Below are 72,089 nucleotides of genomic sequence, written 5' to 3'. Positions count from 1 at the left end.
GCTATTTTTGCAGAGCGAATATGAATGTAGTAAGAACTGTCACAAATTTTAATATATTATTTTTCCTCAAGATCTTTTATTAAATAAAAATTAAACAAAATCTATAACTTGACACTGGAAAGTGATTTTTTCCCCCTCTTCTCCTTATATTAGTTTAGGAAGGTATACCTTTTCTTCTTCCTTATGTTTTTGCCCTAAACTTTAAGAAGAGTCTCTGAAAGAAAGGAAAGTAGAAAAGAGTGAAAGTCAAAGTGTGAAAAATACAGATTCCAATGCGTATGATAAAGATGGCACAAACTTTTTAAAATAAATGAAATCTCTCCCCTCATTCAAAATCTGTGAAAGTAACTATAAAATTCTTTATTTTGTTCGTGTTTCTACAGAATTCACTTACAGAATTTAAACATTTGAACTTAAAATTTTAAATGTTTATTCTTTTACTAGTTTTACATAAATAAAAAGTAATTAAAATCTTATAAAATCAAACACAATTTTATATACTTTATCTATTAAAATGTGTGTGATTTTTATTTACTTGCTTGATCTATTTAATTATATTTTTTCTGTAAGCTTTTTTCTCCTTTATAGCAGAATTATGATTATTTCATAGCAGTTTTCCTCTACTCCTTGCTGATGTGTATTGTACTGTTCATACATTGTTCATGAAAGTCTTTACTGTCATCTGTGATTCTTGTGCAAATACAAGAAAAATCAAAAACTAATGTGAAATGAAGATACAAGTGTGAAATTCTGTAGAACTCTACTTATTTAGAATCATAAAGTCATAGAATTGTCTAGGTTGGAAGGGACCTTTCAGATCATCTAGTCCAACCATCAACCTAACACTGACAAAACCACCACTAAACCATGTCCCTAAACACTACATCTACCCATCTTTTAAATAACTCCAGGGATGGCGACCCAACCACTTCCCTGGACAGCTTGTTCCAATGTCTGATAACCCTTTCAGTGAAGAAATTTTTCCTAATATCCAATCTAAACCTTCCCATCTGCAACTGGAGTTCATTTCCTTTTGTCCTGTCGCTTGTTACTTGGGAGAAGAGACTGACCCCGACTTCTCTACAACCTCCTTTCAGGGAGTTGTGGAGAGCGATAAGGTCTCCCCTCAGCCACCTTTTCTCCGGGCTCAGTTCCCTCAGCCACTCCTCAGAAGACTTGTTCTCCAGACCCCTCACCAGCTTCATTGTGCTTCTCTGGACATGCTCCAGCACCTCAATGTCTTTCTTGTAGTGAGGGACCCAAAACTGAACACAATATTCAAGGTGGGGCCTTGAATATTAGCATTATTGCCTATGAAGTTAGAGCTAATTTTTATTATATAGCTATGTCATTGTTTCTTTTGATTTTACCCATCACACAGTGGCTGAAACTAGATTCCTCTTACCAGTGATATACTACCACTTTGAATTCTGTGCCCTGCAGATGACTTGTGCTTTGAGTAGAGATTTTATTTTGAATATTGGCCTGTCCTGCCTTAGTGTGAGCCTATCTGTGGGTGGTGCAGGTGGTGGTGGTGGTTTAGATAGGGTTGACTGGCCCATCAATCTTTCTGTGAAATAGCATAGCTTGTATTTATTTATAAATATGTCTGATGATGATATTTATACCTTCCTGGCCTAGTTTTAGCACACAGGAAAAACCCTGAGAAATCAAGATCTGACTATACTTTTTAATACTCTGTTATTTATAATTAGTTGTAATTTAAGAAAAAGGTCTAGGAGAGAAAACTTAACAGCAATACTATCATATACTATTAGCATACCTTAAATAATGCCAAGATAAACTAATGATGCATATATTGTTAGTTCCAGTTATGCATATAAGTGGTGGTTTACACAGAATTATTTGCTTCTTTTAAAGAAATACATTATTGGTCAGGCAAATCTGTCGTTCAGTAGGGGAAACTAGCAGGAGGATTTTTTTTTACCCCAAGGATTTTTTTCCACTTTCAACCTGCTCTTCCTCCTCCTCCTACTACTACAAAAAAAAAGAACGTCCTACTGCTCAGAAGTCAGAAAGCACAGTATTAATCTCTGTGAAGAAATCTCATCTGAAGATCTTCTAAGGAGGTTTAACTTTAACTCCAGCATCTGAGAAACATATAATGAATGACTGGTGACCTATTTTTTGCTCTTTAAATCTTTATGAATTGTGCCCTGAATCTCAAAGTCATCTACAACATGCTTTCTAAGAGAGTTTAAAAATACAGAATTGGAATGAGGGCAAGACTGTAGTGTCACATCATTCAAAAGGAAAATATCGTATTGTACAAATTTCTGAGATAATAGCAATACCTTTTCTTGGCTTTGAAATAAAGGCCCCAGTGAACATTTACTGTTCAAATGTCAAATGAAGAGTTTCTGAAATCCCACAAGTTTCATCTCCACATCTTTATTTCATAGTCTGACAAAAAGTCATATAGAAATGGAAAAGGTTTCACAGCTGATACAGAGATTTTTTAACCCCAGACATAGTTACAGCCTATGAAGAGTAATGCAGTGTCCCTGGTGTATCCTGCACAGGGAAAGCAGAGTAAGACAACAGAATATGTGGAAAGTCTGAGGCTTTTTTAATAATTTCCTGATGGAATTGCAACAAACCAATGAGATTAACAGATTGAGACAGGGTTTCCCAATGCCTATCATGACTTTTGGCATCACATCAATTAGCTAAACCCAACTGTGACAAACAACCAAGTGTCATTGTATCTAAGTAAAGTAAGAAAATGAAAAACTCTGTTCAGCTGTTCAACCCTGTCCATCAAAGTGTATAAACCCACCCTATACTTCAAACCACAAATGCAGTGGGAGTCAAGCAACTACTTGCAAGTAAGCACATAGTTTGTTTTGCAGCATACAGACACACTTCAAATACTTTGCTGAAAGAGAACTGTTACGCAGCAGTGTCACATCACCCAGATAGCTGTTGTAAAATTTTAAGGGAATAAGAAAAATTACACCTAAACTAGATTTTAAAAAAAAGTGATTAAATATATTATAAAACAACAGTAGGGTTGCTTTTACCCATTTTAAGGAAATTGGTTAATTTAGTACTTGAATGAAAATAAGCCTTCTCCATATGTGAAGAAATGTCAAATGTGTGTGGTATAATTATTCGACACTATTCAAGTATTATTCTATTCATTTTAAACACAACCTTGTGTTTTTCATGATATAATGTGGCAGATGGATTAAAAAAATCTTTGTAGCATTGATATAATCCAACATTAATATGTACTGGATTATTATAACAAGTTATATATGTCTTATGTGTACTTAAAAGTAAAACAAAACCCAGCATTAGTAAAGAATGTAAGACTGGCAGTTCAAAACGATGAATTGTCTCCTGTCTATCTAGATCAGGTAGGAATTGAAGTATAAGAGTGATAGCATTCTGTGTTCCTTTGTACCATTCCTCAGTTGTCCCAACATTATAGACCTACTTTAACTTTAAGACCACTATAAGGAACGAAGAGCATGAAAAGAAATTAGTTTTCTAAAGGTTATTGAGTCTGCTCTAGTGAGATTGTTAGCAATGTAGCCAGTATGTGTTGTAGTGATAAAGACTGCAATGCAGGTAATTGGCACCTTCATCAACACATTATATATCAAGTAGAATTCATAGGACTAAGTAGTTCATATATTCTCCAGATTTTCCTACCTTATAGCTTTCTTAAACAGAACTGTTGTGAGATGGGGTGCTGGCTGAATCTTTACATTAGTTATGCCTTTCTCCCTAAAAAAATGACTGAGTACTGTGGAGACAAAGCCTATTTGTACCTCCTGATAGAGTGTCAATATCAGAAGGAAAAGATAGGAGCTTTTCATGTTAATTTTTTCTTGTCTGAATACTATCAAGGAAGTTTGCAATTAGGAGACCCCTTAATGACTCTGCCTATGTTGTGTTTAGACACCTCCATACATTTAGGGGGAAAAAAATGAAACAAAACCAAACAAACTAAAAAAAAAAATAAAAAATAAAAAAAACGGACTTAGGTTGTCTTACCAGATGGAGTCTGAAAATTAAGTGTATCACTGTGCACATACTCCTTATACTTCCACCAGTTCATGTAGATCATGAATAGAGGGCCAGATATCGATCATGTTAGAATCCCAGGAATGTAAGGTATTAGATAAATATAAAACTTGATGATGATAACATCTTTGTTCATATCAAAACAGTGATAGACAGGTTGCTAATGCATTAAGATTTCTAATTTGATGGATATGCCATTCTGCAAGTTGGTGGTTCAACGTTAACTTTAATAGAAAGAGACATCTTACTGCTGTGCCTCAATTTTTAAAAGGATTACCATAGCTGCCTATACTCGGCACTTAAATTGGACTGAAAGAAGTGCCATATCCATCCATCATAACCAAATGATAGATTTTCATCAGTTCTTAACAAAATTGAATTGCTTGGACAGTCTGCTGAGATAAATTTAATGCTCTTTGGGAAAAAGAGTATTCTTGGCCTTGGCAGCTGAATATCAACCATGGAAGAAGTGTTCATAGAGCCGCAATTTACTGCATAGTGAAACCCCTAAATCTAATGGCATTGTTCTTTTCCTACAGTTTTTTAGTTGCTTTTCTTTTCACTTTCATACTTGCTAAGAAGATATTATTTTCCCACGGTTTTTTACTTTTTGTAAAATCTACCTTAAAAGAGGGTAGGAAGAGGAAATTCTGTCTGTCTTCCTCTGACATTTATTTAATATATTCAAACACACTCCCATCCACATAAAACCAAGCTTGAACCAATTCCAAGACCTCAGATCAAACATTGGATTTCAATTTAATTGTTAAAATAAACTATTAGTCCACCTGCTTCTGGATTTCAAATAATTACTGTACCTAGTTGGAAATAAATACCCCACTTGCATTTAAAGAGGTTATTTTGAAGTGCTCCCATCCTAACATGGCAGAGACTTAATGTGTGGCATACCTTGCAAGGAACATGATCTGTTCTTTGGGACTTGCGTAACAATTCTGCAAGCTAAAATAATTCCATTATTCCACTCTCTTACATCAGGATTGACCTCAATGCTCAGATTTCAGATAATACAAAAGAAGGTATCCAGCATACAATGGCATAAAGGAAAAACACTTCCAATGAATTTCATTAATTAGCTAAAAATGCGAAGGAGGTCAAAAATAGGACAAGCTCTTATGCTAAACATTCAAACATTAGATGCTCCATCTAATGGAGCAGAACAAGGAGGACAATTTTCAAGAAAGTAGGCAAGGAGGTAAATTTCAGTGGGTTTGTTGGTCAAAAAAACAGAGTTATTTTTCTACTGTGCTTTGAAAAATATAACTTTAAAAGTAAAATGAAGTATTTAAAAATATTAATGTAATATTCTACTATTGCCAGCTGTAAACCACAGTATCTTTTTATATGTGCAAATAATATCAGAAATATTCAAAAAATGTTAAAAGATCAAATTATTGTGCAAGCAAGAGGAGTTACATATCCTTAAATTACCAGAATTTATGCTAACAAACTGTATTTTATTAGGTGCTATCACCGAGATTATCTGGTAGATGTGTAGAACTTCAGCACTTACACAATGATACTGTGATTTTGTTAAATTTAAACTGGACAAGTTTTTTTCTTTAAATATATTTTTTAATTCCCTGTTCTTTTCTGGAATACACATTCCTCATGTTGTCCATGTTAAGATCCTGGAAGGTTTAGAGGTTTACAATAGAAGAGTAATTTAGTAACATATGTTATATATAGAAAAGACAATTCAATGAAGAATAGATTCTGAAAATGAATTTGAGTTATCAGAAAATGTCCTACTTTATTATTTCTCATATATTTTCTGATAACTCAAACTCATTTTCAGAATCTATTCTTCATTGAGCTAGCTGTCTGTTCTATGGGCTTTAGCCAAGAAAATCTTCCAAGCATGCTTCTTTCTTGGTAATTTTTTTTTACCAGTCTAAATTTCTGCATTAAAGACAGTTGCATTCTGGCTGAAGAGTGTTTGGATCAAGACCCATTTCCAGTAAAGTTTGAGTGTAACTTATTGAATATCAATGGAAAAATAATGCTTCTACAAACCTACCAAAAATACCAGGATTATCCAGAAAAGGAGCTGTCCTTATTCATTTCATACAGGTGAATGAAATTATTTTATTGTTAAGTGTAATCATAAAATGTGCAAAATCCATGTAGTTTAACCAACTGGGAAAACAATCTTTTCTTCTCTGAACAGTAACTTCCACTACTACCATTATTTGAACTTAAATAAAAAAATATTAGTTGTACCAGCACTTGAATAAAGAAGCTTGTACCAAGTCTGCAGTCTACCTGTTCCATGTACTGTTCAATGTACATAGTCAAATCAATCTCCTAATATCGTCATCTTTTGACACAAACCTTCAACCACAGAATGATAGGGGTTGGAAGGGACCTCTGGAAGGAACCTCTAGAAGGGACCTAAGCTTAACTGTGAGAAAGTTATGGAAGATAGTGTAAAAAGCCTTGCTAAAGTCAAGGTAGACAACATTCACTGCTCTCCTCTCATCTACCCAGCTAGTCATGCCACAATAGAAGGCTTTCAGATTTGTTGAGCATGATATCCCCTTGGTGAATCCATGCTGACCACTCCTGATAACTTCCATTTCTTCCACATGCTTAGAGATGGCATCCAGAATGAGCTATTCCATCACCTTTCCAGGAAAGGAGGTGAGGCTAACTGGCCTGTAGTTTCCTGTGTCCTCCTTCTTGCCCTTTGTGAAGACTGGAGTGACACTGGCTTTCCTCCAGTCCTTAGGCACCTCTCCTGTTCTCCATGACCTTTCAAAGATGATGGAGAGTGGCTTAGCAATAATGTTTGCCAGCTCCCTCAGCACTCATGCATGCATCCCATCAGGGCCCATGGATTTGTGGGTGTCAAGTTTGCTTAAATTATCTCTAACCCAATGCTCCTCAACCAAGGGAAAGACTTCATAGACTCATAGATTCATAGATTGGTCCAGGCTGGAAGGGACCTCCAAAGGTCATCTAGTCCGACCTCCCCGCAGTCAGCAGGGACACCCCCAACTAGACCCACTAGACTTCCTTTCTCCAGACTCTCTCTCTTACCTCCAGGGCCTGGGATTCTTGAGGACAAGCCTTCACAAAAAGGACTGCAGCAAAGAAGGCATCCAGTAACTCTGCCTTCTCTGTATCCTCCGTCTCCGTCACCAGGGCACCCACCTCATTCAGCAATGGGCCCACATTTTCCCTAGCCTTCCTTTTGCTACTGATGTACTTGAAGAAACCCTTCTTTTTGTCCTTGACATCCCTTGCCAGATTTAATTCCAAGTGGGCTTTAGCCCTACTCATTACATCTCTGCATCTACTGAGAATTACTAATGTGCAACTGAATGTTGGCAAATGTTATCGTATTGTTATAAGAACAAAGAACTTAAGCGACAGGAGGCAGTTAGATTAATACCAGGCTTTTCTGAAGTAAGAAATGCCTGTGAAGGTCATTTGTTAGGGATCTTATTTATCATGGCAACACATTTGGTGCAGTGATGCAACACCAGGTGTGCTCAGGTACATGATAATGATAAAATTAGAAATGTGACAAAGCTTGTCAATTGATATCTGTAGTAAATGTTTCCAGAATGGTTTTAATTTTACATCTGACCGTGTAGAAATTGGATAAGAATCACTAATTATTACAAAAGTACACATCTCAGTAAACACATTTCAGAGCGTTTGTTTCTCAATTTTCTCTCCTCATCTTTTTGCAAAATCGATTTACAACTTCAAATTATAAATGTAAGTTGTAATATATAGATTTCAATACTTCTATTTTAATCAAGCAGCTGCGAAGAGTCAGCAGTTTACTCTTTGTTTATGTTTATGCAAGCTTTTATAACCCACTGATTATGAGATACATCACCTAAGGAGCAAACCAAACTTCTAAGTAGCACATTTGTAAGTATCCCCAAAAGCAAGCCAGCATGCATACAAACTATAACTCACGAGTGATGAGGGACTAGAAAATAAGACACTGCTGTAAACAGCTGACTCTTTATGAACACAGTGGCACAGTAACCAGTTATATATAGACTATATTACAGTAGCCATGAGCATCTTTCAGAATGAGAAGCTGAGTATGCAGAGTTGAGGAGTTCATCAGTGACCTATAACAACAAACCAGAATGCCCTCAAAAATGCTCTGTGCAAGAAAAGGAAACATTAGGAATCATTTCAGCATAATATTTCACAGAGCTACTTAAAGTCTGGTATCTCTGTCCCAGGAGATGTTTCTGGTATTTTCATTCAAAATTATCATGAAAAGAGTAATATTTTTTAATATTTGCCAGTGGTCCTGTGTAATAATGTACTGCAAAAATTTGAACAAAAATCCTTTCTGAAATAGTTAAACATTAGATTTCTTATTTTAAATATTACATATTTTTTGTAAGTTTTTAAGATCCTCTCAGTTGTCTGCTTTCTTTAAGTCAGAGTTTTCCTTTGGACCCACTGATGTGATATGTTTTGAGAATGACAAGATGGCAGGATCTTTTTTTTTTTTTTTCATTTCTGCAAATAAATACTTTCAATTACAATTTAAATTTTTGTGTACAAATTTACAATTTCCTCATTTTTTTTCTGGTAAAAACAGAAAACAAAATAGCTGATAAGTTACAGTACAGTTATAGCTATTAAAAAAACAAGTGAGAACAATGATTAATTCTTTGATATTGATTGCAATAAGTGAAATTTTAAGGAGTTATAAGAGAAGCCACTGATGTTTTAAAAAATAATACACATCTGCTGTCTTTATTCCTAAAGACAAAGTTTCAAAGACTGTGATATAAAATGAACAGTTTGTTGTAATCAGCTTTTAGTGCTATTAGAAATAGCTTTTTACAACCATTTTTTTCCAATCTTGCACTTCCTATTGCTTACCTTGGTAATTATATTAAAAAATTAAAAACAATATTTAAAAAAGACATGATTCCAAGTGCAGCTTAGAATTTTTTTTTCCCCTCCATATCATTACTCATTGAGCTTTTATACTGTATCACAGTTTTTGGTAGACCAATTAGCACCATCAAGAAATGTCTGCCCCATCAGCTTCTCCATGGCACAATGGAACAACTAATAAGGTGCTGAGAGTTGTTAAATACTCTTTTTTCATCACAGTCTAGAAATGCTGCATTACATTTTACAGATATTCTGGTTCTTGCTGAAGAAGTTCTGGCTTAGTTATTTAGTGCCACATCAGACAGTCCCTTATAAAACTTTCGGGTATTTCACATCTTTTACATAGGTTATTTGGACAGAGAAGACAAAAATTAATGATCCAAGAAATCACTGGATACATGCCACGAACTTGCATGTGCAGCCATAGGAATGGAGCATAATTCAGAAAAAGCAACATTTTTATTTAAACGAATCATCTATTCTTCATTTAAAGGGGGGAAATATAACATTCCTTCTCCCATTTCTTTATCAAGTGCATAAACAAAGAATTCTTCGGTCCTGCAAAAAAGATCAAATTGAATGATGTTGTAGATAAAAACAGTGTGAGAGAGAGCACACACACAAATGCTTAACACCTCTTACACATCTGATATGCTTAAAACCTCAACGCTAAAAGGGAACATTAGTCAGAAAGCAATTAGAGATATAAAGGTATGAAATATACCATCATAATTTAAATAGAGATAATAACTTACGGTTTGCTGTTTTTTATTTCTCCTTCTGGTTCAAGCCTGCTGAACTTAGTGTAAAAACAAATGTACATCCGAAACAGAAATGCACATTTGTGTATATATTTATACACAACAATTTTTAACTTTTTTGTTTTAGAGGCAGCATTTGTAAGCTTAATTAAATAAAAAGACAAAACATCCACCTGTGACATAAAATGATAACTGACATTCAAAATTTGGTGACATCAGCAGACATTTTTCCATTAATTCCATTGGGTATTGTATTACAAACCTAATTGTTGTTTTTTTTAAATAGAAATCATACAGATTTCTTTCTAACTGTGACTTATCTAAGTATCTTTAATGATATGATATGTTAAATATCTGAGGAAGTGGCAGAACTTGGAAAAGGCATGTAATATAGCAGAGGATTTCAATATGACCCTTTAAGGGTTGTTTTGAGGATGACAGTATTACATTAAAACACCTTAGTTCAGCCAGCATATCTTTTGTGTGACTCGGTGTGTTTCAAACAGTGAGAACAGCAGTGAGTAGCAGAATTATTTTAAATAAATGTGTGTTTTTACAATCCAAACAAAATAATTATGAATTCTTATAAATAATTTGCACAACTCTTTTTATTGAGAGAACAGACAATTTCATGCAGAGTTACACTGGAAGTTCAGTAGGGCTCTACTGGTATTAATCCACCTTTTCTCAATTGCTCAGTATGTCAGATTAAGCAGAGAGGCACTAAGAAGCTACTAGTGGAATACATAGGGTTAAATATAAATTACAAGTTTAATAAATTATTTAATAATAAACAAAATAATATAAAATAAATAAAAATAAATTATTTATTAATAAATTACAATTTACATAATCATACTCTCCAGATAAGAACAAAGACTGTATAATTGGTGCCAAACTAAAAATTTGTATGAGAAACAATCATCAGTTCCAGCAAGGGACAAAAATTTGTTTAAATTCTTTGTACAAGGACAAATACATGTCTGTCGTCACATTTTCCCCTGTTTTTCTAATTGGTTTTAATTTTAACCAATGGCCTCTTTTGGCATTTTGCTTACACTGTACAAATAACATAATACTTACAATTACTCCTCCATGCCATATGCATAGACTTACATTTCCTTTGAGACTGACAGCCTTAGTAGACTTTGCATGTATCTTCTACATTCTGAAATATAATCCAGTTTACAAAGCTTGCATATCCTCTTGGAAGAGAAATCATAAAAGTTCATGACATGGTTCAGCTTTTCTATGTACTCCCCCCTTGAAGTGGTTTGCAGGACCAAGTGAAGCTGCCTGAAATCAGGCCACTCACAAACAGCAGTTCATTGCCTCAAAAGGGAATCCTACCTTTTCTATAGCACTTCTGTTTTTTGATACTGTGATATTAAAGAGAACTCTCAACAAGATGTGAGGTACAGTTTAAAACAAATAAATGAGCAAATCCTCAAAACTCAACTTTGTCATTTATATGTGTTGCTTTAGACATTTATCATACAAGGATCTAAAAAAGACAGGATGACCATATTCTTAACAGGAAATATAAAACATTCTAAAAATGAAAAGGGAAAGCGCAAAACCTGAAATCTGAGTAATTTCAGCATACCATAAATGGAAAAAGAACGGGAATCTGAAGGAACATCAAGAGGTACATCCCTTACAGTGCCACAGTGCTCTAAAAAATGCCAGAAGCATTTGAATGTTGCCCATGTACTGACATACCCATGAAAGGCCCAGTGATTACAAGTCTCTCATCCACTACAAGTGCATGAGACATGCACTCAGTCAAAATTTCCTCTTCCCAATGCTGTGATCAGCTCCTGTTGGAGACATAGCTGAGACAGATAGGTGTTTTATCATATTACAGGGTGTTGATAAGACTGAATCAAATAATGACACTTCCAACAAAGGGAGAAGTTTTATGGTTTTCCCTCTATCAAATGTGACTGGAGGACAGATTTGTAAAAGTATTTAGATGTTAAAGCACTCAGAAAAATAGGTATTTCAAGAATAGCTAAGCAGAAAACATTCCATCTATATTTCTGTATCTAAATGCCTTTCATTTTCTATTTACACACACTTCAGAATTGCTCAGAAAATAGGAAACAACAACCTTAAAAACATAATGTAAATCTCTGTGATTTTGCCTCTGTCTGAAGTATTTCAAAGAGTGTGAGTTAAAGAGCAGATCAGAGTGTAATAAACCCATGAACAATGCTTCATGCATAAACACTGCAATGAGGTCATATTCTTCAGATTGGTTGCCTATGGCTCCTGGTGAAACTTGTGGCAAATTACATTGCGCTTTTCCTGGAGGGACCCTTATTGCCTTCTTTAAGCCACGTGGTACTTAGTGCAAGTAGAAGTGAGATAGCGGGAGGCCTTTTTGGCCAGAAAAGTGATGATTATGTCTGTCTTGTTTGTGCTGTAGGTAGGGAATCTACTGAACCACAACAGGTCGTTATTTGTCTCTATCTAGTTTTCTCTAAGGCAAATCCACCCAAGAGACAACTAGTCACAAGAAGTCTGGATGAAAACCAGGGCCAGTTTATCTCAGGGATAAAAACTGTTCCTGGTCTTCTTTAATTTAGCAACATAGACATAGCCTGTTAGTTTTGTCTTCCCTTGCTATTCCCACACTCTTAAATTGGAAACAAAGATGGAAAAGCAGTCAGTGTATAAAATAAATTGCATCTTATTTGCCTATTGTTAAATGATAAAGCAAAGCAGTGTGTACAAAGTCCTCTGGAAGAAGGAAAAAAGAGACTGAAATGGAAGAGTAGAGCCAATGAAACAACTAATTCTTAGCGTGACAATTTCCATATGGCCCCCAAGAAATATCACAGTTGTGAAATGATATGAGTACTTGACCTCCTTGTTGTTGACAGCTGAAGGGAGGAGAAAGAGAAGAAGAAAAGAAAATAGGAACAGCAACTTCTCTGAGCCTTTCAGCATTTGTCTGGCTCTCCCATTTTCAAAGACTAAGACTCCCCTTTTGGAAGGCAGACATGTCACAGTGGTGTATTTGTTGGGAGGGTGCAAGAAAAAAGTCAGACTGAAGAACAGATTCTTTGGGTCACGTAGTGTTCTCTGAAATTATGAAGATATGGGAACAAGTATAAAGAAGGAAAAAAAAAAGCTGCCAAACATTACAGGGAAGTTAGACCATATGAAATAAAAACATCAAGAATCCTCTAGGTGCCTCTACTACCATTCAGTTCAAGTAGGCAATGAAAAAACACTCTTTATCTGGAATGTGGTCCAGTTTTCTATGTCTTCTGCCCTATGATGCCTGCTGCTTTATCACCCAAAAGAGTTAAAGATTTGCAAACTGTGGAGAAGTTCATGCAGATCTTTGTCAGGACCAGACATAGATTTACAATGCGCCTTAAGTGCCAATGTATTAGCCAGTGAAAGACTGATCATAATGTCTGCTCTGCTTCCTCTTCCATACATGGTCTAGTCTAACAATTCTTTTGTTTCCTTTGCTAGCACATATGATCATATAATTGTGATATGCCTTTGAGCATAACCTGAAGTTTAATTAGTTCAGTTATAGAAGAGGAAAAGTTAAAAGCAAAAATAGGTGGTAAAGAACAAGAGATTCTTTATTTAGACTTGATGTCTAAACTAGCCCTTAAAAGATGCTCTTAGGGATATCCTCTTTGGATTTATAACCAGGACACTAAAGAAATCCAAGAACAATATTTCTCTAAAACAAAAGTTGAATATGAACTAAAAAAGCTAATGTGATCATTGATGCACAAATGATCGACAACAGACAATTTATATCATGGTAATCTTTGGTACTCCGTGTAACAACTCGTAAACTGTTGTGTGACTCCAAATATCACATCTCAGGAAGAATGCTGAAAATTTGGAAAAAGGCCATAAAAGACCCCTCAAAATGGGAAAATATTGATTGGGACAAATATCCATTTTAGTTTAGCAAGGAGGGGTTGGACTAGATGACTTTAAAGGTCCCCTCCAACCGAAAATATTCCATGATTCTATGATAAAATGTTAATTGATGGGTTGATCTGTCATTCAGAATAAACTTATATGTCTGTATAAGTACAGACACCAGGAACTCAAATTTGATAACTGTTCGACAGCTGAGATGACGAGCATTGCAGACCAGAAAAGCTGGGAATTGAATCTCTGTATTTTTAAATAATATTATAAATAAAATATATACTAAATGAAGATATAGAACATTGTATTGAAGCTATTAACCTTCAAATATTTTTTAGAGAATTGTGATAGACCCTTACTAAATATTTAAATCATTGGAATATTTCTACACAAGATACAGTATTTGTAGAAAGTAGGAAAGGAACACAGAATAATCCCAGAGCATGCTTTCTGTAGGAGGACAGACTAAACATTGGCCTTAAATGCTGCTGCCTTCTGGCTTTCAAATCTGTGAATCATCAATCTGAGATTCTTTTTAATTGACTCAGTTCATTGCAAGGGAGAATTTGGGGGTTTAGTCTGTACCATCTGAATACTGACACAGTGTAGAAGCTATCAATAATGTTCATAGTTTACAGACTTTGCTACTGCATTTCCCAGCCTTGATTTAATAATCTCTGAGTTGCCATGGATTCAGAAGATAAACATCCAGGTTTTTCAATATACAAACTGAGGCTATGAAATCCACGCCACTGCTTGTAATACACAAAGTTTATATTCTTTCATTTGGACAAGGAGTATCAGAGTCAGATGATCCCAGAAATCTAAGGGGTGGGGAGGTGGAGTAGGAATCAAGAAGGGAATTTCTGTGGTTTACCTGTCTTCACTCATTATTAGAAACAATCTATTTTTCTAACTAAAATTCCATACAGAGTGTATAAATGGCTGGAATGTCAAACTTTAAATCACTGTCTAAAGCAGCTAAAGAATCCAGTGCTTAGACTATAATTTCTAAAATGGTTGTTTAACGTCTTTGGAGCAGAAACTAAGGAGGGTATGTTTAGACTGCTGTGTATAATTTTTCTTATCCACACATGGATAAGTCTGCTAAGCATTTTCTTTTTTTTTTTTTTTGAAATATCCCAGTGAAAGGACAATCACTAGTATTTCTCAGGTACGTACATTACTTTGTGAAATCTGTTATTTAGCATATGGAGGTCAGGTTACATATTTTCTTAGTAGCTTATCAGGAGGGAGCTTCATTGCTTTTCAGGGAATATTTCTTGAAATGCCAAAGCAGGTGTCTTAAAATGCCTCATATTTTGTGCAGTAACCCTCACTCATAAAAACCCTGCTATGCATGTTAAAACTTTATAGCTGGAATATATCATATTAACACACCAAGAGCTATATTGAAGTAACATTATGAAACTGAGACTTATACCCAGAAAAAGTCAGGAATTTAGTATAAGTGATTTCACTTGAGCTTTACATCTTTTTGCACTGTGCCTGAGTGACAGGAAAGTGTGAAATCAATTTGTGATGTTGAATATTTGAAGTCTGAGACTACAGTGTAAACAAACGCAGGCAAAGAAAGTATATGTACCGAAAACTGATTGCTAACTAGAAGGAATGCAGTGGAATTAAAAATATATCCTTCTCTCAAAGCTATACTTACCTTTATGGATGAACATAAACCAAATGAGTTAAAGGGTTAAGGCTGCCATGAGCAGGGAACACCTAGCTTAATTCTCTTCCTGTTCTATACTGTCAATAGTTTCCAGTGACGCAGAAAGTACAGTTGCCTAGAAAAAGAGGGTTACTTTCTTGACATTAGTTTTGTTCAAAGTTTTTATACTCTGAATAAAATCATTAAAAGGAATGCAGTCCTTAAGTGTTGGGACTGTGCTTGGGGGGTGGGAGGGAGGAGTTATCACTGACTATAAGAACAATTAAAACAAATGCAGCTATAGTGCTTTGATTCACTAAAGGTACTTAGTGAGACACATGATTACAGCTGTACAGTGTTTTTCATGGAACTCCTTGTTTCTACCTCATGCTTCCTAACTTTTTGACTTAGGCAGGGTATATTTCATATAATTCTATATGCTCCTGTGATACAGTCCATTTGTGAGTTATTCAACAAAGACATAGGCATCCAAATTGTACAGGTCTTAAGTAGGGTTATAGTAATCACTTATATTTGTTAGAAAGGTGGATGGTAGTGAGATGCAGGAATGATTTGTTCTAACCTGAGCAGTGGAAGGGGAAGGTACAAACAAGAATAGTTGGATACAAAACAGCCAAATAAATTGTAGGCTCAGTGTCAGGCACCATTTCATAATGGTGAAGTTTAAGGAGTTTCAAGTAGCAGCCCTAGAAAAGCAGCAGAAACTTCCTCTGTTGAGTAATATTTAAAGAGATTAGTCAAACCTGTAGAATATGATTGGTTGAGCAGTTACCAGTGATACAGGCAAACAGAATCTTTGATTCTCTCTTTTTTTTTTTCAGTCTAATTAGTGGACATTCTTTAGAGAATATTTCTATATTTTAACTCTCAGTTAAAATCTCAATCCTGATAATTTAAGTAAGAAAGGTACAAGGCACATGAAACTATGCAAGACATTTATTTTTTTTGCTAACTGTAGCTTTACCAACTTCTTTGCCTTTTGAATAATCAGCTGAAATATATCCACTTGCATTATCACAACTGCACTTTCATAGTCCTTACAAAAATACTTTTACATTGGACATTTCTTTCTAATACTCCACCTTTTTTTTTCTGATTTTCCATCACTTTTAGTCACCAGCACTTCAGACGTGCTCTACAAATGCAAATACATAGATAGTTTTTTTCACAATCCCCACAGCTTTCATATCCCATCTCCCTTTCTACAAGGAGACTAGGATCAAATTTGAAGTCAAGGGAAAGAAGAGGGCAATACAAATCCTAGGACGAGACTAGATGCATGACAATAAATCTGTGCGATAAATGCAGACAATCTATGCAATAGATGCATGTAATACACTATTTTTTGGAGTAGCTCTTTTTCTTTCTTTCTCCAAACTGTTTGCTCAATCTCCCTTTAAAGTGAGTTCAGTAAAATTCATTAACTGAATCAGGATCCGCTTCTAGGACTGACCCACATTTCAGCACCATGTGAATTTTTATGACTAAATTATTGCCCCTGCTGGAAAAATTGCAGGTTTTTATAATGGAAATAGTGACAGGCAGACCCTGAGCCATTGTAACGTTAGTACTGAGACTGTACAAATGCAAAGGCATTACTGGAGTTCCTAAGGGAACTAAAATTACATTATATATATACTTTCCTGTTTAAAACGTGCCATCCATGATTTAATGATGAAGACTGAGAACACATAAATCCTCTTGCCAAAAGACCTATAAGCAGTCTGGATTATTGGGACCAATTCTGTCATTCACGGCTGAAGATGCCTCAGGTATTAACATGAGTTGGGTGTTCAGAGTAATGCACTACTCACACTAAGAAAGGGTAAATGGAATGAGCCCTGTGCTGAGGCCAGGACCAAAAGTAAAAATAAGTTAAAGTTTCAAGAAAGAATCATCAAAATAGTGAGAAGTTGTTTCTCTTTCCTCTAATCTCTGTCAAATGTGAGGCCTTCAAGAATACCAAGAGAAAACCTGTTCCTGTCAGAAAAATACCAACCTAATGACGCGGATTAAAGAAGCTCAGATAATTTGTAATTAATACTTATCACTATTCAAAATCTAAAATTATTACCCACAATTAAAAGTCCACAAGTTATCTGAACTTATGTGATTGGGTGCAGTTCTGTAGGTCTCAAAAGACTCAGAAATATCTCTTGTTCACAGTAGAAGCTACAGAATTTTTTCAAAGCCTTATACGAAGTTTAAAGAGACAATAAAATGCAAATAGTAATGAAACACTGCATTAATACATATAGGAAAACACATAGTTCACATGTAGGAAAATTGAGTCACATTGTTATTTCTTGTAGATGTCACAGGAAGTCAAACTCAGAAGACAGGAATCCTTAGTTCTCCAGTCAATGTCTTATATCTAGATCTAATCTGTGTTAAAACCTCCAACTAATGCCACTTTTTCCTTCAACTAGGCAGCGAAGGTAACAGCTGTGCCGTGATACAGCAAGGCCCTTGTACAGGACTGTCTCTCATCTCGTGGTGCAAGCAGTTCTGCGTTTTTCAGCCAGTACTGCTGCACAACAGACACCTTCTGTCAAGCCAGATATGGAAATTTTGTTTGCACTTTTCAAGGTCCTGGGAACACCCACAGAACTTCACTACCTTGGCCAGTCCCCTGGGACCCTTACCCATGCCCTGGATCTGTATCTTAATGTCAGCTCAGACCTGGGCACTCATGGTGGCCTGGTGAACGTTATGGGTCAACGTTATGAGTCAACCCATGTCCATCTCTACTTCTACTACTCTAGATTACTCTCAGGTTTTCCTTGATAGACTCTGGACCTACCAGGTGCATTGTGTCCAGTGCCACCTATGCTGTAGTCACCTGTAGCTCCTGTCTTGTCTTGCCTTGTGGAACAGCCCCCCTCTTGCTCCTCTGTTTCAACAGTTTTCACTGTCTTTCCTCCTCCCCTGTTCTTTTTCTTCATATTTGTATCATGGCCGCTTCAGCTTGAAGCTGAGCACTTATTTTTTCCTTGCTTTTAACAATGTGAAGTCTTCAGACTACAGTTTAATGGGAGGCCAAAGGGCTGCTAATAATACTTGAAGTCCGGAGTTCAGAAGTCAAGTGTTTTTAGACTGCCATCTGGGTTCCAGAAAGAAAGAAAATTCAAGAAATCCTACCTACTTTCTCCCTTCACCTTTGCAGGTCAGCCTGCAATGTTATAATAATAATACTACTTATGTTTAACCTAAGCTCCTTCAACTGAGGGATATAACTGACTTCATTTCTCTAGAGAGGTTCAGATTTGAAAGTGATTTGCTTAAAGTCATAGATCAACAGAACTGAAAATGCAGCTGTTATGCTCAATACAGCCCACATTTTGTAACCCCCAGTTTGTGCTCAAGCTTCCAACTATGTCCCAGTGTTCAGGCACAACATCTAGCTTGAAATCTTTGTCTTTCCTGCCCAGCCTTCATCTGTACGTGGTGGAAAGGACAACGATCTTTCAGAGGGCAGATCTGGAGGATTTAGTTTCTTTTCTTTTGGCAAAATATGGAACATAGGTTCCGATCTCAGGCACATTAAAAGCTTAATTGTAAAATGCTCCCCTATAAGCAAGAGTATCAGACTTGCACTGCTCACTTTTTCATGTAGTACAGGAAGAAATTACCTTTGGAAGAACTCCTCCTATAGAGGGGTGCATACAGTGGTCACAGGACAACCTTGAGACCTGCTCATTAATGTTTGTGTTATCCTTGGAGAAAAGGCTTCAAAACCAAAGATTCCACTGCTCTGACTGTCTCTAACTGGCCAAGGGTCACCTGCAGGGAAAAATTAGGTCAAACCAGGCAAGAAAAATGCAAACTGCAATAGGTCTTCCAACTTCCTCTTTTCTGCTGGAAGGTCTCCATGGCAAGATGAAGATAATTCATTGCAGATTCTCCTAAATGGTCAAATTTTGAACTAGTTTCAGTAAATGTTAAGGTGTTTTTTTAAAATCTCAAAACAGTGGTTAATTTCAGTTAATTTTTTCACAAAGGAAGGATTCACTGCAATCAAATATGATGCTCAGCACCTATGCCCAACAATGAAAGAAGTGGATTGATTGGTCACTTGTGATAGATCCTTCTATCTATAGATTTATAATTTTTTAGTTCTCTAGATTTCTCTTTACCCCCCACCCCCCCTTAAAGTCTTGAGTCATAGAATCATAAAATCATAGCATTGTTTAGGTTGGAAGGGACCTTTGAGATCATTGAGTCCAACCATTAATCTAACACTACCAAGTCCACCACTAAACCATGTCTTTAAACACCACATCTACCTGTCTTTTAAATACCTACAGGGATGGTGTCTCAACCAACTCCCCGGGCAGCCTGTTCTAATGCTTGACAACCCTTTCGGTGAAGAAACTTTTCCTAATATCCAATCTAAACTTTTCCTGGTACAACTTGAGGTCATTTCATCTTGCCCTATCAGTTGTTACCCAGAAAAAGCGATCGACACTCACCTCACTACAGCCTTCTTTCAGGTCATTGTAGAGAGCGATAAGGCCTTCCATGAGCCTCCTTTTCTCCAGGCTAAACAACTCCAGTTCCCTCAGCTACTCCTCAGAAGACTTGTTCTCCAGACTCCTCACCAACTTCATTGCCCTTCTTTGGACACAGTCTAGCATCTCAATGTCTTTCTTGTAGTGAGGGGCCCAAAACTGAACACAGTATTCGAGTTGTGACCTCACCAGTGCTGAATACAAAGGGATGATCACTTCCGTAGTCCTGCTGGCCACACTATTCCTGATACAAGCCAGGATGCTATTTGCCTTCTTGGCCACCTGGGCACACACCCAGCTCAGAGTTAGGTGGTACAATTAACAGGAATAACACAGGTTTTGTGTTACTGCCAGATCCTCTTCTGCTAAAAATGAAAATCAAAATAAAAACCAAGTAACTTGAAGTAAATTAATTTCCAAGTTTTGAATGTTAAAGTTGGAAAGAGGGAAGGAGAAAACAAGGGAAGGATGGCAGTCGGGTTCTGTTCATTATTTTTTATGTTCACAGGATAATGAGATTGAAATCTTCCTTTATAGATATAAGACCTGCTTGACATCCTGTTATTATAAAAAATTTTGTACCTGAAAAGACTGTTACCTAGGGAAATTTACATATGTAAATTAGCATAGGGCGAACATGTCATTGCTGGAGATTTCTGCTTTCATTGATAGTTAGTCAGTATAACAGTGTTATCTGTGTACAAATTAACACAATTTTCTTTGCAGTTCTCATTTTACCAAGGGTTATTAATTTAATAACTAATAAGTCTGAGTCCCATGGTACTTTCGTTATATGGAGCTGGCTGGCTCCCATTAACTATAAGCCTATAATTTTAATTTTAAGTAGAGTTCCTATTTAACATATCTGAGAAGTAAATTAAATGTCAGGTTGGTATTTGCTGTTTGGGGAGGATTATATAGCTGTGATGTATAAAGCAGTTTCCAAAAATTTAGCACAGAAATTAGATTAATTGAGATTGGTTTGAATTTCATTTTATTACTTGTTTCACCAATACATAAATCAGTTTCACAATAGTATTATGCATTCATGTTTTGTATTATTGAACATATATATTTATATGTAGGTTGTTCTTTGGTTTAGGGTTTTTTTTTATTATTTTTTTATGTTTAATTGCTTACAGATAAGGTAAAACAAGTGGCCAGTCTTGGGTAGAAGGTTGATCCAGGTTGGGAATTCTCTCTTTTCCAACATATAAATAAGTCCTGTCTTGCTATGTGTGTTTCTCCGTTCCTCCAGAGAGTAAACAATTCTGTCAGGGGTTTTCTCATCCCTGCAAAAACACCTGAGGACATATGGGACCACTTAGGGATTAAGACTATGGACCATAGAATTGGCAACAGTGGTATGAATTTTAGGGTCAGACTTGCACAAATGACAAGAGGAGAAGCTTTTCATTGGGCCAAGTGGTCTCTGAATGAAAAGGAAAACAGCAATGGGAGTAAAATTTTGAGGAGGTAGGCTTTAGTCCTAGAATCATAGAACTGTCTAGGTTGGAAGGGACCTTTCAGATCATCTAGTCAACCATCAACCTAACACTGCCCAAACCACCACTCAACCATATTGCTAAGCTCTACATCCACCCATCTTTTAAACACCTCCAGGGATAGTGATTCCACCACTTCCCTCGACAGCCTGTTCCAAAGTTTAATAACCCTTTCAAGTGTAAAAAATTCTTCCTAATATCCAATCTGAACTTCCCCTGGTGCAACTTGAGGCCATTTCCTCTCATCCTATCGCCTGTGACTTGGGAGAAGAGACCAGCCCTTGCCTCTCTACAACCTCCTTTCAGGCAGCTGTAGAGAGCGATAAGGCCTCCCATGAGCCTCCTTTTCTCCGGGCTAAACAACTCCAGTTCCCTCAGCCGCTCCTCAGAAGACTTACTCTCCAGACCCCTCACCAGCTTTTTTGCCCTTCTTTGGACACAGTCTAGCATCTCAATGTCTTTCTTGTAGTGAGGGGCCCAAAACTGAAGACAGAACTCAAGGTGGGGCCTCACCAGTGCTGAGTACAGGGGGATGATCACTTCTGTAGTCCTGCTTACCACACTCTTCCTTATAGAGGCCAGGATGGGCACACTGCTGGCTCATATTCGACTGGCAGTCAACCAACAACCTCAAGTCCTTTTCTGCCAGGCATCTCTCTAACCACTCTTCCCCATGCCTGTAGTGTTGCATGGATTTGTTGTGACCCAAGTGTAGGACCCAGCACTTGGCCTTGTTGAACTTTATACCATTGACCTTGGCCCATTGGTCCAGCCTGTGCAGATCCCTCTGCAAAGTTTTTCTACCCTCAAGCAGGTCAATACTCCCACCTAATTTGATGCCATCTGCAAATTTACTGAGGGTGTACTCAATCCCGGTGTCCAGATCATTGATAAAGATGTTAAAGAGAACCAGCCCCAATACCGAGCCCTGGACAGCCAGCTTCTCCAGGAGAATGCTGTGGGAAACCATATCAAAGGCTTTACTAAAGTCCAGGTAAACGGCATCCACAGTATTTCCCCTATCCACCAAGCAGGTCACCTTGTTAGAGAAGATCAGGTTAGTCAAGCAGGACCTGCCTTTCATAAACCCATGCTAACTGGTCCTGATCGCCTGGTTGTCCTTCATGTGCCGCATAATGGCACTCGGGATGATAATAGTCATTTCAGGAGCCAATCACAATTTGAACAACTGATTCTAATAAGTTTATCTCACTGACCATCAAAATTCCCTCTACTGTGTGCTCATAAAGAAAATCACTGTTGTGCTATATGAACTTTACAGTTGGGGAAGAATAAGGAGGTATCCCACAGTGACCTCATATAAAGCAAATATGTGTATACTGAAGCAATAGGGACATTCTCAAAGGATTTGTGGCATTGCTGTATGCCACATGCAATTCCCTCTAAAATGAACTTTCTTAGGGTATAATTTCTTCCTGAGAACAATGAATTCAGTGTGCATGCAGGGCAGATTCACATCATCACCCAATGAATTGCATGAAATTGCCAGCTGAATATACAGCAGTTGTTACCACATGTGAATATATATTGCTAAATGCTTCTGTGGTAAAGGTCCTTTAGTTTCACAATGTTTTTGTATGAGAATACTATAGTAATGATACAAAAAATGTGATAAAATTGAGTTAACTCCTGCCCTCTCATGGAAAGAAAAACTGAAATTTTGAAAATGAGATAACTGGTCTTAAACAGCTAGGGAAGAGGATCAGATGGAAGAAGACAACTTCCTTCCAGATCCCATGGCAATGAAAGGCTGCATTAGTTTCACATTGAAGCCATTTGGGTCAATTGCATTTCCAGACTTTAACATCCCATGGAATTGCCTTGTCATTGTGAAAACCAAGAGAAAATGGGATAGGAAAAGGGAGGAAATTGCAAAGCTGAGAGGAAATTAGATCAACTTTGCTTGTCAGAACTATAACTCGTTGCACCCTGGATCAATTACCAACATTAGCTGAGGTTGCTTCTCAATAGTTTAAGCCAGATTTTTTGGAGGTGAAGCAGGAGTTGGAAACCAGGGCTCCACTGACTGATCCAACCCCCAGACCATGAAATCTTTCTTTCTCCCTCTGTCTCTCTGTTTTTCAGTGAATATTGGCTTAAAAAAATAATGTCTTTTAGGAGGGGAACTGAGAGAATTATCCCTCAGGATAGATAGTAATCAGGGGATCAGCTCACAGCTCTGTGGGATGAGAGACATATTCAACAGAAAATGCCAGTTTTGAGTATCAGTCTTTCTTATATCTGTTTCAATGTTCTATCAGCTCGACTACTGGCTATAAAAAAATTTCTTTCTGCCTGGGATTTTTGAGTCAATCAGAGAATGCCTGTCATATATGTCTTCAAAGCTAAGCTTCCTGGAAGTACCCAGTAAACCTAAATATATCTTTATTGAAAAAGTCTTTTCCCAAATACCTTATACGTCTGGTGCTAAATTGCTTAGGCTTATCAAGACTTAGCTAATTTAAGCATAGTAATCATTAGAAATGTAGACTCCTAGGAAGGAATATCATAAGGTTATGCGACTATTGAGTGGGGGACTGCACGCATTATTCTTGTCTAAATATGGACGTAGTTTCTTAAAAAGCTGGTTAGACCACTTTGTCCACCTAATTTTTTCTCGTAGCTGTACTGACGTCAATAAGATAGATATACAAGTTACTCAATATAACAGTTACCCAATATAGCAGTTACCCTATCCCTAATTTCAGTAGATGTGTGGTGAAGGAATTTAGCTGCTTTTTTCCTGTTTGAAGTATATTCTCAAGCATTATTGTGACATCTCAAATGCAGTACCTATTTAAAAATATTTTGTCAAAAACTGGGGAGATGTTTTTAGGTTTTTGGATGGATTTATAGTCTTTTTTTATTAGGCATGAACTGTTATGTCAAGCACGTAATATTTCATGTTTTTCTCTAATTTCAATGATGTTTCAAGCCTTTCCTATACACACGTTCTAATAAACACGTTGGAAGAATTATATTTTCCAAACATTTTTATGTGCATGATTCAAAATAGAATTTACTGCTGTTATGCCTCCAACTTTTTCCATTTAGTTTACACAGACTTTATCGAGAACAAGTTGTAGTTATTTTAAAGATGAAGAAAATGGATTCTAGTATTTTTTGTATGAATATTGATGAAAAACATTTAACTCAAATGTTCAAATAGTCCCTTTGGAAGGCCATTCACTATTATTTAATCAGACATGAAAAAAAAAAAGCCATGTGATTTATACATCTTGTGCTGATTAGCTAGCAAAGATTAGATTTCAGATAGTTTTAATCATTAGGCATAATGTAAACAAACTCAAAGTAGCTCAGTAATCACAACTATAAAGATATCTATGAAATTTCTGTTTCTCTCATTCCTTAATGAGAAAAGACACAAAACTCCCTAGATAAGTGATACTCTGAACATTGTTTATGCTATTTTATGACATATTTTTGCCTGTGATTACACCTGTCAAGCAGGATGATGTTTTTTTGGTGTTTCTGAAATAGGTGAAATCATCTTTAATCTTTGCCTAAGTTGTTGGCTACTATACAGTTTTAATAAAAGCTCATGTTGTTTTTCTTTATAACTTTGTTTCTATTGTGTGCTTTCCAAAGGTCTAACAGCGGGCTTATTCTGCTTCCTGTAGAACTATGTCAGCCCCAATTAAGAATACCAGAAAGATTAGATTTAGATATTTCCTTCTCTGTTGCCATCCTGTTGTTCTCCAGTGAGCAGGGTCAAAACTGATTCTGAAAAAATGATGGGAAAGTTCAAACATCTTTTCAGAAAGCACTTAGGGCAGCATACTGTAAAGACAGATTTTCACTGAATATCATATAAATAGTCTCCTGAAATCAGAACTATACTCTTGGCCCTTAGTTTTATTACAGAAAAAAAAAAAAAAAAAGCAACAGTATTAAATGTCAGAGAAAGTAAATGACAGATCACAGCTGAGAATTTTTAATCTGATGGAATAGTTGCCCAAGTAGATCGGAGGAAAATTATGTAACTGTTATTCATTTTCGAACCAGAAACAATGTTGTAGTGGCACCAGTTGTATGTTAACTCGCCTTCTTGCCACTGTGAATATTTGCTTAAGTAGATTTTATTAGTGACTGCTGAAGATTTCAGACATTTTTGTTCAAGTGATGTTCAGATAATACAGAGAATGAAATGGAAATAATAGTAAATATACTGTCCTGTAGGAGTTAAAAACAACCGTTAAAGTCTTTCAACTCCAGAGACCTGTAACTACAGGACTTCTATTTGGTTTTGTCTGAGCCTTCATCCATATTTAGGTTCACGTTTTTTGGACTCATTTTACAGCATTTTTTAAGTTGCCATGTTTTATAGTGCTTGCTGTCTATCCAGCAGGCTATTGAGCCTCAGGTCCTCCCACTAACAAGGTAAGAAAACTCTTGATCTTAAAATAAATAAATGAATAAAATAAATAATGAAAGTAAACAGGAAAACTGTTATTAAGGAAACAGAAGCATGATAAGAACTGACACAGCTGGACTAAATAGATTAATTGGTAAATAAACTTGCAAATTCCCTTTTCGATTCCCAGTTTTCTGAAGGTATTTAAAGTGTACATTGTTCTGCCATATTCTGTTTCAAAGGTGGCTGGATTTTAGTGGCAGTTGGAATAATAATATTCTGCTTGCTTCAATTATACTTAAATTCATTAACCAATCCTCTAATATGGTTATATAATAGATTCAATAGGACTATTCATATATATATACACTTAACAGGTTTTAACTCCAATATTTAATTCCTTCTTCCATCAAAATACCTAGTTAAATGTCTATCAATTTTCAAGGAGTCAGAATTTCAGTCATGGCTCATATTGTTAATATCTTTTCCCTTTGTATCTGCTAAACACCTTTTTTTGTGATCATATCTCTTGCAGTCACTCTGGTACTTCCTAAGGCCATTTATCAACAGAAAGTGTGGAGACATATTGCAAATATATAAAAATAAGAAAAAAACCCTACAACAAAAATTACTAAAGCTTTAAATATTTGTAAGCAGGACAACTCTGCAATTGAGTAAATAGAATAGAACACTAAAAAGTTTACTAATGAACCTTTAAACTCTCTTTGGAGATTGAAAAAAAAAAGCCACACCAAAAACATAGTAATAACAGATGAGCAGTTAAAGGATATTAAATATGGCCCAAAAAGCTTAGCCATAAAAGATAAAAGCAGCAGTTACTCAAGTTGCCTGAGATTATTTCTTGCATGTAATAATAACATCACTCCCCCTAATGTCTTAACCTTGAGACCTGCCACATACCAATAAGGTTCAAGACTGAGTTTTTCTCAGGTTTAGGTTTTCTCCCAGCATCTTCCACCCTCCTATTCCCTGTCATTTGCAGCTGTTTTGAAGAATTTTGTTATCAGTTCCTCAACAGGGAGACAAACACATGGTAGTTTGGATATTTAAATTCCTCCCAGCTCTAATCATTTCACCTTGTCAAGAAACAGGGCAGAAATAACAATAATTTAAAAAGTTAAAACTTGAGACTGTGAGCCAGTGTCAACTCTGACTTGCTTCATCAGTTTTTTGTTGTTTTTTTTCCCTCCCTTGATTTTATTTTTTTCCCATATTGCAGATTGCTTATATTGAAAGAGAGAAAGTCAGAGTTTGAATGATATCCTTCTGCATCTCTCCATGTACTCACCCAATGAATACATACAGATCACCATTCATTCTTCCTTGTTGTCTTAATAATAGTAGCAATGCTCATAATACTGACATTAAACCACAGAGTGAGACACATGATGTTATTTTTTGATGGCTGATATCCTCCATGTGATCATCCAGAGGCCTTACTAACTTATTTCAATTAGCATGTCAAGCATAAATTTGAAATATTGCCAAGACAGAGACAGGGAAAATGGAAACCCAAAGTTTTCTTTCGAAGGTGGGATTAGATTGAGATGATAATGAAGCTGCCAAAGTAATCAGAATGCTGTAGCCAGAAGAGGTGATGCCCTTCTTGGCTGACTGATTTTCTATTGGTGGCTTGTCATAATTTATAAAATGTAAGCCACAGAGCAATGTGAACAAAAGAATGTCTGAAGGGGCCAATGTAGATAAAAGAACCCAGGAAGATTTCTGCTAAGTATGAATACTGCCATGGGGTCATTCAATGCCACTAGACTTTGCATCTTCTCTCTCAAATTCTTTCATAACGTAATTAAGCCTGATCTATTTGGCAAAGAAACAGGGGACTAATAGTGTTGTACAAACAACAACAATGATTTAGGACTGTTATTTATTTCTGGAAATGCCACATCTTCTGCACAGCCATAAAACAACTAAAATTATTTTCTACAAAAAAATGAATGTAAACTAGAGTCTGTTTCAGATTTTTGTGGAGGTTTTTCCAGTTTCTCACATGTGCATTAGCACTATTCTTTTTTGGGGATTTTGCTGCTTTAAGGGGAAGTTGATAAAGAGGTGGTCCCTCCATTTTTTTTCAGGCGCGCATATGATAGAACTTAAGATAATTACTACTAGAATCATTAAGTCATAGAATGGTTTAGGTTGGAAGGGACCTTAAAGATCATTTAGTTCCAACCCCCCTGCCATGGGCAGGGACACTTCCCACTAGATCAGGTTGCTCAAAGGCCCATCCAGCCTGGTCTTGAACAATTTCAGAGATGAGGCAACAACAGCCTCCCTGGGCAACCTGTTCCAGTGCCTCACCACCCTCACAGTAAAGAATTTCTTCTTAATATCTAATCTAAATCTACCCTCTTCCAATTTGAAGCCATTATGCCTCATCTTATCACTACATGCCCTTATAAAAACTACCTCTCCAGCTTTCTTGTAGGCCCCCTTTAAGTACTTGAAGGCTGCCGTAAGGTCTCCTCAGAGTCTTCTTTTCTCCAGGCTGAGCCACCCCAGCTCTTTCAGCCTGTCTGCACAGGAGAGGTGCTCCAGCCCTCTGATCATCTTCATGGCCCTCCTCTGGGCCTGCTCCAACAGCTCCAGGTCATTCTTATGTTGAGGGCCCCAGAGCTGGATGCAGAACTCCAGGTGGAGTCTCACAAGAGCAGAGTAGCAAGACAGAATCACCTCCCTCAATCTGCTGGCCACACTTCTTTTGATGCATCCCAGGAAGCAGTTGGCTTTCTGGACTGTGAGCACATATTGCCGGAGAAGACCTCCCTTCAGGAACATTTGGTCATGTCAATGATTTGCCTGTTTTTTAAATGGATAGCAAAAAAACCACAAACAAACAAACAAAAAAAGAATGTTGCTTACTCCACTGTAAATTTTCTCCAATGTTAGAGAAATTTTTGTGGTGTCAGTTGAAATCAGTGAGGCTGAAAGCCAATTTCCCTTGTGCTCAGCTACAGTATCACTAACCCGGCCAGCTTGAGTTACACATCTCGTCCTCACCTGACTCATATTTTCTGCTGATATACATGCTTGGTTTTTATCTAGTTGGCAGAGAAATACATTGTCTTTTAGATAACAAATAATCAATAATATGATTGGTGAATTCCTTTCTAGGAGTAATCAGCTTATGGAAGGAGAGGAGAGGAAAGGATTGTTATTATCTTTTGCTTCTGTTAATTTTATATAGAACTTTGCCTCTACAAAGGGAATATAACACATTGATAAAATCTGCAAAACTTGTGTCCCTGGGATTTTTTCTATGGTCTTAGATTTATGTCTAATTGTTTGTACATTTATGGTCATATTCATATCATTTAAAGCAGAAAGATGCTGAAAGATGAGATAATGTGCAATGGGTCTTAGGGTTAGAACTATATTAAAACCATAATTTACAGTTACTGGCAGGAATCTGCCCAGGAAAAATTCTTGAGCCAAAGAACTAGGACCTTTTACATCAGACAATCTAACCTCATCTTTTTTTGCCTTTATAAAAATGAAGGTCTTTAAGGACTTTAAAAATATGGCATAAATAATTCTCAGTCTGGACATACAACTGCTAGTACCGAATATATACATATTATACACATTTCAGAGAAGTTGTCATCTAACACCTGCTAAATTTAGCATAAAATGTTGGTGTTCTATACCTTAGTCTGATGTTAATAGTCTGTGGCATCTTAGACAAATCACTTCATTTTTTGTGCTTTGTTTCCACAGCAAACCATTGCCTATAGTCTCTAGTTAGAGAAGATTTCTGCAGCCAGGGATAGCCAATTACTTCCTTTGTAACAGGACCTAACAAACCTGAAGCTATAAGAAAAAAATAACTAAGACTGGATATACTTTTTGAAAGTGGAAAGCATCTCAGTACCAAGCAGATGTACATTTTGGCCATGCTTAAGTATGTATACAGTAGGTGTATGTTTTATCTTGATCATTCTCAAAAGTTTATAAGAAAGCTATTTTTGCTTTTCCAGTTTAACTTTGCAGAATGTTTTACAGAGAATAGCCGAATCTCTTTTAGAGTATTTTTTAACGTTGCTAGATAATGGAAAAGTAGATGTATATTGTACATTTCCTTAACTAATTGCTTTCTGGTTATTTAAAAAATTCTAAGGTAAGGGATTGACACCTGGAAAATGAAAGAGTCATCTAAGAAATAAGAACAGTAAAAAAAGCCTGAAGTTGTATAGAAACATATGGGGGAAAAAAAAACAACAATAAAACAATATAGGCCGACATAATGACCAACTTTCACACTGGATATCTTTTGCATCTTGGAGGAATTCCAAGATATCTGTGCGATCCTGTGGAAATTTCTAACAGGAATCTTTCAGTTGTGGAAAACCTATGAAATAACCATTAAGGTCAATGTGTATCTACAGTACCAAATAAAATAAAAGCTAACCTTTCCCTTTGAATTCCTCAGCTTTTCTTAGAAATTCAAGCTCACAGTGACACATAAGGAGCTAACATTAAAACCAGCAGCAATAAAAGAAATCCAAGTAGTTTACAGAAGATGTAAGTCTTAAATATGTATTTGGGAGATGAGTGAAAGCTAGGCCAAAGACTTCCTTCCATGGTGAAGAACTCGACAGAAACCATTGATCAGTGACTCTGTCGTAGAAGAGAAATGGGGAATTAAACATAACTTTTTCAGAACTGTCACCCTAATTTGAATTATATTTTTCAATGCCTTTTTTTTCAGGCAAAGAAAGTGACAGGTAGGATGTAATGCTCCTTTTCATAGCATTTTAGAAATCTTTGCATGAGAGGAACTATGGACTGATTCTTGTTCCATGTCACATTTGATTCTTCTTTGCATACAAATATATAGGGGAGCTAAACCTGGTTACATCCTTTTCCTTTGTGTTTTTCCATTCAGTCCACCACAATGAGCAGTAAGTCCTCAAAATGCTCTGTCATAAAGAAATGCTGAACTTAGAAATGCTTTTTGGCTTTTCCATAACTTTGTTTTGGGCACAAGTATAAAGAATAGAGAGGCTGATGACACCAGAACACCAGCCAATTCAGTGATAATGTTCTTTTTTCACATTAACATCTTTCCTGTGTTGTCAAGGTAAGACTTTACGAGAGGATTTTTACTCAGTCATTTATCTTTTCTATGCAGCAAGACAGTTGAGTGACAGCACTGTTTAGACATGTGACAAGATGGCATGTGGTATTACTAGTGCCTTGCTAACACAGAAGCAGTCCATGGTGTCTTGCAATTTCTTCCACAAGGCTGTGTAGTGTACTGACTAAGAAAAGATGAAGAGAAAGGAAAACAGAAAGTTGAATTTGGGTCCAGAAGGACAAGTTTCTAATCAGGAGAAAAAAATTTCCTTAAATTCAGAGGAAAATAACAAGAAAAGCACTCACCTTCAATAAGAGTGCAGCCAAAGTTGTATTGAAGATATTAGATACAGCTTCATATTTATTTTACTGGCAGTATAAACTAATCTATCTGTTCATACACACAGTTATCTATATAGCATGTACATATGAATGTATGAGCATGCATACACTTCTTGTCTCTATTTCTATCTCACTTCCTTTCAGAGTGGACTGACACTGAAGAGATCTGCTCTATGAAATGCTAAGGATGGTAGAAATAATCACTACAAGCTATTTGCTGGATCATCTCAATATTTGCAAATTGTCTTTGTACTATGTTCTTCATGATATTTAACTTAATCTGTTATTCAATACTTACCCTTTAAGTCTCACCTCTGTACTGATTAAAGGTGTATGTTTCCATACACATTTCAGTTTCTGAAAAATCTTTTTAGCTGAAAATTTTCTGCTTTTCATTTTTTTAAGTTTTTCAGTGACTGATCAACTCATTTCTACTTTGCTTAATTTTCTACAAATCAAAATGGCCCCTTTTTGCTGGATGTGACATACAAGGTGTTTCTAACAGCAAAAAGTACGGCAAGTCCAAATTACAAGGTATTTTCCTTATTTGCTTTCCTGCTTTGATCAGCAGACCTGTTAAGTTCCTTTTTTTAACCTTAATTGCTCAGAACGGAACATGGGCTTCTCGTGTGCAATAACATATAGTCATAAGAGGATGCTTATTTCTACAATGAAAACGCAAAAATAACAAGCATTCAAAACTGGGACACTGAAAATTCAAACCAATATAAGAGGTCTTCTGAATCACAGAGGAGAAAAGATGCAACAGAGGATTTAGAATTGGATCCATTGATTAGACACAAGGCAAACAGGATTCTGCTGCTTAAGAAATGTTGACTCATTAATCTCTTGCTATCAGAATGCTGAAGAGGCTGAGGAAAGCCCAGGTGTGCTTTAATTCCCAGCCTCCTCAGGGAAATACTCTCAGTGTGTTTATTAAGCTATGTGGGTAACAGCATTTAATAAACTATTTTCAAACATTAAAGATGTTTGCTTATCTGAGAGTGAATTGTTCCTGCTCTCCTTTCGATGGCTTTATGGAAGGAAATTACTTGTGAAAGGGACTGCAACAGGGACACCGCTCGCCAAGCCCAGATTGGGGTGTATGGGCTACGGTTACTTGCACGCTCACAGTCCTAAAGTGTTGTTGCAATATCTAGGAACAAGTTTCATTTCACAGGAAGCACATGAAGGGGTAAGATGACTATGTCTTGTTGCTCCAAACATGTGCCCCCTTCCCTTGCAGCCTTTAGTATCTGTGCTAGGATTTCCAATAAGGTGCTATTTATGCTTTTTGTTTTTATTGCTCACTGTTCATGTGATGTGAGAACAGACCTGCCAGTAGTTGAGATCAGCAGCTGAGACACCCATTTATTTCCTACAAACTATATCTATTTGTTAATAACAACTTCTAGCTGACACAATGTGGACTGACTTTAGACCTGTACATAAAGGTTATTTATTCTATAGTGATGTTTTCAAATGATTCAGGATAAGGAAGAAGTCAGGACAGGAAAATACAAAAATTGTCAGATGCTGTGCAATAAGCAAATAGTAACATAACACCATTCATTTGTGATAGTGGAATTAACACGGAGATTCTGTCTTGAGCTGAGTCTTAGTCTTCTGTGTGAACTAAATTTGCCACTGGGATAAGCAGTCACAGCTGCACTGAGATCACTGGAGCTCTGGAAGCCATCAGCAAAACTTAATCCATTTCTTTTCTTTGGTGACTTTGGTCTTAGGTCATAAAATACGCTTTCTAAAGCCAGTAACATATGACACACTAAGCATGTTAATGGCCACAGTTTCAATGGAGTTCCTGTGCATAGAATGGACTAAATAGTCACCCAGCTGCATATGGACATGTGAACACCAGAGGCACGTCAGGACTAGCTAAGCTGTGCAGATCTGCGTGCCCTACTATTTGAATTAAAGTTCCCATAGTGGCCATCTACCCAAACTTCTGAGATAGGTGACTCACTGCTATAGTTTCAGTTGGGATAGAATTAAGCTTCTTACTAGCAGCTGATATGGTGCTATGTTTTGGATTTGAGTTGGAAAATAGTGTTGATAGCACACTGATGTTTTCAGCTGTGCTAAGCAGTCAAGGCTTTTTCTGCTCCTCATACTACCCTGCCAGTGAGCAGACTGGGGGTGCACAAGATGTTGGGAGGAGACACGGCCAAGGACAGCTGGCCCAAACTGACCAAAGGAATATTCCATATCATATGACATCATGCTCAGTATGTAAAGCTGGAGAAGAAAGGGCGGGACATTCGTAGTGATGGCATTTGTCTTCCCAAGTAACCGTTACGTGTGATGGAACCCTGCTTTCCTGGAGATGGCTGAACACCTGCCTGTTGTTGGGAAGCAGTAAATTAATTTCTTGGTTTGCTTTGCTGGCGTGCATGGCTTTGGTTCTATCTGTTAAACTGTTTCTATCTCAACCCACAAGTTTTTTTCTCACTCCCACTCTTCTGATTCTCTCCCCCATCCCAACTGGGGGAGTGAGTGAGTGACTGCGTTGTCCCAGCTGCTGGCTGGAGTTAAACCATGACACTTAGTAAAAGAGAGAAGCTTATTTGCACAGCTGAAGGTATTTGCTTTCCTTAGAGAAACATCTCTCGTGTTTGCCCCCTGATCTGGAAATAAAGGTCTTCTACACAGTTTAAAATAGTTTCAGAAGGAGAACCTCGGGTTTTTTCTATTACCCCTTTATTTCACGCATTGTATCAAACTGTCTGATTTAAACAAGTTGCCTTCCTGCATCTTTCACAATTTATTTATTTATATTTTGTTAGTGCTGTCTCAAATGGATTTCCATGCAGGGCAGCTAGTATTTAACATGAATATGATTTGACTGGTTGAAATACATACTGAAAAGTTTGTAAGCCCAAATTGGCCATATGTTATGTTTCACATACTGGACTGCATAACCAGCCCTCATACTGGAGTGTGCCACGAGCAAGTGTTAATTTTGCCACTGCCCTGGTAAGGACAGCTCCAGGGAAATGCATAAATTTCCTTATCTGTAATTTTTCTTCAAATTGAAAAATATCTTGTTCATAATTTAGACGAAATTCTGTAAGAGCAGTAGAAGAAATATTAATAATTCACTAGTCCTCTTACAGTCACTTCAATATGACACAAAAGGTGGCATTTAATTAGTACACAGATTGGAACTCCACATTCTTTTTGTGCTTGCAGTAAATGCAAACTTGCATAGATTCCTTTAACACTTAATTTTTTAGTTGAACACCATAAGGAAGACATTCTCAGAAATCCATCAAGGCCTCAGGCTACACTCCACGTGTTTGATCATACTGGATACTTCTTAAGTGAAGATTATTCCCTTTTGACAAGAAAAATACAGCCACTGACAATAAATATTGTTTCCCTCTTTCTTGAAAATACTCTTACTGTGTATCTTCTTGATGTTTGAGTTCTCATGGAGAACTATACAGTCATCTGTTGTGTATTGGTTTTAGTTGTGGTACATGGTTTACTCAAATCAGATGTATCTATCTTATCTGACTTCAACTATTTAAAAGCGAAGTGCTTTGCCTAAACTAATAGAATAAAATGGCCATTCTCAGGTGCAGATTCATTCTAGTTAAAACAGATAATAGTTGCAGTGGATTAAATAATTTTTAGATTATGTATTGCTCTATTGCCTTTAGTTCTATGCTTAGTAACTTTCAATCCAGATGAATTAGTAGGAAGGGGTTCCTCATAGGTGGTGTGGGTTAACTCTAATCCCAACACAGCATCTTCCTCACTCTCCCCAAAGGGGGATGGGAAAGGGCATCAAAAGGGTAAAAGTGAGAAAACTCATGGGTTGAGATAAAGACAAATTTAATAGGTAAAGCAAAAGCTGCACACATAAGCAAAGAACAACAAGAAATTTATTCACTACTTCCATCAGCAGCAGGCGTTCAGCCATTTCCAGGAAATCAGGGCTCCATTGCATGTAACAAACGGTTACCTTGGAAGGCAAAAGCCATAGCTCCAAACGTGTGTCCTTCCCTTCCTCTTTCTTCCCCACACCTTTTGTTGCTCAATATGACATCATATGGTCTGAGATATCCCTTTGGTGTGTTGTCCCAGCTGTGTCCCCCCGACTTCTTGTGCACCTCCAGCCTACTTGCTGGCGGGGCAGTGCCAGAAGCAGAAAAGGCCTTGACACTGCACAAGCTCTGCTCAACAATAGCTAAAACATCTCTGTGTTATCATCACTGTGTTCATCACAAACCCAAAACACAGCACCATACAAACTTCTATGAAGAAAATTAATTCTATCCCAGACAAAAACTATGCTAGGGAAGGGTCTCCTGGTGTTATACAATAGCTGTCATACAGTACAAAGGAAATAAGAGAATAGTTAAACTGTCTCTTCAGAAAGCAATATTCAGAGATAAATTTCAGAGCTTCTAATTGCGAACCATGGCAAGAAAGTGTCATGGACTGTCAAGGACTCTGTCTTTTCTTCTGCCTTTGATCCCGATCCATGTGTTCCTGAATCCAGTTCCTAAATCTGGTTCCTGTCCATCACTGAGTTCAGTCCCAGTGCTGGCTTGTGGTGTGATCATCATCCTGGGAGCTTGATATTGGGTTTGTATATATTTGTATATATTTCATTATTTTCTTATTAATATTATTATTTTATTATTATTATTTAATATTTCATTAAAGCTGTTTTTAGGTTTTTCTCTACCCATAAATCTCTGTCCCTTATTCTTAATAAGGTTAATGGAGAGCATCTGTGGTTCATTTAGTGGCCAACCCAGCCCAAACCTTGACAACCCGCCCAGAAAAATAGCTGGCAGAAGCATCCAGTATATTAAACTGGTGTAGTTTGCCCCTCTCAATCATGTATTTAAGGTCACACAGCTATATCATTAAATACTTTTCAAGTAACTGTTATTGACAATTGTTTTATAGCCGTTTTTTATTTCTTTTTTTTTTCTTTTTTAGTAAAGAAATGAATGTAGAATTTCACTGCTAGAATTATACTATAGTAGTTGATGACTGAAACAAAACACAAAGAATAATGAAACATTCCTAGTCTATCTGATTCCTATAACATAGAATCATAGGAATTATAAACTTTTTTCTTGGTCTTTTTTTTAGACTTATAAAGCTGAAATAACACAAAACCACCATGTTTGGTATTCTGTTGGCAAAGCTGTTGGCCAAGTTCTGCAGCAATATCATTAGTATCAGTGGTGAAAGAGTGTCCAAGTTCCTCAGAAGTCTTTTTCCACCTGGAGAAGGAATGTTCTCTTGTAACAAAATACCACCCAGCAGCCTTGAATTTTACAGGGAATTGCAGGTATTCTTCCTGCCATGTTTCAGTATTTATTATATGAATGTGATACATTCCCTTTTGCTGGCACATGAGTATCTCTAACATTTGTGCAATAATCTTTTTTCAGACAAATGTACTTCCTTTCCTTATATATACCTCTTGCCTATTACCATGAAGGATAAATACTGTTGGTTTTAAGGGTGTTCTTTTTTTGAATATTGGAAATATGAATTGTCATCTTTTAGGCTCCTTTTCCTTCTTCCTCTGACCACTTGACATATTAATATTAAATTTGTATTGAGGCTTCATTGTGTATTGTGTTTTTACTACATATGCATCATTAAGCCATGTTCTCCAGCTATTTCAGTAAGAATGCATGCACTTTTCAAGCCTTTTCAAAATTAACTAGGATTTTCTTGCCAAGCTTGTTTCTGTTCTGATTTTATTCTCCTCCTCTGAGGTTTCTTCACCAATATTAGATTTTATTTTTCCATAGGAATTTTGCCATTCATAACTATATTCAAATTTCATGTAATGAAAGATCCTTCCCAATTAAAATGTTGAAAGAACACAAGAACAACTCCCTTGACTTTCCATTATAGAGACAGATAATGTCATTAACCTGAATGCTCTTCCCCACATTTCATTGCTCCTTCAAACACTCTATCATTATATTTAGTTGAGAATTTTCTAGGTACTTAAGTAGTTTTATCTGGAACCAAACCAAACGCACCACAAAAATATCTATCAATCGGGTAAAGCAAAGGCTTTACCAGTCAGATTTCCAGCTTTTGTGTCTTTCAACCTTACATGCAGCTTTATTGTTACAAGGAGTGTTTCTTTCTGACATTGTCTACATCAATGACCTTTTCACTATGGTTATTTTAATTTACTTTTTGTAGTATTTATGGAAATGCTGGCTAATAACACCTGGATGCTCTGGACACAGTAAAGACAGAGAGAAATCTAGCTTTTCTTACAGATGTTTGTGGATTTATGGCTCCCTGTTCCAGAGATATTTGAGCTCTGTATCTCAGAAATTGTTCTGCACTGTAAATCAGTTTTTCTTCAAGAACTGATACTTCCTTGTATGGATAACACAAAGCAACTTACTCTGGATATGTTGACACTCATCTGCTTTCAAAGACACTATTGAGCTTTTGTTCATAAATATTTATAAAGAGAATTTAACTTCTTAGAAAACAAGAATTTTTAGACCTGCAAACTATTATTATGCTATTCACATACAATTTTGTATCTGATTATAACAGGAAGTAACCACCCATCATGAAATTTCCAAGGTTATGGGTGAGAGATCTAATGATGAGCGAAAAAAATTCATATTTCCCCACTGCACAGCTGTTCAAGTCCCTAAAGACCTTACTTTCCCCTAGTCTATCTTAATCCATTTTTCACCTGAATTTTTCCAATCCTAAGAAAAAGAGGCCAGGTGGTAGATAGATCCCCAAAGATACTTTGAGTTCTGTCATCTAATCAGAGATATTTTTAACACGTTTTAAAATATTATTTACAGCAGCATAGAACACAATTTAACAGTGTTTATCACTTACAATTGCAGAAGCTAATCAAGTTTTAAGGCTTCTTTCAGAAGGTGCATAACTTCACCCTTCTGAGATATCAAAATAAATTTGAAATGGAACATTTTTTTTAATGCAGAAACAAACCTAGATTATTAAAGCAACATAATGATTCTAATTGATACACCCAGTGTTGTCCATATGAAAAGATATATGTTTTGATTTATTTTTTTTATTCAATCCATCTGTTTCCTAAGTCTTCTGAGAGTCTCTTTCAGGTTTTTTAATTCTTTTTCCTTACCAGTTCTGATGACTTATCTTATACGAAAGAAGCTGATGATGAAAGCATGGCAATTCTAATTAATTTTCCTTTTCCTATGCTTCTGTGAAATGGCTACAAGGACTCACTATTGAGTATTAAATCTTCTAATATCCCCAAGTATGTAAGGGATTAAGCTTGAACAAACGTCTTCCACTGCAGGTAAAATGGTGATGAAAGCCAATGTCAATCTATCTACAGGCAGTTAAAAAACAGAGCTTAGAATGTGGATTTTAAATGAATAAAAATTTTAAATCAGCACATGAGATCAAAATACTGAAGTTATTCCATTGGGTAGGAATGTATTTTCCAGTGGCTGAATATATCTTTGAGGTTCAATTCACTACAATCATAGAATCATGGAATCATTTAGGTTGGAAAAGACCCTTAAGATCATTGAGTCCAAGCATAAATCTAACACTGCCAAGTCCGCCATTAAACCATGTCCCTAATTGCCATGTCTACACGTCTTTTAAATACCTCCAGGGAATGTCAGAATGAGGACAGAAGTGGTGTTTGATGACACTGAACAAGTTAGGAAGAAGCTGTCATAGTGCCAACATTGGCACTCAAGAATGATTAAGAAGTTTCTGAGCTCTGTGCTATCATCATCATCAATTATGCCTGAAAGGACCAATTAACTGACCCTTCACACAACCAAGTGACAGTGCTGTTAAAAGAAGGGTTTATATCCAGTTTGAAGGGACTTGCAGAATACAGTTCTGACCCTTAACAGGTTGTTCTACATATTTCTTTTAAATTCTGCTTTCCCTAGTTTCATCCCACAACTCCATTACATGTCCTACCAATGGGACCATTGTATAACTTTGTTATCATGTATCCTGTCAATCAGTTCTTCTCTCTCTGCACTGCTGATGCATTCCAGATTACAATACGTTAACTAAAAGAGACCAATAGGATATATCAATCAGTTGCTGTGTTAGCCTATTTACGTTTACATGTTCTGCCTTCTGGAATCATTGAGTTTAGCTGGCTATTAAAGTATCACATTCATTCCCGGCAGTTACTGAGTTGTGCAGTACTTGACACAGACATAAAGACAAGACTCATGCGGTTGAGAATGGCTAGCAAAATTTCATAGCATGAAAAATCAGTGCAGGCCTTTCATGGATGCAAGAACAGCCTTATACTAAACTTGACAGCTCTGAGGAATTCATTCAGCTACTGGGCTACTTGCATGGGATAATGGAATAAGAAGATACATCAACATAGGAGTCTCTTAACAAGAACTAGATGAAGAACTTGAAGCTCTGATTCTCTAAAATGCTAAAATAAAATAATTATGTGAATTAATAACATCTACCAGTGCTAAAAATAGAAAATATTTGATCTGTTCATGGACTGAATACATAAACTCACATATAATTGAATCTGCAAAGCCAAAGAGGTTAGAGCACGAAGATCTTTTTAACTTCTACAAGTCTATAAAAAGCTAGAAAGGAGCACGATTATTTGCCAGGTAACTAAATAAAGCAAGTCTTGAGCCATTAAGGCTGTTCAGATTCCTAATATTTTCATTAACAGTGGGGAATTTCCTTCATTTGAATTCTCAAGTCAATTCAAAAAGCACAGTTTAGGACCATTTCTTTCATGCAAATATCACATGCTGACTTCAAAGGGAAAGAAGCAAAGACACCCAGATTTACAATACTCTTTAAATGTTAATTTCTCTTTGCCTTCTCACTGGTCTCAGCTACTTTAATACATGGTCCTATTCATTCTTATTTGTTTGTTGTTATCTGATGATCCATTATTCATCTATAATATCACTTAGTGACTGTCAATATCCACCGTCATTTTAAATGTACAGGTATTACAGGTTGCAAATAGTTTCACACATCCCATATGGCATATAATTGTGTGTTGTGACGCTTTTCAGGTCTTTGGGCCATTCTGAAAGGATACAAAAGCCATTCCCAGTGAGGTTTCTTAGAGAATGAGCCCCTGAGGCAGGCAGATGTCTAGGGTTCAAGAGATTAATTAGCACTGATGACTTAGAGGTGGATCAGACAGTAAGTACTATACAGGAGTTAAGTAGGTACCGCCTGGCTTAGGTGAACTCATCAACTTCAAGGAGAGGGGAGTTCCCCTTGATGAAAGCCACAGAATTGTACTGACCATAAACTAATATAGCATTTTTAGGGAAGTTCAACAGCTGAGTCTAGTTATATCCAGAGCCTCCAATAGCAGATTTCTTACGAACTAAAATGAATAAAGGTCTGTTGAGTAGGAGCCAACAAGAGGTATGAGGAAGAGAACAACATGAAAACAGACTGGTTGCTTTGTTTCCTGTTACTTGTTGTTTACAGAATAAAAAGTTTCGTAATGGGAAGGTGACCAGAAAACACAGTGGTTTGGGTTGTTTTGGTTGAACTAGAAAACAAACAAATAGCTCCTGAAATGCTGAACCTGCAGAGGGATTTAGGATTTCTTTTGTACTTACATTTGGATGCATGTTTAGTTTAACCTCTAAAAGGGTAGTATCCCAAACCTCAATTGGTCATAAGAACCTGTTTAGGGCTGTAAAAATCCAAAGCATTTACATAGGTGCATGCAAGCAAAATCACGTAAAATACCCAAGCAAGGAAAATGTAAACCAGTAAATGAGGCTGCAAAGAGACCTAAATTGGAAATACTGTGGTACCTCTCATTCAGAGAAGCTGACAAATAAGATACACAGAGCAGTTTAAAAGGAAGAATATGCCTATGTCAAGAATTTTTACAGGGAGAGAGGTGTATTTAGTCATAAAGCAACTATCTAAAAGAAGAAACTCAGATTTCAGTTTGGTTAAATAGGATTTTTGACATAATGTTTCTATTTTCAAACCCTTCTCATAATTTTCCTCTCTCTGCACTTCCAACAGCTGGCAGGTATGTGCAACTTTTTAGTATTATTCTTTTTATTACTATTATTATTACTGAAATGGTTCTTTATAGATATTGGCTCTGCCTGGGCCTATTTTTGTGATAATGGTAGTAAATTCATTTTACTAACAGTTTTTTGAAAGAGTTGAGACATTAGTCTTATTACATACACACACTGGGAGCTTCACATCCTAAAGAAAGGCAGAATTTTCAGACCACAGTAAGTATGAAGTCAATTTATCCATGTGCCTTTCAAGCAGTGTTCAGGAAACTATTTAACTCCTCATAGAAGCACTGTATTGGAATAAGATTTTCAAAAGCTTTCATCAGTGTTAAGGTTGACTAACATTATTGCCTCACCAGTTTCAAGTGTGATTTTTGACATGGTATATATATCTGTGTCTTAAAAAGGGTAAAAAAATCTTAAAAGAAGATAACATCTTTGAAAAACATGAAACCAAATTAATGCTATGAATTTCTTATTTTTTACCGGTTCCTTTGAAATGAACAATTATTAATAGGTTGTATAGATGGCTGCAGCTTTTTAAAATACTGCTTCACTTAAAGACCAGTGAATATCAAACATGGGCTGAAATCAAATAAAAGCATGAAAAACTAGCTTCAGGGGAATCAGAGTAGCAGTTTGAAATCTACGTATATAAGAAAAAAAAGTTGGTTTTGTTTAGTGTTGTTTGTTTGTTTTATTTTAAAATCAGATCAGCAGCCTGCTAATCTGAGCTCATTTGGACTTCAAAGCATTCAACCTACCAGTGAATGACAGACAGTGTTACAAAGTAATTTCAAATGGAACTAAAGTAGTATTACTGCAGGCCTTAATAAAGGTATACCTTGATACAGGCATATCTTAATAAAGACATTTTAAAAACTGGAAAGACAGGCAAGATTCTGGAACAAATTCATTTTCTCTTACAGAGATGTTTGGTTTCTGGATCGAGGTAATATGTACTTTACTGATGTTTCTATTCATTGATTGTATTTTCATTGCAATCTTCCCATTCTGAGTTAGCTTGCTGCTCTCGGAGCTACAGGCTCAGTGAGGGGAAGGAGCTGTCGTGACTGACAGACCTCAGTCTTTCCAGAAAATAGAATAAAGAAGACTGGTAATTACCAGTTTACCTTGACATATTTTAAGCAATTACCTAAGCATTGAAATCTCATTTGAAATAACAATATTTGCTGACTTAACAAGTCTATAGTTTTAAAAGGTGAGTAATTTCTATAGAACTGGATGCCAGAACCTGAAATAGAAAAGCCTAAGAAATTGCCACCTCTTTCTTGACTCTTTTCTCCCAGTTAAATTAGTGACAATAGGTCACACCTATCTGACCCATTCCCTTTATTCCTTTTTGTTTCATCTTCCTCTAAATTTAGTGGTTACCTGAAAGCAACCGCGATCATTTTGCTTACAGAGCAGGATTTACCAGAGAGGATCCTAAGGTTTCCCATGTCCTTGCCCTCTAGATCCCATTAAATAGGAGCTGCACAACATATGTCCCTCAAAACTCCTTAAAATGTTCCTGGAGTTGTATCCACCCTTTGATTTCAATGCTGTTGTGAATTTTATTGTAAGAAATCAGACAAATAGAGCCTGACATTCTTGCTTTTTGTCAATGCTTTACATCTCTCTGGTACCTTACATTTAGGGTGGGGGAGAAAACAAAGGAAAGTCAAAAACGTGAGAAGTCTAACCAGTTGCACTAAACTTGGGGGGTAGGGGGGAGTGGGGCGTGAGGGGGAGAATCCTTTGCTGACCCCCATAGTCAATTAGCTTACAATGGCTAGTCATGCGATTTCTTAGTTGCTTGCTGCTGGACAATATTGCTGCCTTCTCAGCAAGCCCACACACCATGTGTTCTAATCAGGTAATTACTGCTATATTTCTATTTTATCCTATTCCACAAATTGTATTAGAAAGTAGCTAATGCCACAAATCTGCAAACTAACTTTCACAATCAAATGGTCTGTGGCAAATTCTTTTTTGGGCTTTATACAAGTAAAAAGGCCCCTTTGCTTCATATTTATCGCTATATTATGTCCGACAGGTACCTCACTATGCTGAGACATTTCAATAGATAAGTTTCACACAGGTGACAAAAGGTTTTTTTCAGAAGCTGAAACTGAAATTCTTAATCTCTGAGGCAGTGTGGAGCGGGGTGGTGTGAAAGGGAGCTCAGCCACTATTTTTTCCCTATTTTCATTCATCAAGATGGAGTTTAGACAGCTCTCCTCTCCAGGATCTGTTTTGAATGTTGCTATGAAAGATTGGTGATTTTTAATTTGTTTTTATTTTGATGTATTGTATTCCCAGTTTTTCAATTGTATATTGTAGAATGGCACATTACTCAGTTTCAGTTACAGAATGCTTAAGCTTTTGTTGTCTTAGTGGGACATCTTGACACATTACAAATAATTTAAAATTCTATATTTCATATCATTTATTTATACTGAAGCAGTATAGAAAATGCTTCATTGTTTTTGTCATTAAAGTACCTCTTCCCACATTTTTTTTTTTATTCCAGATCTATCTTTTTAATGCTGAAACAGTTCTTCTTCCCCAATTTCAGTGAAATAAATATTGATACATAACTCCTTTTTACACCTCAGGAAGTACTCTGATTAAGATCAGTTCATGATAGTGAAGGACAAATCTCAAAAGGTTCAAATCAGATCAATCATACTTTTTTTTTTTTTGCTTACACAAATATCAACTATTCTGAAATAAAACCCGTCTGGCAGTTTCAGAAGTAAAAAGTTTTCTCATGAGATTTTTTGGTATTTCTTACTCTATTCCCCGCCAAAAATGTTATAAATTCTCTTTTTTTCTCAATTTTCCCTTCCAATCCCTAGTAGATCACACCCATCACACCCCAACATTTTAGAAATGCTAAAAAGGCAGCCAACACAAAATTGCTTACAAATGTGAAAGCTCTCTTCCAAATAGAAGTAGCTGCTCTAAGTTTTTCTTCTGTGGTGAAATTTTTCCAGGAAGCATTTTGGTTCCAATTCTGCTTTATTTATTTCCTGTCCTGTTGCCTTTAGAATCAGTTTTGACTACTGAACACACCCTGACAGAGTTAACCATTCTTTATTTGAATAAATTATTACTATTTTTAAGCAATATGTAATTAATTATTAATTATTAACAAAATAAAAATCAGGGGAAATCCCAAACATAAATCTTAAAATTTGGAATCTTGGAATCTGATTTTTTTTTTCATTAAAAATACATATTTACTCATACACTTTCTAAAAAGGAAAAATTTAACTACAGCAAACCAAAAATATTTAGATTGACTGTCTACATATGCAGCAAAAAGACAGTCTTATTTGATCTAATACAGCTTGTTTTCTATGAATGTATTTGCTCTGTAAAATTCTGAGATACTATTCTCTAGACACATAAAGAGGTTTCATCTCAGATCAGAACATGGTTAAAAGACTTGCATAGCCTGTTTAATTAACTTCTTTCACCATTGGCCATGACTTCAATCGTTTGCAGTAGCTTAAATTTCACAGGTGTGCTTGTCTGTTTGTTTGTTTGTTTTTCTCTCAATATAAAACATCAACACACACTCTTCCTGGCTTATTATCGTTCTGCCATCTCAGCAGATATTGTCCATCGGTGAAGGAAAGGCTGAAGGGCTGAATTTGAGAAGCACAAGGAAGGGAGAAGAAACACTGCCACCTACTGAAGTAGCTCTCCCCACTCCACCTCCAAACTCGGTTTTACTCCGAGGCATCCAAGCTGAAGTTGCTTGTGCCAAGAGCTGCAGTATCAACATTGCCCCAGCAGTATAACTGCATATGTTGCTGTCAAAGGTCCCAAAGAACTCACTACTTATATTAGGAAAAGCCATGAACATCAGCAAACTCCTCACTTTCCTTTTTGTTGTTCTTCCTTGCTGGCTGGGGAATTTACCTAAATATATGTGGCAAAGCTAAAAGGAAAAGGTACATGTAGTGATAACGTCTCAGTGCTGCTTCCTCTGGAAGATACGGCATGCAAGTGCTAGAAATTTTCTTGGCACTTACACCCAAAGACATGTGTCTGACCAATATGTTAGCAGGCATGAGGCCATTTGGCAGATGGATATGAGCAAACTTAGCCAACAAATATGTTCATCAACTGTATATGTTGAAGGCATAATATTCACCTGGGGAATTCAAAATGGATCTCAGGCCACGAGAGTTTCCACACCCGTGATAAAGCTAGCGGATAAATAACTCAGAGTCCAATGATTTAAGATATAACATTTCAAATTTATTCCAAGTCAAAGTGAAATTCTTACTACCTAATTTGAGTACACCTAATAGCCATTTCTAACACTTTCCTTACACTTTCTAATAAAAAATCACAAGTATTGTCATTATGATTGTAGCCAGGTTGTAGATAATTTTTATAGTTATTTTAGGTAAATATTCAACAATATGGAAAAAAAAATCAGAGGGACAAACTCCAAATTGGACAAAAGTGCCTTTTCTGTAGAGCATGTGATAATGCCTCATTTACCTCATTTTTTTGTTTGTTTGTTAAGACCAACAGTCTTCAAAGTGATATGATGTACACTGACTTTACAAAGTTTCAGCTTTGTATGTAGATTTTGCTTTCCATACTGGTTTGATCCATTTAAGAAATTACACAGCAATTTATAAGAGTATTAGTGTTTGCTCCTAAACTGAAAATAAAGCGCAGTTACTGAAATGTTGTAGGAGTAGCACCCAATTTTTTCAATTGCACATTGAAAACCTGAGTAAATATAATTATTCCATCTGATTGTCCATTATTAAGCTATCTGATTTGCTACACACTCTCTCTTATCATTGCATCTCACTAAAAAGACGAAATATGTCCTCTGGAAAGTTGAGGTCTCAGGCACAAAGATGTCTTACTGTTTCTAAAACTTAAATGTTATCATAAAGATAGATTTTTAAGACATTGTCATTTTCTGATAAAGAAGTTATGTTCTGAATTACATTAAACTTTCCTCAGTTATGTGTGCAGACATTCAGTTCCACTCTCAGTGAAGGTTAATGAAAAGACTTCAAGGCTTCCATTGCTTCTATGGGCCCCCTAGACCTGTGTTGGTATAAATCAATGCTAAAAAAGGAAATGTAATTTTATCTCCTTGCTCTGTATACATGATTCCTGTCAAGGCTGGCACAATGCACACCTCTTTTTAGATAAGCCCTTCCATTGTTTGGAACCATGTTTTGAGTTCTTTTTTTTTTAAATAACATTTGAATAGTAATTAAAAGGATCTTTCACATTTCCGTGTGAATCCTTGAAAATTGTTTTCAACTAAAAGATTTAATTGTTTTGGTTGACCTTACACTGGCAAAGCTCTCCATCATCCTTATTACAAATTTGCTTAGTGTTGTCTCTTGTTAGCAGATGTGCTCTTTCTTTTTTTGCCACTCATTATGTTGTTATTGTGTATCTAACTATTTCATTTCAATAGCCTCACTTATTGTTTACAGTGTTGCTTTCTTTATGGAAGCAATGTAGTATACATTCCACATTTCTATTCACACATTTTTTTGTAGCTCAGCCTTTTAATATCATCTGTTAATTAGATGTAATCATTTGGTTTTTGTTTGCATTTACTTTCTACACATTCTCTTCAGTGAGACCTGTAAGTGAGGAATACCATTCAGTGAAGACACAATACTGGTCTGAGGTATTCATTAAATAAATTCATTAAATAAGCGCTTTCCATGAGAGGCCATAATTGAATGTGCCAGAAATAACACTTCACCCTTATGTAATTATTTCAATTAGGACAAGTTAACATGACTTATACAATTCTATAACATGGGATTAAAGCACTGTGTTAGGTAAATATTATTGTTATTTTTGTTGGTGAAGAAAATGAGTATAAAAAGCAAAGGACTAGATTATTAAATAAATTACGTTACTATCTCTAGTTCAGGAAATGAGCACACTCTTACTTTTATACACAGATTATTTAGACCAATTTAAAGTTGTCCCTTTTGACCATTCTGCATGTATTACCTTACTAAAGTGATTTCTTCCCTATAGGTGGACTTTCTAACTTTTCTAACTTTTACTCTGGCAAGTGTTTCAAGTTGCACATAGAAAAAAGAAAGATAATTTGATGCTTGTTGCCTACCACTAATATAATATCTGTGTTTGGTGACAACTTCACAGAATCAAAAGTTTGTTCACTATGATTGACAAGGCTGTGATTTACTGTTTACATTCCCTTGTTCCTAGGGTATTTATATATTTATTTATATATTTGCCTTTGGAAAGATTGCATCATCTTGAACAAATATGACAAATCCAACAGCTGAGCAGACGTATTGAGAGTTTAGCAGACAGGCAAACATTTTCATAGATGAGGTGATCCATATCCATTTCATTACAGGAACGTTGTCTGGAAAAAATGGAGAAAAGAGCAAAAAGAGACTAAACCCCCCTAATATTAGAAGATGTTTATAATATTTTGTGATGAGTTGAAGAGCTGCAATTAGTTATTAAAAAAGAAGCTTATTTGAATCTGACAACACATGGTTTTATGTATTACAATTACTGTCACCGGGTGAATTTGGCTAAATCATATACTTAATCACGTCATAAAATTAAAAGACATCATGATTTAATGTTAAAGTCTGAACATGCTAATGCATCATTTCCAATCTTAAAGACATGCAAAAATAACTGCTAGATACGTACATATTTTAACATACAGTTTGTCTTCTGAAAACAGCAATCCTAGTAGTCTTCTGGGTGGTTTCTGGATTGGATACACAAGGGCAGTAGATCACAGCAGTGTTCATTTTGTAAGATCTTGTGAAACTGGAAATATGAACTACCAGTAGCCAGTTAGGGATCTTAGTTCTTCTGCACGATGTATGGGAAAAGTGAGTCACAAAAGCCAGCGGAGCAATTGAGGCTCTGGGGAAGGCAATTGGTGTGCTGAGGCATTCTGTCTTCCTCCCTGCCTGTCTCGGGGACGTGAGACATGTCTCTGAAGTGTAATACAGGGTTTTGCTAGGGCTCACTGAACCAGCTCTGTGGAAGCTGGGTTTTTTTACACGGTAAAGTGATGCGCCACTAAAAGATAATCATTTGGATCTGGGAAGCAGTACAAACACGCCAGTTAATTAGCTCTGCTCTCAGTTTACACAGCTGCACTGCTCCAGGTTGAGTATGATGCTGTACTGTACGGTGCAGGCATGCCCTTGGGACTCTCCTCTGGAGATATCTAACCCTGATTTCCTCTTTTGAGATAACCACCTAAGCAATTCTTCAAAACCACACAGTTATCAGTCCTTTCAAAAGCCAGCTGGAGCAGGTGGAGGTTGAAACCCCCCACTGCTACGCACAGAACAATAGTTACCATCACATTAAAAAGAAAACTGGGAGAAATTCTTTTCAGTACCTACCCTGCTCATATTAAGATAAAACATATTAAACGAAGAAACTTAACAATATGGTCTAACTATAACCTCAGACTAATTGTGAATAGTTCTCCCTTGCTTCCCACTGTTGAAATTCTTTTATTTGTAGGAAACACCCCGTTTCCACTAACACAGGTTTCCCAGCAGATTTCGCCTTCTTCCAGGTGAGTGCCCTAACTGCTCAGGAAGAAGGTAAAATTACAGATAGGAATTGAAGACAGCACAGCCATTTTGTTTCCATCTTTTTTCAAGGATGTTGAACAAAATAAATGCTTATCAAAATTTTGTTAACTATGAACTGTATGAAGGTGTATGAAGTGGTATTCAACTGAAGCAGCCTTGCAAATTCCCAAAGAAGTACTTTTGTTATTTACATGAAGCCCATAAACCACTTCAAGGTCCTGCAAATCTTTATTAAACACTTAAAGGAAGCCATCATGAAAAAAAAAAAAAAAAAAAAAAAAGAAAGATATATCCAGTTTAAATGCCTGACATTTGCATTGAAGCTCTGCAGACATTTCTGTGTAGAATGTAAATATTGGGGAAGTTTCTCAGTTTTCGTTGTCTTCATCTATGAAATCCTGCTTTTATTTAATGTTCTCCTCAATGCATGTGATTGGTGAAAAACACTCTTCTGTTCATAGAGGTACTAAGTCTTACAAATACTTCCTACAGCAATGTCACGATATTAGGTGCTTTGAGCAGGAGAGGGCCCCAGTATTGGTGCCATCCATCTTTCGCTTGTGCAATACAAGTTAACCTTTTATAGGAAGAGGGAAAGGAGAAGAGAGGAGAGGAGAGGAGAGGAGAGGAGAGGAGAGGAGAGGAGAGGAGAGGAGAGGAGAGGAGAGGAGAGGAGAGGAGAGGAGAGGAGAGGAGAGGGGAGGAGACCCAGGCATTCCTACAGGGAAGGGCCCTGGAAATGTAAACAAGCAAGAGATAATACAAACCAAGCCAAAACCAAGCAGCTGGACTCCTCCTCAGCAGCTGCAAGCTGTGGGGAACCTTAAGTCCTCACACTCTTCATACACATACTCTCCATGAAAATGAGTCAGTTTTACAGGAGTGTGACAGAAGAATGGGCAGGAAATGACCTTCACAGGTCACATAAGTTTTGTCCCTTCTCCAGCCCTTATTGTTTCCAAAATTCAGGCTGATTGTATGAATAATTTCTGTTTTATCTTTCCCCAGCCTAAATAAACAAACATAAATAAATACTGTTCACACACAGAGTAAGTCTACAGCAGCTTGTGAGAAGATGAAGACCTCTTGTTTTAGATAAATAAGTAATCACAATAGTTTGTGAACTCCAGGACATATTTCTAAATGAATGGGACAACACAGAATATTTTTAAAAGGTGGCAGACTTTGTTTTTTTCCAGTAAAGTACTTTTTTGTTGTTTTGTTTTCTATTACTTTTTAATTGTAAATGTGATTTCTTCCACATCCTTGACAGCAGAATGTTATGCAGGCACTGGGAGTGCCTGGGAGAAATGCTATGAGTACCTTATTCATTAGCTATAAAAATAAGAAATATGGCATGGAGACAAAAGGCCTTTGGAACTTTTAACTGGTAACAGCCCTAGCACTGACTTCAGGTTGCAAATACAGAACACTTCACATGATGGGGTGGGACATCCATTTCAACTGAGCATCCAAAACTTAAGTACTTGTTCCAGAGCTAGGTGTCAAAATCAGTAAACTTCTATTAGTCTCTAAAATAAAGTAAGCTGTTCCGATTTCAGCTTGGTCATCAGGATTTCTTTTGAGAAAGGCTTGTTAAACTTGGAGAGAAAACTACGAGGCCTAGTTCTTCCTCCTACTGATCAACCTCATCAATTAAAGTATTGCCTCATCAGTAGCTTTTAGAATAAGGTTTGAATTTTAAACTCTTGTCTAATGTCTGCCCCTAATCAGCAGAGCCTACCATATAGTGTGTATTTTTTTCTAACTTGTATTTAATTAATGGGCCTAGACTTAAGCATGTACTTAAGTCCTTTGATGATTGGGAAAGAAAGAGAATGCATATCTATGCATTCATGGCATTTTTGGATTGGTGCAAGTGATCAGCGTCTGGGATTTGTTTTTTCTTTCAGCTACAGATAAATAGCAACTGTAAGGTCTTCAGGGGAAATTCTATTCTCATTTACTTTGATGTTCTTTACACTTAATTTTCTCTGGCTTTCCTTTGTTACCCCAGATTTATCCAATGTAGCTGAAAACAGCAGTTGGCTCTTACCAGTTGAGACAGAAATGAAAGCAAACACAATTTAATTGCCAGTTTGAAAAGCCCTTGCAGACATTTATTGAAAAGAAGAGTTCATTTTCTAATCTTTCTTCTTACTTTTTCTAGACAAAGGAGGAGGTGGTAGTGGCACATGATATCGCTATTTATAAAGCCAAACATATCTACAACAGGGCATTAACATTCTTTTTCCTCTCAGAAACAGAACCACTTATATTCCCTTGGAGCTCTGTAGGTGCTCTTAGATAGTGTGAAAACATTGAAGAAAGATAAATGGAACTACCATTTTGGTGAGAAGGTCTTGAGATTTTGGCAGTATTTGTAAAAATGTGTTTGAAGCCACCAACTCCTCTTCAGTGTTAAAAAAGTTAAACCCTTAATGGGAGAAGGAATTCTGACAAAAGGTGGTAACTAACATTAAATCACTCAGTATCAACATATTTAGAAGGAAGAACAATTATTTTTCAATTTTTAATGGTCTTTTATTTGTGTTTTTGTGTTGATGTTTGTTAATGATAATTGCTTTTCCCTGTAGTGTTTATTTTTAATGAGCCCCTCAAAATGGAGCATAAATACTGTAAATTCACAACAGTAATTATTCTGATCTACTTACAAAAGAGTATTAAAAAATAAACAGGACGTTGGTGAATTTAAGGCTTAAATTAAGTTTGATAAATGATTCAAACACTGTTTAATATCACAAATGTGGGGTGTAGACTTGGATTTAACTTCGGTAACAAAATTATCCAAAGCAGTATCTCAAGACAACAACCTGACTATCTGAACATTCCTAGTTCCACTCTGGTTTGTATTTGAAAGCCATAGTCCATACAGAGGGGCACCGAGAAGCTACCCAAACAATCAGAGAGCCAACTTTTATATCTCTATTATGGCACAAGTTTAAATCAAGTCCCATGAAATAGGAACAGCTGGATGTCTACTAATGTAGATATATATCCTTTGAGTTTAACCATAGGGTGTAAAGAAGTCCAGACAGGAAAGTGCTCGAGCACCTCTACCAGCACTCTGGTGGTCAGAGACAAGGAAATTGTAGGAAAGCCCTTGAGAGTGTCAGCATAGGTTTATGCTATTAGATTAATCAGTAGGAGGGAATACTTCCAGACACTGAATCATCGTGTATTATCAGAATAGTTGTAGGCACGTTTTGTGCTTAGCTCTCCTAAACAATGTAAAGGTACAAATCAGGATTTACAGGGGAGTGAGCATTGCCAGCAGGCAAAGCACAGTTAGACGCCCTATACTGACAACTAGGAAAGTTCGATAACACAGATGCAGAACATTGGTCCTGGCTGGTCTCAAAGCCAAGGAATAGTCTCAGGCGCGCTAAATGTACTAGTACAGATTTAGCCCACAGATTAGTTTAAAACAATTAAGTAATTGCACACTAAATTCCATATGTAAAAAGAATTTAGGCATTTCGTCCTATTTTCTTTAAAATTACTAAATTAATGCAAGCTAGGTCCTTGGATTTGGGACCAATTTCAATTCACTGTGCCTTATGTTTCACCACTACCCTCACTGTGAGATTAACATCCTACTTCACAGAGACACAGGCCAAGTTATTCCTTTAAAACAAGATTTATATGAACTTGAAGATTTATATCTTCATCAAGTAAACATATAGATGAATATGACTGTATATATTTGTATACATCATCAGAGTATTTATAAACATATTATTACATAATTTCCCAGGTATGTGAAATTAGTGTCAGGAGGTTAAACATTATCTCCTGGATCTTCTCATAAATCCAATTTGAATCAATCGTACCATGGAGGTCATAGAGAAAAACCTTTATTCCATTAATTCTGAAAGCAGGAGCTACAACACGCTGGTAACCTCAGTACTTTTCTTCTTCAATTAAGGGTTTTTAATTGCTCTATACTAAGGACCCACCATTCATGTGTCTCACACACGTTAACTTCAGTGTTACTTTCTAGATACAGTGGAGGAAGGTAGAGAACTCTCTCTTCATAATAATATGTTGCTGACACTGGAAAGGATCTGTTCCCAGATCTGAATGTTGAGTAATCACTTTTCATACTCAAGAATCATGAAAGCTTGTTTGCTAATGGTTTGAGGTAGAACAGAACCATTTTTTTTTTATTATTAATTTTACTTTTCAGTTAAGTCTCTTCTAACTAATGGCACTCTATGTTGTTAATTTATTGGCCAGCCCAGCTTAAACCATGACAGATTTATACCTATCCCTATGTTGTCTTGTACTTCCACTTTATAATTCAACATGCCTTCCTGTGAGTTCCTTTTCCCTAAGGAGTGACAGAGTTCAACAAGTTTTAATTCTCCAAAGGTTTTTAAGGATGTGTGTGCTGGGCTGTCAAGATTCTCCAGACAGAGTGCACAGTGTAACTGCTTAATGACTTTCCATCTCCCTGTGTGGTACATTATCCTGAAGTCTCAGCTCACCGGGTGCAGGTTCCTGCAGAGTGTTTTGTTAAGGCACGGTGTGCGGCTCCACACCACTTCCTCTGACAGTTCTGCCTTATGGGGGTGGATTTCTCTGTGCTCTCCTTGCTTTTGTGCTGCACAGTGGAGAGGGTATAGAGCTTTCTGAAAGTGCATACATTCTATAGACCTTTTTGTTTAGCTCAGGATGTTAAGAAGTCATTAAACCTTATGGGGAAAATATGACTCGGGTGTCAGACCACATCCTCCGACAGAGAATTCATTTTTAACTTTGCAAGCCTCACTTGCCAGGGCTGTCCCTACAGCTACAACATTTCCTTCATTTTCTGTATGCTGTGTCTTAAAATTGCTAAGGATGACAGCTCTTAATAAAGATTCTGCTCTCAGAGCTGGAGCAAAGAACATACTCGTAGGGTAGCATACTTGTTCACATCAGATCAATTAATTCAGGAACCTATCACATGCTCTTTTATATCCTTGTCTCATCCTTTAACTATATTTCCAACTTATTACAATGTTTAGTTGAATTGCTTTGGCACACAAGGCCTGTGTGAAATCAGAGTATAGAGACGAAATAAGATTGGCATTTACTATATCAGTGGGATAGAGTGAACCCTCAGCAAGTTTGCTGATGACACCAAGCTCGGTGGCGCAGTTGACACGCTGGAGGGAAGGGATGCCATCCAGAGGGACCTAGACAGGCTGGAGAGGTGGGCTTGTGCAAATTGCATGAAGTTCAACCAAGCCAAGTGCAGGGTCCTACACCTGGGACGTGGCAACCCCAGGCACAAATACAAGTTGGGTGGAGAATGGCTGGAGAGCAGCCCCGAGGAGAAGGACTTGGGAGTGCTTATGGATGAGAAGCTCAACATGAGCAGGCAGTGTGCACTGGCAGCCCAGAGAGCCAACCGTGTCCTGGGCTGCATCAGGAGAAGTGTGGCCAGCAGGTCTCGCGAGGTGATTCTGCCCCTCTACTCTGCGCTCGTGAGACCCCTCCTGGAGTACTGTGTCCAGCTTTGGAGTCCTCAACACAGAAAGGACATGGACCTGTTGGAACGGGTCCAGCGGAGGGCCACGAGGATGATCAGAGGGATGGAGCACCTCTCCTATGAAGACAGACTGAGAGAGCTGGGGTTGTTCAGCCTGGAGAAGAGAAGGCTCCGGGGAGACCTTATAACAGCCTATCAATACCTGAAGGGAGCCTACAGAAGAGCTGGAGAGGGACTCTTTGTCAGGAAGAGTGGTGACAGGACAAGGGGCAATGGTTTTAAATTGGAAGAGAAGAGATTTAGATTAGATATAAGGAAGAAATTCTTTACAGTGAGGGTGGTGAGGCACTGGAACAGGTTGCCCAGGGAAGTTGTGGATGCCCCATCCCTGGAAGTGTTCAAGGCCAGGCTGGATGGGGCTTTGAGCAACCTGCTCTAGTGAGAGGTGTCCCTGCCTATGGCAGGGGGGTTGGAACTAGATGATCTTTAAGGTCCTTTCCAACTCTAGCCATTCTATGATTCTATGATTCTATGATTCTATATGGGAGTACTAGCTATGTAGTGAGAGAGTCTACACCTTTTGCAGGTTCCCTTTACACTGGCTAACCTGGTACACATCATCTCTAAGGAATCCCAGATCAGATCCATGATTCTTTATAACAGGCATCACTTTTGTTCCCTCTTTTTGTTTAACTTTCCAAGGATGATCCAACAAGAAGGATACAACTTTTTTGGAGGATAAAACATTTATAAAGTAAATGGTGATGAAAATTGGATTGTAAAATAAATTTTAAAAAAGCCCCATGAAATAAAGAGGTCAGGTGCAAAAGAAAAGTGAAACAAAGACCATGAGAAAGTATGGAACATAAAACAGCAAGATTTTGCAATACCATTATGAGAACAATGGTGAACCCTAATGAACAATGCACTACCATATAGCATTGCTATTAAACTAATTTCTTCAAATTATTGAACAGACCTGAATTTACAAAGGACAGGATGGTCACAAATTAATTGTAATTGTAATGAACTGCATTTCATTATTATTGTTGTCACTCTTATTGTTGTGGAATATTTTAGATTATTTTGAAGCATATACAGAGTTTTCATTTGTTCATTCAATTGAAACAGAAAAGATACAGATTGCCTTTATAATTTATGTTAATGAATACAGTACTTTATTTGTGATTAGGTGATTCTGCTGCATATCATATAAATCATAAGTCCTGAAAAGTTGTTTCTATTTCCCTCCTTGCAAGTTTAAAGTTAATTCCTTCAGAACATTCCATAAAACATTCCTATACCCCTCCTGCTCCAATACCTCCCTATCAGTCACAATGAAGAGAAGAACGTTTTCAGATGGTGACAACTCTTGGACAACGGCTAACATCCCTTTTTTTGCCTGTTGGGAAAAAACCCACAAACCAATGACCAAAGTTAGATCATTTTCATAGGCAGGTAAGCAACTATAAGAATTAATTACTGCTTCAGGAGGGCCATCTCATTCTTGCCTTTCCCTTCAGCCACACCTTGACCCTTTCAGTAGTACTGAACTGCTTTCCAGCCTCATCACATCCCATATCAGTGTCCTAGTAGTATCTTTCCTGATAGAATATGCAATAGTTACAACATATATAAATGATAAATTGAGAAATAGAAGCCTAGATACATTAAGTGATTGATTTAAAATCACCTAGAGGGACAGTGACTGAGCTAGAGCTAGACATAGTACTGTACCTAATGCAAGGTAAAACGTTTGCTTTCTGCCATGGTGCTATTTCTCTCTCTCATTCCCCTTCTCTCTCTTCTATGTTGTAGCTTTTATTTTCTCCCAGAATTATATCTGTGTAAAGTAAGAGGTTTTTTTGCTCCTCCCTGAGCATGGACTCCAGTATCTTTGAGGGAGGAATTATGAGTTTTATTTTATAAAGCCTTATCCTGGCACACTTTTGTTTGTCATAAACTGAACAAAATAATTACAATAAATAGCAGTAAGAATGACTTTATTTACATTTCCACTAGTGTGGAAGAAAGCAGTAATTTACCAGTACTTTGTAAGCATAAATAATACTTGTACACGACCATTAGCTAAAGCTGCTGTAGCCAGCTGAAGTGGCAGGGAAATCACAAATAAGCCAAAGCAAATTAGGTCACAACAAGTGTCCTGTTGGACAGGACTTGGACAGTACAAAGGTGGACTTTATCAGTTTTTACTATGAAGTCAGGTGATTGCTATTGTGACAAGAGGGAGCTGAAGCACTCAGTCTAGCTGCTCAAAGGGCAGTGTGGGCAGCTGAGACTACTGCTGTCCATTCCACTTTTGTTAGAAATGTGTGCATAGATTATGGCTTACTGATTATGGTGCTGTGGACAACTGACTTCTGCCAGCTACTGCTATTGCTGCCAGTACCTTTTTTGGTGGGATAACTTACAGCTTTTCAGTCCATACTTCAGTATTGTGCTGTGAGCTCTACAGATATACAGAAATATGTTACAACACACCAACAGGATTTCATTCTTAATCTTAGGTCATTAGAATCTGATTTGGGACTTCTAATTAATTTCAGCCTTTCAGGGCAGCTATTTGAGCCTATTCTAGACCTGCACTGACATATATATGAGATGATCCGCGTCTCATTTCTGATCTCTTCAACCTCATGATTAAAAAACAAGTAAAACAAAAAGAAAAAAAAAATTTAACATGCTTCCTAATAGAAAAGAATTAATAGAATTTATAACAAAAAAGCAGATGTTTGGGGATAAATAAACCATAACACAGCAGAGTAAAATAGTCTCTGAAGACAGCCCTGTATATCAAGGCCTGCCAAGTCCTGTTCTAAAACCCATTATTGAAAAGATTGTTAAAAGTCTTTAAATGCAGACTGTCAGAATGGAGGTGTTTGCCTCCAAATTGGAGAAAGTTTACATGAAAGTCACACAGTGAGAAAAGTAGCAAAGACAGCAAAAGTGAAAAGCTAGGAGACCATAGGGGTAAGCCAACAGACTGTTCCACAAAAAAGATATTAACAAGTATTTGGCCAAGACTTAGGAAACCTTACACATTCTTTCATCTTCTTTCCTTTTATTATTCATTAAGAGGGAATGTTTGTACATAAGCACATGCATGCGTGAAATTAGTGCTCACAGAAAGGATTCAATTTTCTATGATAGAGCATAAAATCTTATACTTATTTCAGACATGGTATGGTAGAAGTGAAATAGTTTTAAGTTCTCCATACACTGCCTTAGTGAAATGTTCCAATCACACCACCATATCTGGGATTAAATATCTATATAGGTCTTATAGTCTTTCTGTTCACTGTTACTGAACAGGATTTTTAAAGAAGCTAGAATAATTAGCCACAGAAATTTTGATAGGATTGCGGATATAACATTCTCAGATCATTTAAGATCTATAAAAAGAGCAAGTGTTTTTTAGTTTATGAAATAATCATTTACAACTGTGCAATGTCACATAAAATGTCTACAACTATCATGTTTTTCTCCACACTGCTTCTCTAGCTAGACATTTCTTTTTTTGTGTGTGTCTCTATAATATCCCCATCAGCAGCTAGTGGGCCTACAGGTCTCTATGCTTCCAGTGAACAAGTCTATTGACAGTGGAGATTTAAGTTTTTCTCTTCTTGACAGAAACTTTTACAAGATTTTCATGGCTTTGCCTCTTCTGTTTCTTCAGACTGCTGTTGAAGAATTGTCAGTAATGAATAACGAATAAGTTTCCAATACTGGAACTCACTGTGGTTAATCCTTAATAAATTGTGTATAATGAATTGAGCTACAAAGACAGCAAAGTCCAAAAACAGATCAGGTGCTGCCATCAAATGAACATACTGTAAGCAATTAAATACTAAAGAGAAAGAAGAATCAGCTTGTTTGTTTGTTTGTAAGTTTTGTTTTTAATTATTATTCTCAAACTGATTTTGGAGCTGGTATTTGTGCATCATTTAATTAGGAAATACAATGAAGGTTAATCCAAGAAGCCCTTCCATACATCTCGGGAGATACGAAGGTAGGATAATATTCTTATTGCTGTATTTGCATAGCAGCATAAGATGGTCACATGTGACTTTAAACATCTGTTCCAGATGATCCAATGAAGTGAACAGTTTATAAACAAATCAGACAAACGAGTTTTATATTTAAAGGTAGAAAACACATAAAAGGTTAATGGTTATTTTGGCTAATTAAATAGCTATTTATTAATATTTAAGACTTTGCATTGTGTGGTTTTGGAATATTTGGAGTTCTGCTGTTATTAATTATTGTTTTTCATTTTATGGTCATTAAACTATGTAAGGTTTCACAAGTATTTGGAAACTAGGTTATTCATACATTAAAATGAATGACAGGTTCTTAACCTGCATTCAGAATTAAAGTAATTACAATACATGAAAGACAGGGAAAAAAGTATATCATTTTACAGGCATAGTAATCTCAGAAGCTATGTGTCTTAGATGATTTCATGTCTGCAGTACCTGAACAAACTAATGGAGCTGAGGTACAAAGAGGATAAATAAATATTCAAGTTCATATAAGAACTTCAAAGACTGTCAAGAAGTTGTAACCTGTATGGGTAAGTCTAGCACCCGGACCTTGAAGTATTTTACCTCTCCGAAAGAAAGGTACCACTGACAGATTGTCTGTAATTGCACAGTAGAAAGTGAAAGCAGAAGATCTGACTTCTAATTGACTGGTCTAATCTCTAACTAAGGAATGTTCAGCTGCAGTAGAAATGAATATTCAGACGCCTGTTTTAGCAACCTTACAGTTCAAGAAGAAAAATTTAGATAGTAAATATTCTGGAATAAAGGTGCGCATTAAGTAAGATGATAAACATTTTAGAGATATTAGTCAGGAAAAAAGTTCAATCAATTTAATTAAATTATGTTCTTTTCTGCAGGAGAGTCAGAATAGTGGGAAAGCTCAGTTGAGCATCAAAACATTCATAAGCAAAAAAGCCCTCACACATGAAGATACTGATCTAAAAATGCCTCAACTATGCTGAAATGCTTTTTATCACAAAATTTTCAAAATCTGGATCAAAACAGATGTATTCTCAGTAGTCACTAACGTTGGCAATTACATCTAGATGCTTATGAATGCACCTTGCACAATTTGCAATTACTGTACAAACTGGGGAACTATCCAGGGAGTTCCTATTGTGTGCAGGAAGCTCAGCAATCCTGGTTTCTAAAAACAGCAGCTGATTGAGCTTTCATGTGCCCCACTTCTGTAAAATTGTATGTGAATCACATTTTATTTTGCTTCTGTCTCAATATCTTTTTTTTAATCCATTTCTTTTTGTATAAGTGACAAGAACACACCCTTCTGAGACAGAAACTAAGGCTATGATTTCAGTAAGGATGAGGGTAAGCAGTTCAATCAGACCTGTTCCTTAATATCTCCCATTTCATCACAGACTCAGAGATTGACTCAAGTACTTACGGCAAGTTCAGAGCTTCCCCAGAGTTTGGGATCTTTGTTTATCTTTATGTTTTGTTATTATGGTGATTTTCTCTCCATTCTCTTCTATACTGTAAAGTGACAGAAGGTAATACACTGCTTTGCAATTTTTACCTCATTGTTTTCCACCAATTCTTCTCTTTCCATTCTTTGACACCTTGATAGGCTAGATATACCTGTGATTCCTAGAGGATGCAGGAGACTCCCTTTCAATCTAATCTCTGACTGAATGCACTTAAGTTTGCTGCTTAAATCCGTCTGGTTTATCATCCAGAAATACTATAGTGAACTCTTTCTTCTTAATCTTCAGTGAGTCCTGATTTGCTAAAGTTTCATGGGGGACAAAAGTGGTAGAATTGACTGTAATACAAAACAATGTATTTTAAAACATGTCATAAAGAGAGTAAACACAGGTTCTTTTCATCTAGTACAGGAAAGTTCCAGACACATAGGCTGAACACTGGAAATTTGTTATCTCCATGTTTTTGTTCATTTTTCCCTTATAAGTCTTGGTCACCACTATTTCTGCTAGTGCTGCTAAGCTCTAGCTTCAAGAAAAAAGGAATGGAGACAGCTGTAGACTTGATGGTTCATCGAGATCTTTAAAGACATCGGGTTTATAGACATCTCTTTTTAGTTTCTATTTAGATCTTGTCTGCCTGGCACTGACATATTCCCAACACAGTATTCTTCCCATTTTTTATTCAGGTGTCTTTTAAGCAAAGTTACCCTCTGTTTTCATTTGTCATCTGTTACTGATTTCCACATCTCTGTTCACCTACAAAGAGTTTTGATCTGACTACATGCAAAATATAATTGAGCTGAATATTATTGTAAGCAATTTCATTTGAGATTGATTATGTTTGTAGAAGAGAAGGAAAAAGTAATTTCAACAACAGGGACATATTTCAGCAGAAGAAAAGCTGCCTTTTATGTTGCTTGACAAACATCTTGGCATTTCAACACTGTTCTATGTTCTGAATAGGCTATTGAGTATAAATCATTTTTATTATAGCATGCACTGTTCTTGATAATAAACTTTTAAACACTGTTGTGTTACCCATACGAAACCAGTACCTTTTAGCTAACCACAATAGTTTCTCTCATGACAAGTAATGATTTTAATAAAAGACTATAGGAAACATTGATACTCCATGAAAGCCTAACAGTACCCGCTGATTGATGCTTTTCCCACCCAGACCAGTTATACAAAAACTGCCTAATTCCATCCTTTCTCTGAAAAAGTCTAATTATTTCTTCCCAGCAGTTCTAAAGTAATTGTTGTATGACCAGCAAATAGCTATGCAAACAATTGGACACAAAATACAAAAAAGCAAACTGAACAACACCAAACCCTTTGATTGTCCCACATTCAAACACCAAAGTAACCTTTCCATGATTAACAGAGTCTATAGAGACCATTTATTCTCTCTGTCAGTTGAACTTTGGAGGCCGCATATGAAAAAACTTAGCTACACAACACTCTATACAGGATTGACAATCCTAATGGTACTTGAGTGATAGAAAAGATAACACAACTCTCTTAAACCCATCCACTTGTGGAGTATGGGATAAACATTAAAACAGTACAGATGGGCTTAGAGTCAAGGGATTTGTTGTTTCCACACAATTAAGCTTCTACGAGGTCTTGTCAAACTTCTAATTTAAAATACAAATCCCAACAGGCTTCCTGTCTCTCCCTCTTGGAGACTTCAGGCTACAGGTTTCCTTTTTTGGACAGGCTTAACTTCTGGCAGATAGCAGTGGTTGTCTTCTTACTTTACTCGTTTGTGTAATTGCTGTTGCAATTTAGAAGGTACCTTTAAGAAGGTAACCTTTATGAAGGTAACCAAATAGGTCCTTGGAAAAAAAGTCTACCCATTGCCTTAACATCAAAATGTTTTTATTGCTGCCTAGTGATGTATGAGGATAGTAAGTGCTACCTTCAATGACAAGTATCGCTTAAACTTTCTTTTGAATCTTGTTTTGAGAGTGAGATGCTTTAAGAGACAGTGTAGATGAAGTGCATACTGATTACAGTGTGATCATAAAAAAAATAAAGCTACAGACTTTGACTTCAAAGGCTTTTAGCTCTATCCCAAGACCCTTCAAGACATTCACGTTCAATAATCTCAAAAAATCATAAATTGTATATAAAAGTATCTTAACTATGGGCAGTTTATCTCAGAAGCATCAGACAACTATTTTTCTTAACACACATAGATAGAAAACTCATTAATTAAACTTCTCCCACAATTTCTTCAGCTCCTTTTAGATAGCATTGACTTCACATCAGCAACTCTCTAAACTTTGTGTAATGAAGTTAACTTTTCTTTCTTATTCAAGACTGTTTTATGTCTCATACCATCTGATGCATTTCAGTTATACAACCTATTAATTTGATATTAGTAGGTAGGTGAATAACTTTTGCAGAGGTGTCTGCCTATTCTGAGCAGTAACCAAATTTTATTCATATCTTTTCACTCTTCTCTCAAAGACCTGTGTAATACTTGTTAAGATCCTATCTAAATTCCGTAAGACTCTGAAGGAGGCAAAAGCTACTGTGGTCCTCTAATCTGACCTGCTACGTTACTTGGGCAAATAATTTTCACCATGATTTCAGGAAAACGGTAATTTGTAATTTTATAGATTATTTAAGCTATAATTTAAACACTTATGGTGACTTTTTATTGGTAAAAACCACAAAGCATGCTTCTGGGTATTGTAAACCCAAAGCATTAAATAATTAATCATTATTAATCATTACTACGAACAGCACATGGGATTTACAACTATTGAACTAGGTTGTGAATACAGAACATAAACTGATTGAAAGAAGCTTGGTCAATGAATCCAGGCAACTATTGCTGTGGTCCTTCAACATTTTTATGTGAACAGGAAGATATCATATGTCACCTGAAAAAGCAAACATGTGAATTATGTCCATTGATATGAAAACAGAAGTTTTCATTTTCTAATTGCAGTACTCCTAGAACCTATTCCACCATGTATGAAGAACTTATTTTGTCTGGAAATGAAATAAGCGAACCTATTTCCCACTAGTATGTGATTTGGTTCCAGGTTAATACATTCATGTAAACTAAAATCCCTGCTGCCATGCTAGTTAACCAAGACCTAATTAACGAAGTCAAAACAACTTAGGCAGCCATTCAGCTTATCCTAAAAACAGACACCTACGGTATGGTCAGCAGAACAAGTCTATTAGGCTGCACTGATGTTATTGGCTAGCTCTTTGTTAACCATAGTGGCAGGTCTGTCACCTCACTCACACATAGACACTGACCTGTAGGCACCTAATCTCAGACATCTACACAAAATTTACCCTGAGTGTAGTCCTTCTTGTGGCTGCAGTGAAAAACATTTAAAAACTGTAATGCTGTTAGGAAGAATCACTGAGAGTGTACAGTAATAAAGACAGGTAACAATGAAAAAATATAAGAAAGCATTTCTCCATCAGAAATATATCTGCCCTTGAATGCTAAATAACCCACTGTAGTCACGGAGAAAGATGTTTTTAAGAAAATACCTTTCCATCATTGTTATCTCAGCAGATAAAGAAAATATGTATGACGCATAGATACTTCCTACAGTATAGATACTCTTTTATTACCCATTCTTAAGTTTCTGTTCTGCAGTATGTACAAAGACACAGCACCTAAGAGTAAGTCCCACAGTGCAGTATCAGTCATTTTAAAGAATTCAGAAATCCATGTAAGTTTTATGTGGATTTAGGCTATGATGCATTCCTTTACTTTTAAAAGTAATAAATTTAGGCCAGCTATAAAGTAAACCCGAGACAAGCCCATTTAACTTCCTGAATATTCCTTAAGAACGAGGAAAAAAAATGACCCAAGCAAATATAGTGTTTCAATTTCAAATTTATAAGACAATTTTTCCAAACAGATTTTTTATTCAAATATTTTACATGTGTGTATTCAGTGTATGAATTTTTAGTACTCAAGTGAAATGAATAAACATCTTTGTGAATATATAGCTACTGACCCCACAGTAAAGTATCAAACATTTAAAATGGCTGAGTAAAAGCTGTACACCTCAGGCTTCCTAAAACATTCTTAAAGAAAAAAGTCATATTTGAGTTTAGCAATACAGAAACAAGTATGTCAGCAGATCTGTATGCTTCACATTTTAATAATTTTAGAAGTTGTTTATATGTTCTTTGAGCCTTTCCCAGAGTTTTGCCAGAAACATCTCCACACACAGCAAAAATGGAAACAAGACACTATTATCAACTCAACCATCACAGTGTGTCTTTTAGTTTTATATTGGCAGACCTTCAACACTTGTCACACCGTGAGCATAATTCCCCATTAAATTATGTTGTTAGACCCGAGGGGAGAGGAAGAAAAGTAACACAACATGAATATACTTATTTCCCAAATCAGTTTTGAAAACTTAGTTATGAATTAGCAATAAGGTGGTCTGTTCATACCCTAGATATTTAGAGGATATTTTAAAAGAAAGAATAGCTGAGCCTTGTCAGTTAAAACAATTACCGACCTATGATTTCAAGCTAAATTAAAATCAGACTGAACTAAGACTCTTCCTGTTACTTAGACAGTATCAGTGAAATTGTATGGGACCCTTTTGAACTGTCACATACTTCAACTCCCCACTTTTTAAGATGTTCTTAGGAGTCACTTCAGAAGAGATCAACAGAACTTACATCTGTAGTGTAACCTCTGAGTTAGTCATTTGGTTCAATTGCCTCTATGTAGGCAACTAGTGACAGACATTTGTGATATCTGCCTGTGGGCGAATGAATTATGTCAATACAAACAGACATTTGTAGAATGAAATTTATCTAAAGATCACTAAGATGGTTAAAGTGGACTATTCTGAAGCACCTGGGGTTCTTTTGTGGGCATCTGAAGTTACATGAGGAAAATACCATCTGAATTCCTAATGGAAAAGTTTCTGATGATTTCCATCAATTATATGAGAGGTTATGCAAACCTCTGCTGCCAGTCTTGCATTGATGGGAAAGGCAAAGAAGGGCTAAAGACACAGTAGTCTAGGATGAACAGAGAAGACAGTTGCTAGCCTGGTAGCGGCACTAAAATAAGATAAACATGTCATCACGATCTTAGAAATAATATCCTATCAGGTGTACCTATATACCCCATGTGGCAGAAAATCTAGACCTCAGGTATTTACTGGTTTCTGTTGATTTTTTTTATTGGGGTGAAGTTTTTTTTTCGTTTGTGTTGTGGTTTTATTTTCCCAGAAGTTGCAGGTGAAATAATTAATTTTTCTGCACGTTATTTTGTCCTTATACATTAATTAGAACTTGTAACTACTGGATGGTATTTTTTGATAGTTTGGTTTTCTTGCAAATTCCAGTTTGAATTATCTGGTAAAGAATTTTAAGAATTGCAAATAATTATCCAGAAATTGGGATTCATAGTCTGAGAAAAAAACTTTCTTAATGATGCAATGTATCAGAATGAATGTGAACTTTTGCTGTTTGAGAAGATTATACATGATTCTGTGGCTAGTTAAAAAGAGAAATAAATTGAAGCCAAAATAGTAATAAAATAAAAATTGGAACAAAATCCCATGGATTTATATACATGTGTAAAGTGATGTACTACTCAGACACTAAAGAGAATAATCAGCTGTTCCCTGCAGCGGTAAGAAAAGCCTTGACAGCTGCGAACCAATTATGGCCCCTGAAACCTTCACCAAGCCCTAATCAAGAAAAGTGTTTGTTATTGTCTTCCATACACTGCAAAGTAAACAAGATGACTGAATGCCTTGGAGGCAAGGAGGAAATTTCTTAGGCATAAAACCTCAGAACTGTCTTTGAGCGTGTTTGTATTCCTCTCAGAAGATGAAGAATTTTCTGAAATAACAAATTAAGTACATTCCCCAAAGAGATCCCCTTAAGAAATAATTCTGACATAAAGGTTTCAGCTCCCTATCTTTCTGTCACTGAACCTTTAATTCTTTTCTCCATGGAAAACTTTCATCAGGCCCCACTTTACCCATCTGAGCCTACTCCACCCCTTCCAAATTCCTAAGTGAAACCATACCCAGAGCCAGAAATATTCATAACACTTGTCCAGAATACTTAAAATTATGCAGGAAAAAGCTCTCATTGATCAAACCTGACTAGTTTACTGCTGCAAATGTTTGCAGTGAGCTTCATTTAAAACTTGGATTAACCAGCTGCTGCATTTGGCTCCAAGGATCCTATCCAAGGAGGGTGAGGTCAGGGAGTCTGTGTGAGCATGGGAAGCTACAAAGGACTGGGAGCTTTGAATTCAGTGTACATGAAGAAGGAAAGAGCCTGAAATCATGGTGCAGGGGTTATTTTCTGTTGGTAGAACATAAAAAAATAACTAGAAGAAACCACAGTACTGAGACCAGCTCCCTTACTGCAAGCTCATGTAATATTTGGTTCACAAGAACCCTTTAAACTGTTTTGTCTCTGTGGACACAGTATGTGTGTTTGATACTTGTACAATCCAAGTTTATGACTCCAGGGTACTAAACAAAGTGTATGTTAGCCTGTAGGGCTAAATAATTTTTGACACAATTAAGTAAAGCAGAGCTGGAAAGACAGAAGATAAACAAATTTCACTTGTAATAAACTAAAATGAATCATCGGAGACATCCAGTTGCTAGTGAGAAATTTGGATAATTTTTTTTTAAAAGAAAATTGCACCCTTTCTTGATTTAAACTGAAAGCAAAAGTCTGTGAGATTGGGCTACCTTTCTTAAAAACATTTCACAAGGATGTGTTCATCTCTGTGTCTAGCTCCCCTTTCTAAGTTTCAAGATCAGTCAAATTAGAAAAATTAAAAAAACAGAATTGAGACGGAACAGTTGAGTCTGACCTGATTTTGACATGGAACCACAAATTGTCCTTAGATTCATTCCAGTCTGGACCTGGCTTTCATTCAAAGATTGGAAAAACCTCAGTAAACCTCTTGACGAATCTGGGCTTTGGGCAGAAAATTTAATAATATAACTCTAGGCCAAATTATAGTGGTTCCTGAATTTGTAATGGAAGATCTACAAATTCTAGAGGTCAAATACCTCCAATACCTTACAGTATTTCCCATTTTTCCTTGGCAACGGTTTATTTTGCTTGCTGTTTGTTTGGTAGGTATTACAATCTTTCAGAATTTAAACAGAAGAATCATGAATTGATGTGGGTTTGTCAAGTTCAAGATGTCCTGAACAGCATTGTTATTATAAAAGCTGGCATGTAAATGGGACAACTGTGTCAAAATTTGTACTCTTCTGCATGATTATGAGGAAGCTGGTCTGACACTAAGTGCTACTAGGGAAGTGGACCTAAGCTGGGAATGCCAGAACACGAGCCAATGTAATCCAGAGGACATGAGACTTCATTCAAGTGCTTTTTTGTGGCATGCTCTGAGACAGTGATTCCTCCAATGGTAGAGACTAGACATCTGTCAGGACAATCCACAGTAGCCACCCATCCAGTGCATGATTTTCATTACCATAAGAACATGGAGGAGGAGGAATGAAGGGAATATTAAAGAGAGTGAAATAATGCAATGGATCAAGGTGTCTCACTGGGGTGGGATTGTCCAGAGGAAACCTGAATCTGGGTGTTAGAATATCCCTGAAATTTGGTAAAAGTTGGGTTCATATCTCACTCCTATTTAACGTATCTCTGTATATCCAGTTTAAAATGTTGTATTAATTGGTGTTATTTAAGTAAGAAAAATGTGATTTATATGGTTTTAGAAGGTAGAATGCTCTTCTAGTTTCTGTGTTACTGTATGAGAGACCAAACATGCATTTGAAAATGATACAGACTGTGCGTTCACCAACGATCAATACCTATTCCCACAGAGACCAAGGATGTGAATTCTATGAAATTTGCTGCCAGTTCATGGAGATGTCTTGGTTTCTTGTTCCATAGCATCCATAGAAGTAATTTTTGCACCTTTCTAGAAAGCATATCGTTGCCAGAATATTTCACTAGACTTCCTTAGCCATAATTCAATATAAGATAATATTAATTTTAAATGCAATATGGGTAAACACAAATTGACATGTAAGTCTAGAAAAATATGTAGTATGGTTGCAGACACACTCTTTGGATTCTGAACGTAGATTATTGAAGAGGGGAAATGGTTTCCTGAACCTGCGTTTTTGTGTTCCTTACTCTTGAAAGTTCACCTTGTGAGGCTTAGTGGAATGATGGTTGATGCTTTTATAAGCTGATAATGAATAGGAACTTTCATCCTTTGTACACCATTACTACCTTGAATCAAATATTAAATAGTTCATTTTTGCTCTGAGAATATTTTCATGGTAGTTCTCATGTTTACCTCTACTAGCGCTTATCAGATAAATTCTTCTGACCAGTACTTCTAGCAGAAGATCTGAGGATGCAAGAACAGCAAGGAAATGGATCAATTCATTATAGTCAGAAATGAATTATTGTTGTAGATCTTTCAGCTTTTAATTTTTCTCTCTTAAGACCTGTTCATTTATTACTTGTTTTTTGCTTTTGAGTATGTCAGTGTGTACAGGAGACAATTTTAGTTCAGAGCAATACCATTTAAAAAAAAAAATGTCCATATGTAGCAAATGTATACATATTGCACAAAGGGAAAATAATAAACAAATAAATGCTAACTAATCTCAGCCATGCATGTGCGATGGAATGCTTTTTTCTGACTGTTTCAGTTTTATAATCCCTTTGAAGTGTATCTCCAAAGTGCTGATGTCAAGAGGCACTGATGGATTGTTCAGGAGAAATTTTTGCTGTTGTGCAAGTTAAAACATACCTTTTTCATAACAAATAAAAAAGCATAAATCTTCATATTTCTATAGTAAATATGATTCTTCTCAAGTATAGTGTTTGGATCTGCTTCTTTTGGTTAAAGAAACAATGCCAACTATTTTTATTTGTGCTTAATCCATTTTTTTTCCCTAAAATCCACTTACAAGTTTGAAAATGTTTTTCTTTTCTGATGTGAGTATTTTTCCAATTTTGTAAGCATTAATATTTTTTCTCCCTAATGCGGATAAAAGCTGGCATGTTTACTGTTTTCTTGTAACAGTTATAAGAATTATAATTTTTTCTAGAATCTTAGCAAATCATTGTAATTTGTTCAAACTCATTTGTTGATTATTATAATTATTTTTTTTTATTTGAGCTCATGACAAGAAACACTCTCTGCTCAAAGATAAGTGCCTACTGTGCACTACTTTACAAAATACAAAATGAAACCATAGTTTCTTCCCAAAAGACTGATGAAACCAATGTCACAGGGCTTCTGAAGGCCTAAGTTAACTGCTTTGTTAAATGATTTGATATACAGGATTGATGGTTTCATTTTCTTAATTTTTTCTCTTGCTTCAAGGGAGGAAAAAAGCTTGTTTAGAAATAAAATTATTCATTTATTATTCATAGTATCCCATGTGATTGTCCTTGTGCAAGATATCTTGACATATTCTTGCTGATTAAGGAATTTTACATTTTACTTTTATTCTTTGTGTTAGAGTAGGTTTATACACACATCTTAAATGAACCTCCATGAACTAGCATGGCACAGATAAGAAATACAGATTTAGATTATAAAGCTGTGTTAAGCAGCCACATCATCCTAGAATGATTTCAACAAACTGTAGGTACAGGAAGGATAATAACTATCTGCTCTTCTCCATAGATATCTATTAGTTGCTATCTGTAACTAGGTTTTCCTGTTGAACCATGTACTACATACTCTGTTTCAGAAGCCAAAAATGATTGTGCAAAATTATTTTGTATTTCTGAAATCTCCAAAACACTTTCCCTTTAACTTCTTTTGGTTTGTATTTTTGTCGCATGCAGTAGGTAAAAATCAGAACTTCTGCTAATGTGCTTTTCATAAATTTTTAAAATTGTTCTAGAAGCACACATGACTTGTCTGATCTGTATTTAAGGACAAAATTAAAGAGTAAAAAATCTGTAAGGGGGTTGATTTAATATCTTAAAAGAGAAAGATAAAGGTTGTTTAGCACCTTTTTTAGGCATCATTTTGTCCTGATCAGGTAACATAAAACTCCAAAAAGAAAAAATTGTGGGGCTTTTGTTTTGTTTGTTTTGGTTTTCTTCTCTTTTTAAAAAATTATGAATTCTTAAAGTTGCATTCAATAGCTAGATTCTTGTTCTCCCTATTCAACATACTTGGCACTTAATGCTTCTGAAAAACACAACCAAATCAGGACCTATAAGTAGAAGGAACCTTGTATCCTGGCAGGATAGGTTGTGATTTGAATGCTACAACAGACACCCGGGAGGAAGCAAGCAGTTCTTTTGTGCTTAGTTGTCTTCAGAACAGAGAAGAAAAATTAGTGCAGGGGTGGAAGAAAGAGAAGATATTGACTACTTGGTAAGTATGTTAGGGTCCCTGTAGCTAATATAAATTGTTAGTGGCATAAAACTGCCACAAATGAGTTGCCTTATTTTCTAAGCCAAGAGCAAGGAGGAAGTGATTTTCTGTAATATTAAGAATACTGAGCTGTGAATTTATGCAGCATTGCCTCCTGCCAGTGATTTCTGCCAATAGTAAATTTGTGCTCTGAGTATTAGTATTACTCTGATTCAGCACTTAAAAGAATGTGACAAGCAATGAGTGCTATTGTGAATTAAGTGCAAGCGACTCTTCTGTCCTTTCAAAGTTCCTCTTTGTTCTTTTCATGAGTTTAGGAAGATTATAACTTTCAAAGTTCAATAAACAAATTAGAACCTGCTGTGACTAGAAGTATTCTTCTGGGAAAAAGTGGGTGTCCAGTAAATTTACAACTTCATATGATCTTCCTTCTGTGGAGATCTCTTCAGTAACACAAGATTCATTCCACTAATTTGAGTGATCTGAAGGAACCTAGTCTAGTCTAGTCTAATCTAGGCGCTCTCTTTCTCTCTAGTCAAGGAATAAACGCTATCAGAAAGTGTTTTATCTGAACATGTACTTAGGATAGAAAAAAATTCCCTGCTGTATATGTCATTGACTGGCTCTGAAATGGAAGCAATCTGAAAGCAATCACCAAAATATTGATCAAGTAAAACTGAACTTTCTACTTTTAATATTAATAGTAATAGAAGTAGTGGTAGCGGCAGCAATAGACTTCATATAGAAACAATAATGACAATAGCAGTCATAATAGCAACAGTAATAAGGGCTAAAAGTAATAGTAGTACTCACAGTAATAGCACTACCAGTCAGTAATGGTATAGTAAAAGTACAATAATAATAGTAACAGCTTTGAATGTTGCATAATGTTGAAGTTTCAGGTTTTAGCATAATTTTTAAGGATAAATACGACAAATTTCACAAGCAGCAATAGTAGAAACCAAATAGAGTGTCTCTTTCTTTGTCATTAGAAGGAGTTATTCTTGTTAAAGGAACACAAAGTTTTCTTCAAGAGAAGTGTGGTCTGTTCCCATACTTACAGGTTTATCAATTGGTTGCATTAAAGCCAAAAAAAAAAAAAAAAAAGAAGAAAAAAATACTTTAAGTATCTTGCTTTGGTTCAATACATTTTTTCCAATTCAAACACATTGTTAATTAAATCTTCTTTTATTAAAGTAAAACAACTCCCAGAATGAAAAGATGTGTATCAGTAATGAAAACATAAATGGTAACAGACACAAACTAACCTGTGTTTAGCATTCTGAACAACTTTCCCTCTTTTAAACTGAGCTTTCCAGCTCTTCAGTAGCACCTGCCTTCCAAGCCATGACTGGTGTACATACAGGTTAAGTACGATAGTGATTCTGTCCAGTGAGCCACTGAAAGTTCACTCTTGGGCACCACCATACCTGCCAGCCCTGAAAGAAAATGGTGAAAGAGTTGACAGCGTGTTACAGATCTCAGGCTGCATGATAAGAAATAGTTGGCCTTTGGCTGTTCCCCAAAAAAATCAAAACCAAAAACCTGAAATGTAGTATAGAAATGTCAGGAATGTTGTTCTTCAGTTGGGCTTGAGTTTCACATGAACAGAAACACATACCCTTCCAGTGAGAGATTTTATTAAAAACTCAAAGGATATTTTTGCTTGAGGAGATGTTTAAATACTGAAGCCTGTTCATTGAAACCTTGTCAGTTTTATAGTGAAAGAAAAAGGACAAGATTTGACACCTTGCATATGTTCTGTATTGGAGGGACTTTCTGGGTATCTTTTTATTTCCCATAAGAAAATGGTGCTTAAG

Source organism: Numenius arquata, chromosome 6 (genome assembly GCF_964106895.1).
Source record: "Numenius arquata chromosome 6, bNumArq3.hap1.1, whole genome shotgun sequence".
In the NCBI taxonomy this organism is placed as follows: domain Eukaryota; kingdom Metazoa; phylum Chordata; class Aves; order Charadriiformes; family Scolopacidae; genus Numenius; species Numenius arquata.
The sequence above is the reverse complement of the archived record's forward strand: the minus strand, read 5'-3'. Positions refer to the sequence as shown.